Below are 57,783 nucleotides of genomic sequence, written 5' to 3'. Positions count from 1 at the left end.
TACAGAGGAAACTATTTTGGTTAAAATTTACAAAAATTTACAAAATTTAAGAAAATTGTTAAAAAATCACTTTCAAGGGCAATAATTCCTTACGGGGCCAACTGATCATTTTGGTCATGTTGACATATTTGTAGATTTTACTTTGCTGAACATTATTACTGTTTATAGTTTATCTCTATCTATAATAATATTCAAGATAAAAACCAAAAATGGCAAAATTTCCTTCAAATTGCCAATACAGGGGCAGCAACCCAACAACCAGTTGTCTGATTCTTCTGAAAATATCAGGGCAGATAGATCTTGACTTGATGAACAAATTAACCGCGTGTCAGATTTGCTCTAAATGCTTCGGTTTCAGAGTAATAAGCCAAACTCTACATTTTACCCCTATGTTCTATTTTAAGCTATGGTAGCCATCTTGTTTGGTTTACCGGGTCACAAGACATGTTTTTTAAACTAGATACCCGAATGATGATTGTGGCCAAGTTTGGTTAAATTTGTAGTTTTAAAGGAGCAGAGTTTTGTAAAAGTAAACGACGACGGACGACGGACGCCATGTGATGAGAAAATATAAAAAAGAAGATGTGGTATTGCCAATGAGACAGCTATCCACAAAAGACCAAAATGACACAGACAGGCACATATATAAATAATGTGGCGGGGTTAAAGCTCACTTGGCCTTTTAGGTATCACAATTTCTTCAGATTTGAAATGGAACGCCCACATTATACAACAAACAGCCGCTAAAGCAAACCAATTGTTATGTTTTATCAGAAGAAGTCTCGAAGTCCAGTCACAAAAAATAAAAGAAAGAGCATACCAAACTATCATAAGACCCAAATTAGAATACTGCTGTACTGTGTAGGACCCATATACAAGCGAAAAACATACGATCATTAGAAAAAGTACAGAGACGAGTGGCAAGGTATGCATGTGACAGACATCACAATACCATCAGTGTGTCTGAGATGCAAGACACCATATGTCAAACATTACAAGAATGCAGGCTAAGAACCAGGCTAATAATGTTTCACAAAATCACAAACGAAAATATTGCCATTCCTTCGGAAAATTTATTACAAAAGAGTAGGTCCATCACAAGATCTACCTAAACAGATGCTTACAGACAAATTCAATGGAACAAGGACTGCTACAAAGGAGTAGGTTCAGTAAGACCCCTTTTTGGCCCCAAAATATAGCAGTTTTACAAAATTGTGAAAATGTAATCTTTAAGCAAAATGCTTCTGCTTTATAAATATGAGCTGTTTTTGACAATACATATAAATTCAAATTGAATGTGACCATGCATTACATATGATCAGAAGCCCATTACTAGACTATTGATGGACTTCTGATATTATATAAACAACATATATCACCAAACTATACTTACATCGGGAAAGGAGATGAAGAAAAACGACAGATATTAGGATTGTGTTTGAGTCTTTCAAATATGATTTGTTCTTTTTAGAACCTAGGTGAGCACAGACGGTTTATAGTAGTACATGCACCTGTCCTTAGCCAGGAATCTGATGTTCATTAGTTGTCGTTTGTACATGCACCTGTTCTTAGCCAGGAATCTGATGTTCATTAGTTGTCGTTTGTACATGCACCTGTCCTTAGCCAGGAATCTGATGTTCATTAGTTGTCGTTTGTACATGCACCTGTCCTTAGCCAGGAATCTGGTGTTCATTAGTTGTCGTTTGTACATGCACCTGTCCTTAGCCAGGAATCTGATGTTCATTAGTTGTCGTTTGTACATGCACCTGTTCTTAGCCAGGAATCTGATGTTCATTAGTTGTCGTTTGTACATGCACCTGTCCTTAGCCAGGAATCTGATGTTCAGTAGTTGTCGTTTGTACATGCACCTGTCCTTAGCCAGGAATCTGATGTTCATTAGTTGTCGTTTGTACATGCACCTGTCCTTAGCCAGGAATCTGATGTTCATTAGTTGTCGTTTGTACATGCACCTGTCCTTAGCCAGGAATCTGATGTTCATTAGTTGTCGTTTGTACATGCACCTGTCCTTAGCCAGGAATCTGATGTTCATTAGTTGTCGTTTGTACATGCACCTGTCCTTAGCCAGGAATCTGATGTTCATTAGTTGTCGTTTGTACATGCACCTGTCCTTAGCCAGGAATCTGATGTTCATTAGTTGTCGTTTGTACATGCACCTGTCCTTAGCCAGGAATCTGATGTTCATTAGTTGTCGTTTGTACATGCACCTGTCCTTAGCCAGGAATCTGATGTTCAGTAGTTGTCGTTTGTACATGCACCTGTCCTTAGCCAGGAATCTGATGTTCAGTAGTTGTCGTTTGTACATGCACCTGTCCTTAGCCAGGAATCTGATGTTCATTAGTTGTCGTTTGTACATGCACCTGTCCTTAGCCAGGAATCTGATGTTCATTAGTTGTCGTTTGTACATGCACCTGTCCTTAGCCAGGAATCTGATGTTCTTTAGTTGTCGTACATGCACCTGTCCTTAGCCAGGAATCTGATGTTCATTAGTTGTCGTTTGATGATGTGGTTTATAACTTAAGTGTTTCTCGTTTCTTGGTGTTTTTTTTATAGGTTAGACCACTGGTTTTCCCGTTTAAATGTTTTTTCCACTAGTAATTTTTTTGGCCCTTTATAGCTTGCTTTTCGCTGTGAGCCAAGGCCGTGTTGAAGACCGTACCTTGACTTATAAAGGTTTACCTTTATAAATTGTGACTTGGATATCATGGAGAGTTGTCTCATTGCCACATCTTCTTATAGCTATGTAACATGAAAGAGACGTCTTAAAACATATTGAGATTGAATTAAAACGAATGTCAAAGTATCATTCCAAGGTTTAAATCTGCTGATAAAAAATACTGATGATAAAAAATTGTTTTTGTAAATTATGTTATTTTTCTAGTTTTTTTTTTATAATAAAAATTCCTTACCACAGGCTCTCTGTTGATGCCAGAATTTTTATCGATTTTATATTAAATGGTAAAGGAGTGGGTCCGGTAAGAGCCCTTTTTGGTCCCAAAATAAAGCAGTTTTACAAAATTGTTAAACAGTAAACTTTTAGTTTTTTTATTGGACAGTAGCATGCCTCTGCTACATAAATATGGGCTGGGTTTTTTTTACAATACAGTGCACATATATCGGGTTCTAGCACCATTAAGTCGTGCTAAATCACTGAACTCTTCACAATTCTAGCATTTTAATTAAATTTTACACGGTTTTCGTGTAAAACGAAAGTGGCCGCATTCGTTTTCATCCTTAATATTAAAATGTAAGTTGTATTTGATGATAATACATAACATATATAAAGGTTGAGGATGAACACGGATGCGGCCACTTTCATTTTTGACATTTTTTCGGCATATTTTGTAGATTTTTCATATTTGAGCTTGAATCGGACAAAATCAGTTGAAATCTTTAACATAAACTAAAAGAATAAAATAAAATAGACACTTAAGTGTTTAAACAGTGGTCAAAATCATTCGTCAGATGAACCTGAAATTTGAGGCCAAAATCGCTCCTTACCGGACCTACTCCTTTTACACTGTTTCCAATTTAGCACCTAAAACCTTTATTGGTGTAACAAAAATGATAAATCCGCAAACTGACATTTACAAGTCTCACCCAAACTGACAACTAAAAAGCTCACTCAAACTGACAACTTAAAATCTCATCCAAACTGACAACTAAAAATCTCACTCAAACTGACAACTACAAGTCTCACTCAAACTGACAACTAAAAATCTCACTCAAACTGTCACTAAAATTCTCTCAAACTGACAAATAAAAATCTCACTCAAACTGACAACTACAAGTCTCACTCAAACTGACAACTAAAAATCTCACTCAAACTGACAACTAAAAATCTCACTTAAACTGACAACTACAAGTCTCATCCAAACTGACAACTACAGGTCTTACTCAAACTGACAACTAAAAATCTCATCCAAACTGACAACTAAAAATCTCACTCAAACTGACAACTACAAGTCTCACTCAAACTGACAACTAAAAATCTCACTAAAACTGACTACTAAAATTCTCTCAAACTGATAAATTAAAATCTCACTCAAACTGACAACTAAAAGTCTCACTTAAACTGACAACTAAAAATCTCACTCAAACTGACTACTAAAAGTCTCACTCAAACTGACGACCTAAAGTCTCACTTAAACTGACAACTAAAAATCTCATTCAAACTGACAACTACAAGTCTCACACAAACTGACAACTACAAGTCTCACTCAAACTGACAACTAAAAATCTCATTCAAACTGACAACTACTAGTCTCACCCAAACTGACAATTACAAGTCTCACCAAACTGACAACTACAGGTCTTACTCAAACTGACAACTAAAAATCTCATCCAAACTGACAACTAAAAATCTCACTCAAACTGACAACTACAATTCTCACTCAAACTGACAACTAAAAATCTCACTCAAACTGACTACTAAAATTCTCTCAAACTGACAAATAAAAATCTCACTCAAACTGACAACTACAAGTCTCACTTAAACTGACAACTAAAAATCTCACTCAAACTGACTACTAAAAGTCTCACTCAAACTGACGACCTAAAGTCTCACTTAAACTGACAACTAAAAATCTCATTCAAACTGACAACTAAAAATCTCATTCAAACTGACAACTAAAAATCTCATTCAAACTGACAAACTACAAGTCTCACCCAAACTGACAACTAAAAATCTCACTCAAACTGACAACTAAAAATCTCACTCAAAACACTTAATTTTGTTCACATAAACTGAGATGTCATATGCACCCTTAGTATTCAAGCTAAAACCCAGACATCAGAACTTCACGAAATACTTCTAAACGTCATTAGTGAACATCACTAGAGGATAATGCCAAACAAATAAATAAAGGGAGACCGAACACTTGATCTCATATTCAAGACTATACTCATATACCAATCATAACCAATAGTGGAATGTGGGGACTACGTCTCCTATCGGGAATACTGACCACAAAACTCACTCGGACAAACATCGGACAATATGTGAACAAACCCACAAAAGATATAAAAAGTCACGTTTTGTGTACAAACCATATATGGAATAAGTTCTTAGACAAACTACTTAAAATAAGTCAATAAGGTAAACAATTACATAAAATGAAAATACTTCTCTGTGCTAATAACACATTGGAACTGATGCAGTGCTGAACTATAAAGAAGAAGAAATATATGTAATATGATCTAATATGGACATTTGCCATAACACATTTTTTTTAACATAAAAATAAAGTGAGGCAGTTTAGAAATTAATTTACCCATGGAATGACAACTCGTGCCACTGCAATTCATCCTGTTATTTTTTTTTATCAACTAGTGTTTGGTTTTTGTTTTTGTACTTGAAATAGTTTGTGCTTTTGATACTTTTTGGAGGGCTTTATGTTATCTGTACTAATGACACTGTTTTAGTAAGATAATTGAATATGGCGCTTTCGTTGTTACTAACATTAATTGTGTTATTGATCAACTGTTATATAGATAAGACCGTTGTTTTTGTTTGAATGGTTTTACATTAGTTGTTTGATACGGTGCTTTTTGTCCGCAATTCGCTTTTTGTCCGCTTTTGCTTTTTGTCCGATAATTTTGCTTTTTGTCCGAAACTTTTGCTTTTTGTCCGTTGCTTTTTGTCCGTTTTGCCTTTTGTCCGATTATTTTGCTTTTTGTCCGAAACTTTTGCTTTTTGTCCGTTGCTTTTTGTCCGTTTTGCCTTTTGTCCGATTATTTTGCTTTTTGTCCGAAACTTTTGCTTTTTGTCCGTTGCTTTTTGTCCTTTTTGCTTTTTGTCCGTTAATTTTGCTTTATGTCCGATATAAAATGTGTATATTTTTGGCAGGTTTCATTTTGAACTTCAAAATACCATGTCCTTTTAGGAGTTAAATACAGACCATACTCACATTATAAATGATTTGTACATAAAATTTCGTGTCTTTTACAATATATCGTATTACCTCTAAAATGGCTCGAAGCACTAATATCCTAGACCCGTAGGTGTTGGTCAACAGAGGGCAAGGGGAATACTCTTGTATATCCCTAAGTCTTAAAAACAACTATTGAAAGCTGGCTCAACTAAGACATACATGTACTCCAGGTAGGCCATTATACCAGAAGTAGAGGTAGTCAAACCCTTATAAATGGCTTATTATAGCACTTATGTCCTGGATCTACACGAGTTAATCAGCAACGAATTAAAAGGGGCATGAGTTTCGCCGGTATATCACGAAGTAAAAATACACCTCATTATTGCCAGCTCTTCAAACTAAGAGATTCTCCACGTTGGCCACTATACCAGAGGTATAGGTAGGCAGTGCCTCTTAAATGGTCCATGGGCCATGGCACTTATGTCCTCGACCCGTACGAGTTGGTCAGAAGAGGGTAAGGGGAATACTCTAGTATATCACACAGTCCACCAAAAATAGTGACGGCTGCCCAAACTGAGACATGTTTAGGTGCGCCCTTATACTAGATGTTGGAGTAGTCATTCTCTTAAAAATGGCTCATAGCACTTATGCTATAGACCCGAACGAGTTTGTCAACAATGAGTTAAAAGAGGGGTGAATTAGCCCGGTATATAACGAAGTTGAAATAAACTGTTGCCCGCTGGCTAAACTAAGAAATTATCCACGCGGGCCATAATATGAAAGGTAGAGGAAGGGATTGCCTCTAGAAAATGACCATGAGCACGTAGGACCTAGACCCGTACGAGTTAGTCAGCAAAGTGTAAGGTTGGTACCCTAGTATATAATAAAGTCGAACTAAACTATTGCTGGATGGCTAAGAGATTCTCCGCGTGGGCCATGATACCAGAGATAGAGGTTGTCATTGCCTCTAAAATGGCCTAGATCACTTATTCCCTAGAGAAGTACGCGGTATCATCAAAGGGTTTAAAAGGGAGTTGGAACCTCTGTTTACAAAGAAGTCGAAATAAATTATTGCCGGCTTGCTTAAGTACGAGATTCTCCAAGTTGGCCATTAATCCTAGGTTAAATGTGTGCATTGCCTTTTAAATGGCTGATAAAACTAGCGTCCTAGACCTGTACGAGTTTGTCAGCAAAAGGTTAAAGGGGGGATGCGATGCCTCTTTTTACAACGAAAATATAAATTAAGCCGACTGGCCTAACTAAGAGATTCTATACGCGGGGTATTATATCAGAGGATGAGGTAGGCATTACCTCTAACATAGCCATACCACGTATGTCCAAGACCCGTGTAAGTTAATCAGAAAAGGGTAAGGGGGTACCTAAGTATATCACAAAGTCGAAATAAGCTATTGCTGGCTGGCTAAACGAAGAGATTCTCCACATGGGTCATGATACCAGAGGTAGAAGTGGCCATAGCCTCAAAAATGGCCACTTATGCCGTAGACCCGTACCAGTGCTTCAGCAAAGTGTTAAAAGGGGGAGGTGGTATCTATGTTTACAACGAAGTCGAAATGAATTATTGCCGGCTGGCCAAACAAAGAAATTCTCCACATAGGCCATTATAACAAAGGTAATGGTGGACATTGCATCTAAAATGGCCCATACTTCTTATTCCATTGATCTGTACGAGTTTGTCAGCAAAGAGTAAGGAGGGTACCCTGGTATATAACAAAGTCGAAATAAACTATTGCCGGTGGCCAAAAATAAAAGATGATCCACGTTTATAATGATACCAGAGGTAGAGGTGGGCCTTGCCTTTAAAATGGTTTATAGCACTTATGCCAGCAAAAGGAAAGGAGGGTATTCTAGTATATCGCAAAGTCGTTATGAAATATTGCCGGCTCTTCAAACTACGAGATTCACCACATGGGCCATGCTACCAGAGGTATAGGTGTTCATTGCCTTTAAAATAGCCTATAGCACTTATATGGCATATACCCGTACGAGTTTGTCAGTAAAGAGCTAAAATGAGGAGGTGGTACCTCTGTTCACATTAAAGTCAAAATAACTGTAGCCGATAGGCCAAACTCCGGGATTCTATACGTGGATCATTATACCAGAGGTAGAGGTTTATTTCGACTTCGTTGTAAACAAAGGTAACACCTTTTATTTTTAACCCCTTGCAGGCAAAATCGTACAGGTCTTTGGAATTAGTGTTATATGCCATTTTAAAGGCAATTACCATATCTATCTCTGGTAAAATGGCCTACGTGGAGAACCTCTTAGTTTGGCCAGCCGGCAATACTTTATTTCGACTTTGTTGTAAACAGAGGTACCATCTCCCCCTTTTGATTCATTATTGTCAAACTCGTACGGGTCTAGGGCATAAGTGCTATAAGAAATTTGTACGGCAATGCCCTCCTCTATCTCTGGTAAAATGGCCTACGTGGAGAATCTTTTAGTTTGGCCAGCCGGCAATTATAAAAGTGTATTTCGACTTCGTTGCAAACAGAGGTACCACCTTACCCTTTTAATTCATTGTTGTCAAACTCGTACGGGTCTTGGGTCTTAGTGATCTGTGCCTTTTTTAAGCCAATGCCTACTTCTACCGCTGGCTTATCCCTTATTGTAAGTAAGTAAGTTCAATAAATATAAGACTATATGCCAGGTCTTTCTGACAACCAATTACAAACAAATTGGGGTTTATCTAATGAGGCTTTTCCCAGGATGCAATTGCTCGTAGACTGTATACAGTTGACCAAATAATCCACAAATTCCGCAAAAGGATCTTTTAATTAAAGACCATGTCCATTTAGACATTAAGCAACAAAAGCCCAGCATGACCGATGCATTTGTCTTTAACATCTCCGATATTGATTCCGCGTGGCCTTCCAATTGACATGAGTGTCCATTGGTGTTCATTGTTAAACCTTTGGAGCTATATCAGTTTGTGTGGAAATTAAGAGCACGATGACCTTCCCTTGGTGATAACAACATGACCAACAACCATATCGTGTGTTACCAAAAGCCGTCAGCGATAGTCACACCGACAATTTTCTACCTTCGTGGACAAAAGCGTGGCTTTTCGCTGGATCCTAATTAACATCTAGTGTTGTCACTACCATTTGCTGTAGAGATTTAGTTGCACAACATAACAGAAACATTCTTTGTAAATACTCTATGTTGATATTTTGACATTTGGATGGTTCATATACCAATTGTAGCCGAAAAATGATAATGAAACATTTCTGTTTAATATCGATCTATTGTTGGAATTGTAAATTTTCATATTCAATTTTTGTTTGTTTAAAGATTACCATTTTAAATAAAGATTTTATTTTTTTAAAAAGCAAGTGTTAGACTTGTGCTTTTATTGCCACTCAGTTCATATAACCTGTCATTTTAGTCGAGCCTGTAACTTTTGTTGCAGAAAGCTCGACATATGAATAGTGATCCGGCGGCGGCGGCGGCGGCGGCGGAGTAAGTTAACTTCTGAAAAGCTTAATATTTTAGAAGGTGGAAGAATTGGATGCTTCATTCTCTGTATATAGATGCCTAATGTTACGAAGTTTCTGTCAGTCACATGTCCAATGTCCTTGACCTCATTTTCATGGTTCAGTGATCACTTGAAAAAAAGTTCAGAATTTTTGTAATGTTGAATTCTCTCTTACTAGTATTATAAGTAATAGGATAACTATATTTGGTATGTGCGTACCTTGCAAGGTACTCATGCCCGTCAGACAGTTTTCACTTGACCTCGACTTCATTTCGTGGATCAGTGAACAAAGGTTAGAATAAGTTTTGGTGGTCAAGTCCACATCTCAGATACTATAAGCAACAGGGCTAGTATATTCGGTGTATGGAAGGACTGTAAGGTGTACATGTCCAACTGGCAGGTGTAATCTGACCTTGACCTCATTTTGACGGTTCAGTGGTTATAGTTAAATTTTTCTGTCTTGGTCTGTTTTTCTCATACTTTATACAATGAGTCTACAATATTTGTTGTATGGAATGATTGTAAGGTGTATATGTCTAGCGGGAAGATATCATCTGACCTTGACCTCATTTTCATGGTTCAGTGGTCAAAGTTCAGTTTTTGAGTTTTGGTCTTTTTATCTAATATTATATGCCAAAGGTCACTATATTTGGTGCATGAAAATATCTTATGATCTATATATAAGTCTCCCAGGTTTTATTTGACCATGACTTCAATTTCACGGTTCATTGCACAGTGTTAAGTTTTTGTGTTTTGGTCTGTTTTTCTTAAACTATAAGTAATAGGTCAAGTATATTTGTTGTATCGAAGAATTGTTAGCTGTTCATGTCTGCCTGGTATGGTTCGTCTGACCTTTACCTCATTTTCATAATTCATTTGGTCTTTGTTTAGCTATCTTGGTTAATGTTAAGTTTATGTGGCAGTTGTAATAAATCTTTATACTTAGGGCTATCAACATAATATTAATGATGAGTAAAGTATGCGAGACATTTCAGTGTGTGCACTCTTGTTTAAATGTGCTTATTTATCCGAGTCCTGGACTGCATTCCAGTGGCTTTCATTCGTTTACTTTTGTGTAAATTTTATACAGATCAGTATTTTTTCAAATGTTTTACCACTATTTTAGCTGCATGTAACATCTTGAACACTCTGAACAGCAAAACAAAATTTAGATTTCAGAAATAAATAGCCTTTAGTCATCGACGAATAGCCGATGATTTCAAGAGTTGTTTCCGTTAAAGGATGATTCCTTTTTTTTGTGCAATACTTGCTCTTTCGGAAGCTCGAGGGTAATATCAGCAAAAATTTTATCATTTTTGTTTTCATTACAAATTTTATTTATTACACTATTAGTTATAACTTTATGAATTGGCTCAAAAATCAACCCAAAAAATCGAATGATTTTGGCCTCAGATTTATTTTTCATATGTTTATATCACTGTAAAAGCTCCAAATTAGATTTTTCAAATATGCTGTACGTAAACTAAACAGTTGTAAAATTAAATCGATATCTGTAATTTTGTTCTTTTTTTATTTCGATATATATATCTCTCTATTTCTCCTATTAGTTAAACTTAAAAAAAGTACCTTAACAAAAATGGTTGCTTCTTTCGAGGGCAGATTGTGAGCTTAGGTGAACGATAACCCCATGTTTTTATTTGATTTTTCTATTTATTATATGATAAAAGTTCATCTATAGAAAAACAAGCAAAATCCTACATGTATATTTAAAGAATAATGGATTAATATCCTGCAGTCCAAAAATAAATAAATAGAACATTACGTTTAAGTATCACCTACAGTATTTTACAACCTCCATTGGTGATACAATATCTGTATTTCTGCTGTTGTTTTATATAAGTAATTGTCCTGAATAAACATCTTTATGCGTTTTTGCGTTTTTGCGTTTCGGAAGCGTATTAGGGACATAGAAAAAATAAAATTGGCAGTGAACTTTTTTTTCAAAGTTGAAATTTTGACTTTTCAAATCTCGAAATTTTGACTTTAACTTGAAATTATGGCTTTGCAAATCCCGAAATTTTGACTTAAACTTGAAATTTTGACTTTCTAAAATCTTGAAATTTCGACTTTTCAAAAAGTCAAAATTTTGACTTTTTTGAAACTCGAAATTTCAACTTATAAAAAAGTCAAAATTTCCACTTTAACCTCGAAATTTCTACTTTTTTAAAACTCGAAATTTCGTCCTATTTTTGAACTCGAAATTTCGACTTATTTTAAACTCGAAATTTCAACTTATTTTAAACTCAAAATTTCGACTTATTTTAAACTCGAAATTTCAACTTATTTTAAACTCAAAATTTCGACTTTTTTAAAACTCGAAATTTCGACTTATTCTAAACCCGAAATTTCGACGTATTTTAAACTCGACATTTCAACTTATTGTAAACTCAAAATTTCGACTTTTTTTTAAATCGAAATTTCGACTTTGATCTCAAAATTTCGACTGTTGAAATCTCGATTTTTTTACTTTTTCTAAGTACTTTTAAAATATTTTAGTATTCAAACAGTTGTTACAATTTTAGAAGGAGTAGACATGGACGCAAATTATTAAAGCGCCATCCACTTATTTTGGCAATTTGTATTCAGAAACTGGTTTTGTTCTTAAATTAAGATATGGATAAGCATTTAATATTAAAGAAACCATTCGTAAAGAACGTGCATGTTGAGAGAATCCCCCCCCACTTACCAATAGCAAGTCACTGTCTTTGCCTGGTTTAAACAATGGTAAATCAAGTACTAGTAGCCAAAAATGACTGGCATATTCAGAACGACAAATGAGCTGCCCCAGTTTTCTAGTTTTGGAAGTTTGCATTCTTATAACACAACTATTAACCCTTGGCTTTATATATTAGACTGTTGAATAAAAGTATGTCGCAATATTATAGGTGTGTCGGAATAGCGGGGTTACTTGATACACATATCTGAAGTCCAGACTTGAAATATGTATTTAAACGTGAAACATATTTTATTTATTCTTTGGCAAGAACAAGATTTTCTATCTAAAATAACCTCTTTAAAAATGGTTAAGTTTATTAAAATATGCTTCTCATTGGCACTCACACCACATCTTCCTATATCTATTATGAATCTTTTGTGGATAGTTGTCTCATTGGCAATCATACCACATTTTCTTTTTCATATTATGAAGTTTATGATGTAAATGGCTCTCCGCCTCGTTGATATAAATGACTGTGAATGTGGTAATCGCAAACGTATAAATACTGAGGAAAAGCCAAAATTTTAAGTTTAAAATAAAATCGAAATTTTGAGTTTAAAAGAAGTAGAAATTTTGAGTTTAAAAGAAGTCGAAATTTCGAGTTTAGAAAGAGTCGAAATTTCGAGTTTACAAAAAATCGAAATTTTGAGTTTAAAAGAAGTCGAAATTTCGAGTTTAGAAAAAGTCGAAATATCGAGTTTTAAAAAAGTTGAAATTTCAAGATTTTAGAAAGTCAAAATTTCAAGATAAGAAAAGTTAAAATTTCGAGTTAAAGTCGACATTTTTAGATTTGAAATGTCAAAATTTCGACTTTGAAAAAAAAGTTCACTGCCAATTTTATTTTTTCTATGTGTCCCTAATACGCTTCCGTAGTACGGTACGTTTCAGTTTTTATTGTGAAATTTCTTCAATCAGCCAAGACAAACTTTGAATTTCGCCTTAACGATGTTTTCGCGAGAAATCCATGTATTATTATCGAATTACTACAAATTTAATCATTGTCTAGTGCCCTAAAATGAGATTTTCCGAGACGCTGGGTTTGAAATGGGATACCCTATTTGATTTAAACAATATTTGCAATCTTTTCAAAAAGATGCAGATGGGAATTTTCGTTCCTTATGAAAGTGTTCGCAAGGAGTTAAATTATAAACTCCTTATAGGATTATCAAAAAGCAACTATTAAGGACACCCTTGGAATAAAGATCGTCCAAGACAACGTGTTCGAGAGTTTGAGTTTAATACATGACTTTTCAAAACTTAATGGACGGAGCAGGATTATCTTACTCTTCCAGTTAACCATACATCATCACAGTTGCATTGGTTCTTGTTGCTCAGATTTTAAATTTCAATGATTTCGTCCACAATTGTCGTCCCTTGATTTTCGTTATTAGTCCCTAGTGATAACAGTGGGTTACTTGCCAATAATTTTTATACCCCTTCCAAATTTATTTCTCCTTGTTTAATGCCTCAAATTGTAAGTAGGGGGGGGGGGGGTGAAATTACACTGTAAAAAAATTTGGGTCCAGAATTTTACAGGAAAGTAGTGATTTGGTCCAGCTGAAAAAGGGTTAAAAATTAGCACTTCGGAAGCTGTCAAAAGATTTCAAGACACACTAAACACAAAATTGTCCATATTTTGAGTTAGACGCGATGAAGTTTTCTATAATTTTGATATAATTTGTCCCAAAATTAGTACAACACACTGTAAAAGTTTCATTGAGAAAGCGCAGGTGGGATTTTTTAAATTTTCATTTATGTTCTAAAAGAAATGCATTACGAATTAATTGTGTTCTCGGACCATTTGTTTTGTGGACTGTTGTGTATCTTGTTGTTTTTCATTCAGCTACGGCTTTGTTGGTTTGTTTCAACCCTTTTTAGTGTGATTATCCTTTGGTACACTTTGCCTCTCTCTTATATATGGTATCGCAATAATTATATATATGTAAGCGTTCATATACATTTATATGGATACAATATTGAATTAAAATAGACATAATAATTAGATGAGTGAAAAAAAGAAAATGAAGTAATAATTGTACGTGTGAGGAGTTGGCATTCTTATAAAAAAAGAAGATGTGGTATTATTGCAAATGAGACAACTATCTACAAAAGACCAAAATGACACAGACATTAACAGCATTAGGTCACCGTACGGCCTTCAACAATGAGGAAAGCCCATACAGCATAGTCAGCTATAAAAGGCCCCGATAAGACAATGTAAAACAATTCAAACGAGAAAACTAACGGCCTTATTTGTGTCAAAAAAATAAATGAAAAAACAAATATGTAACACATAAACAAACGACAACCACTGAATATGCAGGCTCCTGACTTGGTACAGGCACATACATAAATAATGTGGCGAGGTTAAAGTCTTTTACACTAGAAATATTTTAGATCTTGTTATATAGACTAATTCTCATTCATTCTGGTCGTAAGTTAGTCTGTCATCCTCAAACGTGTGAGCAATGGTGTACGTACACCAATTTGTAGAATACATGGGATATTCAAAGACTTAAACGAACGTTAAGTCTCAGAGGCATGACTTTTAATTAGTTGTTAGTGGCTTTGAAATAGCTGTCAGATAACTGCGAGTACTCTCAGATCTGTTCATTGTGTCTTTTTGTGTCGGGATGTATAAGTACCCGGCCCCGTCCACTTGTAAATGTGTCTATCTGATGAGTTAAGCCTTTTTCAACTGATTTTTATAGTTCGTTCTTATGTTGTACTGTTATACCACTGTCCCAGGTTAGGGGGAGGGTTGGGATCCCGCTAATATGTTTAACTCCGGCACATAATTTAAATCTGTGCCTGTCCCAAGTCCGGAGCCTGTAGTTCAGTTGTTGTCGTTTGTTTATGTGTTACATATTTGTTTTTCGTTCATTTTTTACTTAAATAAGGCCGTTAGTTTTCTCGTTTGAATTGTTTTACATTGTCTTATCGGGGCCTTTTATAGCTGACTATGCGGTATGGGCTTTGCTCATTGTTGAAGGTCGTACGGTGACCTATAGTTGTTAATGTTTGTGTCATTTTGGTCTTTTGTGGATAGTTGTCTCATTGGCAATCATACCACATCTTCTTTTTTATATGCTCGAAACTTAAGAATAGTTTAGAAATTTATCAAATCAAATAATCCTTGAGTGATGGTTTCATTATTGAAATCCTAAATTGATGTTTAACCGCGCTAAATATTATATATGATAATCATACGAATAAGTCAGGAACGGAGTTTCAATCTTTAATTCAATAGTTGTTGTTTGTTTCTGTATTTGTTTGTCGTATAGTGTTTTGTAAATCAATGGTTTTCTCGTTTGAATAGTTTTATCATTATGTTAAATGGTGTCGGCGTTTGCTACATGTGGAAGTGCACACATTTACGACACGTTATTGCTTAAACGCACAGTTTCTTCTTCCCGCTAATAATATATAGTCACCATTTGCACTTATATGCGAATGGCCGATTGACAGTCGCTCCAAAATATTTTGCAACATTTCAGTTAAAAAAAAACTGTTTTAAGTCTGGTAATATTTTCGTCATATTTCCAACAACTTTGTTTTTCTTAAACTTTACAAATATTACAAATATAACAAACAAACAAACTTCATTTTTGGAACACTATCACAAAGTTTACGTAATACATGTGTAGCTATTTATTTAGATAAACTGTATTAATCCATACATTTCGGAATTATTTAGCAACTATATCCAAATGACGAGGAAGTTCGAGGTTATTCAAGTAATAAGATTAAGGAAACTTTGGTTAACACAACAGCATTTTCAACAAAGTAGTTTATTTTTGTTTGACAAACTCGAAAAGAGGGGGAAAAGTAATAAAATGGTTACTTTAGCATTTACTGAATTTCTATCACGAAATAAATGCGTTTAATATTTACGATGCAGATACAATATAGTGCATTCGTAAATGTAAAACAATTTTTAATAGAAAATTTAAAAGAGATACATCAACAGTGTTTATTTTAGAATTGCTCAAGTCTGTAGGGCTTATTCCCGATTGTCCAACTGTTTTTGAAATTAAGAGCTCATATTGTCCCACATGAAAAGTTCTGACTGGTCCACATTATTTTATGAGGCGAAATGTTCTTATCCCTTGTTAGATTGTCTCTATGGTTTTGTTTCAGATATATAGCCAAAATCTACATTTTATGCGATGTTCTATTTTTAGACATTGCGGCCATCTTAATTATTGGGCGGGGTCATCGGATACTTTTTTGAAACTAGATACCCTAAGGATGATTTTGGTCATGTTTGCTTTAATTTTGCCAGTAGTTTCAGAAGAGAAGATTTTTGTAAAAATTAATGACGACGACGAATAATGAGAAAATGAGAAAAGCTCACTTAGTCCTATGGTCCAGGTGAGCTAAAAAGCAAAACGGACAAAAGGCAACGGACAAAAAGCAAAAGTGTCGGACAAAAAGCAAAATTATCGGACAAAAAGCAAAACGGACAAAAAGCAACGGACAAAAAGCAAAAGTATCGGACAAAAAGCAAAATTATCGGACAAAAAGCAAAACGGACAAAAAGCAACGGACAAAAAGCAAAAGTATCGGACAAAAAGCAAAATAATCGGACAAAAAGCAAAAGCGGACAAAAAGCAAATTGCGGACAAAAAGCACCGTATCAGTCGTTTTTGGGGTCCTTTATAGTTTGCTAATCGGTGTGAACCAACGGGCTTCGTGTTGAAGGTCGTACTTTGACCTTTATTGGTTTACTTTTATAAATTGGGACTTGGATGGCGAATTGTTTCAATAGCACTCATACCACATCAGAGGCGGATTTAGGGGGGGCAGGGGGCCCGGCCCCCCTTTTTTGAAAAAAATTTGGTTGCTTATATAGGGAATCACCGAAGCGTGACTGGAGCGGGGCCCCTCTTAGGTCAGTCAGTGGACCCCCACTTATGAAAATTCCTGGATCCGCAACTGCACATCTTCTTATATCTAAGTAGTTGACATTTAAGATTGTTTGCCTAGTAAATTGCTAGTAACACTGGGTTTAGAATCATAGTTGTCGTATACGAAGCGACTGAGTCGTGTATCGTGGATTTCGCAGAGGTCGATCCTGCGAAACACAACTACTGGAATTTATAGACGATGTCTCAATAAACATGGAAAACGGTAAACAAACAGATATTTTGGTCATGGATTTTTCTAAAGCATTCGATAAGGTTTCACATTCTTTTTTAACTAATAAGCTTCATCATTACGGGATACAGGGGGAATTAAATTACTGGATACAAAACTTTCTTAGCAATCGCAAACAGGCAGTAGTTCTAGAGGGGAAAAAATCTGAGTATGTTGCAGTTGAGTCAGGGGTTCCACAGGGGTCAGTTCTTGGACCAAGTCTCTTCTTGTACTATATTAATGACATTCCAACTGGTCTAACATCTACAGTACGTTTATTTGCAGACGACACAATAGTTTATTTGGCAATAAAATCAAACTCCGATGCATTAACATTACAAAAAGATCTAGACAAACTTGCATCGTGGGAAACTACTTGGAAAATGGCATTCCACCCAGATAACTGTAATGTAATTTCAGTCACCAGAAATAAAAAAACCAATCACATTTAACTACACATTACACAATCATTCATTAGAACATCTAACAACAGCAAAATATCTGGGGGTCACCATCAGTTCCAACCTTAAATGGGATGTGCGTATCAACAACATATGCAAGAAAGCTAATAGCACACTAGGCTTTCTATGGAGGAACCTGAACATAAGTTCAACATCCATTAAAGAGCAAGCATATAAGTCCCTAGTAAGACCATCACTAGAGTATGCCTGCTCTGTTTAGGATCCATACTTACAACAAGACATAGATAGCATTGAAAAAGTTCAAAGGAGGGCTGCCCGTTTTGTTACCAACAAATACAGAAACACCTCAAGCGTTGGTAACATGTTACAACATCTTGAATGGCGCAGTCTCTCTGACAGAAGAAAAGACTCCAGATTGGTAATGCTTTACAAAATTGAACACGAAAAGGTTGCAATTCCTAAAAATAATAAATTTATTCCTCAAAAAAGACAAACAAGACATTCTAATTTGAACAGCTTCCAAACTCCATCCTGCAAAACACAGTACAGAAAAGAATCATATTTTCCAAGAACTATTACCGACTGGAACAAACTACCAGATAACATTGTAAATTGCACTTCAGTAGACTCTTTCAAATCTTCAATCTCAAAGCATCAATATTAATTACAACATCTTACTTTATTATACAAAACATTTTATATTTTTAATTTTTCATATTTTTAAAAAAACTTGTACATTTTTTCAATCTATGTCTTGTTGTAAGTTTCTCCTGTGACATAATCTTCAATTTGTTGAAGGCGGTCACTATATGGTAGAAGAAGTATCACTGTAGCTTATCAAGTTTTAGTTTTTGATCTTACACCCAGGTTCCAGACACTACAGCAATACGCTAAAATTAGTCGTACTTGGGCTTACATGGAATTATGTGAATTGTCAAATTCCCTTTTCTCACTTTAAATCCCAAATTTCTTTTTCTCATTTTTATCTTTCTTTCATTTTTTTTACCATGGGGCAACCGGCCACAACTTTACTACCGAAATGTACACAGATTTTGTAAAGAAAAACCTTGACAGCTTTAATCCTCTCATAACAGTGCCACTAAATATATCATGTATATAATACTAGTCAGTTGGGCCAAGGACGTATATGTTAGTTATGGTTTATTCCTTGAATGCCAACATCCTTTGATTTACCTACAATTTACCTGTAAAATTATGTTGGCATTCGAGGAATAGGTGCAAGAAGTTATCACAACAAAAGTGCATGCTTTTCAAAACAATCAGTCTAATTAAACAGAAAGGTATATTCCAGGTAACTAAATCACATTCCTGCTTGTGAAGTTGTTTGAAATTCATTTATTTGTGTAACTGCTTGAACCAATATTTTCTTCTCTAAAAATAAAACTTTGAAATTGTTTCATCACTAAGTCTTTGGACTTGGATGCTTTTTCAATATTTCTATAGTTTTGTGTGCTGTAATATCCTCCTATTTGGAATTTCTCCAAACTTGTATATCCTCATACTTTTAGCATAAAAAAAAGAAAATTTTGAATAATATATTATTTGTTTACAGACAGGGAACACAGAAAACAATACATGTAACATAAGTCAACATATAAGCAGATTGACAAAAAGCACTATAAATCTTCATAGAATCTATGTCTTGTAATATTGTTGAATATTTTGTACCAGCAATTTTTTATTTAACAGTCTATTACAAGTGTAAAATTCAATTAAAAAGTTAATATAGTATATTTAATGATAGAATATTCAATATGATATGGATTTAGATAAATCTCTAAAATCCTTTTTTTAGTTTGAAATAATTGTATTTAACTAGAATTTCTTTAAATTTTTAAATAACTATACAAATCCTTGGTTTCACAGTTTGAATATGTTTTGGCTTTTATTGTTCGTTTAGCAGGTCTTGCTGGTATGAAAAAATTGTCACAGGCGGCTGGTAGAGCCGGCACTAGACCCTCAATATAAAATCATGACTTCCATGCAATTTTATAATTGAATTATTCCGAATTCTCAAACAGCTCAATTCCATATTACCGAAAATGGTCACGCTTGGAAAATATTTTATCCGGAAATAGTATCTCGAGTACAACCGTCAATTGTTTTGATTCGTATGATTAATTTCTTACTTCCGTTCAGTCATGCGCATACAATATTATTTTTGAGCGCCAGTTTGAAATGAAAACAGACCAATGATTTAAAAACAACATTTACAACTTTTGACAATGCATATTAAATCTATGGTCGTAGACGGCTTTAAGTCGTATGCCCAAAGAACAGAAATCAACGGTTTTGATCCCCTTTTTAACGCTATAACAGGGTTAAATGGCAGTGGAAAATCAAATATTCTGGATTCTATTTGCTTCTTACTAGGAATCACAAACCTTTCTCATGTAAGTTTGTTTCTTTTCATTACTGAGCAAATATTTAAATTTACACAAGCTCAAACGATGTTACCAAGGGTTACTGTGGATATCTTCAATCCTCTATTTTTTGGCTGTATATCACACCTGTTGCCAGTGTTGGTGCATATAGATTTTAATAGAATTAATTTTTATCCTGATCCTTACGGTCAATATTATCTGACACAACTGATCTCCGACTCTGTCAGCTTTTTCATCTTGCCCTCTTTGTACTTTACTTCTCTTAGTATTGTATTACTGTATTTGTTATGTTAATTTGTTAGATGCAGGATCAGAGGTTAATTTGTGAATCTGGGTCCGTACGCCCTGATTCATGTTCGCTCTAGTACCTGTTCGCCCAGGGTCCATTCGCCCTGATTTTTATTTTTTTCTAATTGTTGTCTAGTAGCATAATTTTAAGGAATTGATCAAAATATGTTAAGTTTGATGAAAAATTCACGGAATATTTATATTGCCGCAATCAATTTCATCATTTTCCCTTTGATTGGAGTAGAATACTGGAATACAATGTATTTATCTTTATTGATATTTGTTACAGAGATGGGTCCGATTACTTTCAATGTAATTGATTAAATAACAATTACTTTGTCATTTGTACGATTAAATTAAATTAATGATTACATCATTTCTGAGAGTGTCTGATTAAATTAATGATTACATTGGCAAAGTAATCATGATTACATCTGATTACAGTGAATTAAAAAAAAACCATTTTGCATGATGTGAATTCAATGACTAAATGTTCAATATATAACTATAGCATTTTTTAGAAAGTATTGTGTTTGCTATATTATAAAATGATAACTTCAAACTTCATCAATTTAATAAACCTCAAAAGTTCACTTCATACATACATGAACATTGTGTCACTGGTTACGACCCATTGCACTCTATCACCATTAATCTCTGAATTATTTTGACTTCAATAGAATATAGCTTTATAAAAAGCATTTGCTGTTTGTCTTCTGACATATTCTAGACTTTAATTTATATTTGTTTCAAGGTGTAGTTTATGGGAGTTAAAATATGGATGAAATTGTACCAGTTTAATCAAATTGTAAACAAATTACAAGTGCTAAAAATCATTGCATTTTACATGTCCAGTCCAAATACATACAATTTTAAAACTAAGAATATATATTTTATTCTTTTTAACTTATTCCCATACTTTTTTTAACAATATTCATTTCGGATTTTATTTTTTTGCTCAAGTATATATGCTTTTAAATGCATAAACACGTTTTAACTTTTTTGATGATAATTTTATGAATTTTACCGTTAAACTATATTAATAATGTATATAACATGTGTTAAGTGTCTCATAAGTCAAATTTATGACTGGGTATTGATTGTTTTATTGTATACTGTGATTTGTAAATATTGTCAATCAATATGTGACACTATAATAAAATATATATATTTATAAAAAAAAAAAAAAAATCATACAATTTTGTACTAATTGAATAAATAATCACATGTCTGATTTATCTTTTACCATATATATTGTCCTACAGCTATACTCAGTTGGTAATTGCAATAAAAACAAACCTTAATTGGTTTCCTACCTGTCAATTCAAAGATGACAAAAATCACAACATTAACAAAAGATTATAATTAAAGGTTAAAGGAAAGTATTACTTGAATATAACAGTTATTATCAAATATATATATATGCACATCTTTAAATTGTGAATATATGTACAATATCTTTGACTAAGGCCAGAAACATATAATTGTATTATATGTCTCTTCTTTGGCTATTGATGACTTTTCAAGATTGTAACAGTTTATTTTTACTGAAGTATACAAACCAATTGTCATGTTTTACAAAAATAAAAGTAAACCAAACTATCTTATTAAACATGTTCAATATAAATTGAAAAAGAATAACAAAAAGTTTCCTTTATTGACCATAAACACAGTGTAAGATTTTTTTCATTGTAATCAGAATGTAATCATAACGTAATCAGTATTACAGGGTATTTTGAAAAGTAATTTATTAAATTAAATAACATGTAATCAGATTTTTGGCTGATTAATGATTACAATGATTACTTGAAAAAATGTAATCAATTACAGCTGATTAACAATTACAATTACCCCAACTCTGATTTGTTAACAAAATAATTGTATTCAGTCATTCACTTATGTATGCAGTATAACCTAGACTAGTCTCAGAGTATTATAATGAATGAACTTGTAAATCTTTTTTACAGTTCGTACATTTTTTTTAAATTAATTTCAAGCTGAATATATTATCAAAACAAATTTGTTTTTATAATATTATTAATCCATCAAAAGACAGGTATCACAATAAGCAGTGATCCAAATTATTTTGTCATAAAACAATAAATTAATGATCCTTAACAAGCCATAAACTTTTAGATATTTCCATGTTTCCATAAATTTCAAGAATATATACCATAGAAATATATTTGATTAAGTTTATTCAACTTCAATGCCCTGAATATTAATATTTTTTAGTAGGGCGAATGGACTCTTAGGGCGAATGAACTCAGGGCAAACGGACCCAGTGTGAAGATGTTACTAGGGCGAACGTTTTGTCAGGTTCAGGTTTCTTCTGCTGTGTTCTGGTCATAGTGAATCTTGAAATCGCTCTGAACTCCAGAAAAATATGCTCCAATTATATCTTCGTATGTTCCTTTCCTTGTTGGTGCTTTAGTCTGTATCAATATCTTTTCCATCAGCATCCAATAAATTATTGTTAAAGTTATAATAGATTTTTTGTCCTTTTTGTACAAATTATGATTTGTACAGGCACTACATGTATTTGTACATTTGTCAAAATATAATATACCAATTTTTCCAATATTTGTTATTTTAGGTTAGAGCAACAAATCTACAGGAACTTGTATACAAAAATGGTCAAGCTGGTGTCACTAAAGCCACTGTCAGTATTACATTTGACAACATGGATAAAAAGCAAAGTCCATTGGGATATGAACAGTATGACGAGATAACCATTACTAGACAGGTAAAACATGAATTATTGAACAGGAATCAAATCATCTCTTGTGTATTCCCTAGGGATGCACAGGCTATCATAGGAGAGATTATTGCACAATACAAAAAAAGTGACAAAATCACTATCAACACAAAAGAAAATTGAACATTTTGAGATCATTGGCTTGCATTTCTTTTGGTTTGGGGCAACACAGGTATACACATTAAGCAATTGTTTGTCGAGAATTTCTGTAGATTTTGAAATATACTTTAGGTAACATTGATATAAGATGCTACAAAAAATGTATGATAATAGATAAAATATATTTGATAGAGAATAGAGAGAATAAAAGAAATAATGGAAGCTTTTAAACTTGTCATATGTGATAAGACACATATTCTGTTAATCCTATAGTACAGTAGATACACTTACAATGTTGTATTATTTCAGGTGGTTATTGGAGGGAGGAATAAATACCTGATCAATGGTAGTAATGCTAACAACACCAGAGTACAGGATCTGTTCAGATCTGTCCAACTGAATGTAAACAATCCTCATTTCCTTATCATGCAGGGCAGAATCACTAAAGTACTCAACATGAAGCCTCCAGAGGTAATATAAAATTAAAAGATTGGTATATTACCAATGAGACAATTCTCTACCAGGGACCAAATAAAATCAAAGTTAACAACGATAGGTCACTGTAAGACCTTAAAGAACTTATAAGCAAAACCCATACTGCATAGTCAGTTACAGTATAAAAAGACCAGGAAATTAGTAATTTAACAGCCTGATTGATGTTAAAACAATGAACAAAATACAAATAAGATATATACACATGATATATGCTGCCCTATATAAGTATTGTCTTGATGATTGATAAAGCATGCTTGTTTGTTATTTGTTAACTATAAACTATGTTCACCTTGTAAGCATGCTAATGTCCACATTTCTCAACACTACCATGTTAAAGCTGTATGAGCAAAAAAAAAGTTCTTTGAAACTTTCAAACCGATTGTCCTTTGTATAACTTTTGACTATATCCCTGTTTACCTTTGTAGATATTGTCCATGATAGAAGAGGCTGCAGGTACCAGATTATATGAAAGTAAAAAAGAAGCTGCACAAAAAACAATAGAAAAGAAAGATGCTAAACTTCGTGAGATTGATACAGTAAGTTATTAAATAGCACATGATACATAAGTATCAAATCAGATTACTTTGGGTGTATGAAACACTCATAAAAACTATATAGTTTAGTTTTGCCAACTTGTCCTTGATCCAATCTACATCCTATTTTGATGAAACAATTAACTGACAAGAAGGTGAATAGGCTTTGAAGAAATCCTTATAAAATGCTATGAACTATTTTTAAAAATTTGGTGAATTCTCTTAAATGCACATCTTGAAAAGATTATATTTACATACTATTTTTGTTTAACATAATATCTCCTTCCAGGAGAGATGATTAACGATTACTATTACACATCTTGTGTGTAAACTAATATTACAGATAAGAAAAACTATTTTCCATTGTATTACATGAAATGCATTGAACAGTGTGTATTTGCATACATTTTAGAAGGTGTTTGACTTGAGTATAATGTTCCTTCATTGGATGAAATTTCTTTATGAAGTGCATTGCCCATTTTTTAAAGGCAGTGCTTTAAGGCCTGACTTTTAAGTCATGAGGTTCATCTTTTCATACGCAATCTTTGCAGGGGGTCTTTTGGCCAGAAATAGATCCGGAAATGTTCGAATTTCTCCTCTTCTTTTTATGGTATGATATGGTTTTTATTTCTTTCATTTACATTGGGGACTAAAGAAACGATCAGTGTGTTTTGTTTGTTTTATAGAACTTGTTATGAGTGTGTATTTTGCATTATAAGCAGTCAACCTGACTACAAACTATCATTATGTGTATTCCGTGCGGAAAGAGGTCGGGTCAATTTCGAGTGTTATCTGACATCTAAAGATTCTTTAATTAGTTTTGAAAAGTCGACTGAACATGATTAATATTGCATATTCTATAATTCAAAGCGGAATTCGGTTTATGAACGAGAAACTGTAAAGCGTTTTCAATTTCGGTATTAGTTATGTATGCTGTCTACGTATTATCCTGGTTCCCGGTACTACGTTCCGGGTATTAGCTTTTTGTGTATGTGATGTGTAACATTACGATCGGGTACCAGCCAATCTACGTGTGTATGTGTACATGATTTCCCGCCAAAATGACCGTTTTACAGCTATGGAAAAAATAGTCTATAAACGTTCCGTATAATGATATGCAAATTCATAATTAATCGTAACTTTTTTTATCTTTGTATAATAAATATAACAAAATGGATTCCACAAAATTGAAAATAGCATTATTTTACGAGGATTTCTCATATTTTTCTCACTTCCGGCGCAGTAATACGTATGTTTTGATGAAGCTCGAAGAATTTGACAAAGTGAATTGAGAAGGAAACGGATAGATATACGTCCTTGCTATCAGGTAAAACAATTTAAATGTACAGAACAAACACATTTACTTCACACAAATAGTACAGGCTTAAGCTTTTTATTGTCTTATACACGACTGTAGTCTAGTCGACGGCGGTGACCCACAAGGTACGGGTCATACTGGGTCAAGTCTAAATATGTAAACATATCCACGTGCTATTAGGTAGAAAGCATCGTAATGCAATATCTACAATTTTTCCTCCTTTATACATCGTTTAACCAGATATATTTCTCCTTTATAAATCGTTTAACCCGATATATTTCTCTCAAATACACTTAAACACGGGTTGTATGTACGTATCTTTTCTAGTGTTTTCTTGTCCTTATTAAAGTTCATTTGTTGATGTTTAAATATTTTTGAACGACTGAACACAGGAGTGAATGAATGCAACAATTATATATACTGAAGACTTGGTCTGTACAATGATAGTGTACGTATATCATACTGATAATTATTCTAGCAGTAATTATGTTAATTTAGGATGTAATGACAGGAATTCATGAGCTATGCCTCAGGCTTTCTGAAAAAAATATCAATGACAATGTAAACAGGAACAAAACATTGACACGAATGCTGCTCTCTTCTATATTATAGTTATTTAGGTATGTGTGTTGCACAAGTTTAAAAAAAAAAAAGTTATAAAACTTTTTTTCAGGGCACAAACCCACTTTAAAGAGACTTGTCTACTGCCATACCCATCCTAATTTCGTGCACCATTTGCAAGCAAGAGACTGAATGGTTTGCAAAATTAAAAATCAGGACGGTGTCCAATTAAAACAAAAGAACTAAACTGGATGAATATTGTAGGAGAAATCTAGAGGAAAGTTTTGATTTGTGAAATTGGTTTTCCTGAAAAGTCATTCATCCTAGCCCGCAGAAAGGAACTATAACTGTCCACCACCAACTGACGAGCTTATGTTGAGCTTCACATATGGAATTACTCAAATACCATCAATGTCTGTGTTTTCAGCACAGATTTCACAAGTTATGACACAGCTGTGTTTTTTTTTATACCTGTTTATAGAGTTGTATACCAAATTTTTTTTTTTTTATCAATAAATATATATTTCTTTTCATTCATACCAGTAGATTTTGCCTGGAGTTAGAAACATATCTGCCAACTTTTCAAAATGCACATGGGGGTTTTACATGAAAGATGGTTAATATAGTCATACAAAACCTTCAAGGGGGGCTTCAAATGGAAGCAGGACAAGTCGCCCCACTGGCTAATCGCCCCACTTTTTAAAAAACCGCCACAAACTGATTTATCAAATCGCCCCACATGTGAAATTGGTTAAATCATGTTTAATATTACTCCTGCCAACTCGCCCTACTTATAAAAAAACGGTAATATTTAGATTAATAATATATATATAATTAAAAATAAAAACTCGCACCACTTAAATGAAAACTAATGTACACAGAATACAAACAAACCGAAAATTAATTTACTTACTATTATTGATATACTGAAATTATAATTCTAAAAAAACCCTGATTGTTGAAGAATAACTAAGTTTTGAAGCTTAGTTATTTGCATAACAATTGAAAAGAAACCTGTTAAATGTATCATAATGCAATATATGGAATTGAACTTATATTCGATGGGATAACATCTTTTTCCATAAGTGGGGTGAGTTGGCATTACTAAATTCATCCTGGTTAATAATATATTTATCTAGATTTCACCGATTTCCATTAGGTGGGACCAGTTGGCAGGAGTAATATTAACGGGATTTAACACGGTTCACAAGTTGGGGCGATTTGGTAATCCAGGTTGGGGCAGTTTTTTTGTCGAGTCTGCAACTTTTGTCGCAGAAAGCTCGACATAGGGATAGTGATCCGGGGGCGGCGGCGATGTTAGCTCAGTTCTTAAAAGCTTTATATTTTAGAAGGTGGGAGACCTGGATGCTTCATACTTTGTATATGGTTGCCTCATGTTACGAAGTTTCCGTCAGTCACATGTCCAATGTCCTTGACCTCATTTTCATGGTTCAGTGACTACTTGAAAAAAAAGTTAAAATTTTTGTAATGTTAAATTCTCTCTCATTATAAGTAATAGGATAACTATATTTGGTATGTGCGTACCTTGCAAGGTCCTCTTGCCCGTCAGACAGTTTTCACTTGACCTCGACCTCATTTCATGGATCAGCGAACAAGGTTAAGTTTTGGTGGTCAAGTCCATATCTGAGATACTATAAGCAATAGGTCTAGTAAATTCGGTGAATGGAAGCATTGTAAGGTGTACATGTCCAACTGGCAGGTGTCATCTGACCTTGACCTCATTTTCATGGTTTAGTGGTTATAGTTAAGTTTTGTGTTTTGGTCTGTTTTTCTTATACTGTTTGCCATAGGTCTTCTATATTTTGTGTATAGAATGGTTGTAAGGTGTACAGGTCTACCTGGCAGGTGTCATATGACCTTGACCTCATTTTCATGGTTCAGTGGTCAAAGTTAAGTTTTTGAGTTTTGGCCTTTTTTTCTAATACTATATGCAATAGGTCAACTATATTTGGTGTATGGAAATATTTCATGATCTACATGTCAGTCGCGCAGGTTTTATTTGACCTTGATCTCATTTTTTACAATTCATTGCTCAGTGTTAAGCTTTTGTGTTTTTGGTCTGTTTTTCTTAAACTATAAGCAATAAGTCAATTTTATTTGTTGTATGGAAGAATTGTTAGCTGTACATGCCTACCTGGCATGGTTTATCTGACCTTGACCTCATTTTCATGGTTCAATTGTCAATGTTTAGTTTTCTTGGTTTATGTTAAGATTATGTGACAGTTGTAATAGAGATTTCCAATAAAATGACATACGTACCTAACTCGACGTATGCACGTAACGGGACCGGTTATTGCTAACCAATTAATTTTGTTAAATGCGTTAATCAAGTTTTAACTAAGTAATCCTAAACTATGAAACCCATTCATAATAAATGTTATCAATATCAAATATTTCTAAGATGCTGAAAAACCGAAAGAAATCATGATTTCTATATATCACGTGATTATTGATATTCCCGCTTAAAATTCACTGTCATAAGACCACGTATATATACGTATCTTTACCTATCATACGATTCATTGGAGTTGTCCTTCATGGTTTTGACAATGACTTTGATTTTCAGAAAAATTTGCAAAATTTAATGAACCTATTATTTGATATTTTAATTGTATTGATTTTGTTTGTCGTTATTAGATAGATTCTTCTTTTTGATTTTTTATGTTTTATAATATTTAATTTCCGTGGGTATTAATTTATATAGATTTTGTCGTAATTTCAGAAAAAAAATGAGCTCAAATTGTTAATTAGAACGTGTCTCAGTTAAATTTTAAAACTGGGATTGCATCATACTTTATTAGTATCATTTCAAACGTTCTCTCCCTCTGCACTTAATCTCCTCAATTTACAATCTTCTAAAAACAAATTCAGCAGGGAAAACGTACGTCAACGGTAAGAATATTTAAAAAAAAACAATACAGGGCATGTACTTCTTTAAATTTTAGTAGTTGACATATTCTTTTCTTTCAAATGAAAGTCAACTAACATTATAAAAGGAAAAATGTAGTTGATAGTAATGTGTGTAAATAAATGTGTACACCAATTCGTTAGATTGTAATTTAGAAGGTGTACTTGATTATCAATTGATGACTAATAACCTGCATTAACCACTGTGGATAGTAAACTATCAACTTAGTATAGCCTGTAATTTGCTAAAAATATCCTGTCCCCAAGTATTTCTAATTAAAAGTGGATGACAATGTCAATTTACATAGCTGTTACATTTTTGAGACAACTATAATGTCACTTCAGTCTTTACGGGAATTTTCTTTTACTCGTATTATTTCAATTAGAAGTAGATTCTAAAGCTATCGCGTATATTGATTAAGTTAGCGAAAATTTTAAGTTTCAACTTTTGTCTCGCATTGGAGGTATATATATATTTATAAAACTATGCAGGATCACCAGTGAAGGTGTTACACGACTGAAGAAAAAAACCATTTTATATTCATAATTATTATATCTGTATATGGGATTGACTGGTAGCAAGCAATACAAATTCAATTATTCTGTTGGACCCCCTGATCGAATGACTTTAAGACTGCATTTTTTGGCTTCTCCACCAAGCATGATGCGTTCACGAGCAAGAGCAGGTATTGGTTTACTCGTAGAAAGACAAGTGTTTCTTTATAGTGGTTACGCTCATTTGTTAGCTAGCATATGAAAATGCTACTCTTAATTGTCGGGCATGCCTAAAAAGGTATATGTATTTATCATTATAATTAATTTTCATCATCCTCAATATATATGTAATATTTGTCGCTGGATATTAGACACATCAGTATCATCATCATCATAAGTGCTATAGCTTGAGGCATAATCTTCGTCGTAAGTACATGTATTGTATATAGCTTGAGGCTTCTTCGTCGTAAGTATAACGTGAGGTTTAATTCTTGTTTTATATTTCAGCCGGTTTATGTCGAGAAATTATTTTACGCATGCATATCTATGATACATAGTTTTTATAAATATCCAAGTTATAGCCAATCATAGAAGTATGTTTATCAAATGATCATGATCACAATTAAAACAGATAGATAGGGATTGACTCGTGAGACTGAAACGAAGCATAATAACAGCTAGCCATTTCTAGTACTTCCAAATACTAGTAAGCTCCATGTACCGAAATGATAGTATCCACAGCTGCTGAACACTATCTTTAAAATAACTACAACTAATAAATAAAGAATAATTATCCCGTTTATAATATTGATTTAGTACTGTTACACCATTGTCCTAGTACGCATGTGACTGTTCTAAGTCAGAAAATTTTAATTCAGTGCTTATCGTTTGTTGTTGTGTTTTCGTTGATTTTTTTTAAAGATTAATTTGCCTGTTAGTTTTTGTTGTTTTACATTTGTCATTTTGAAGCCTCTTATAGCTGACTATGCTGTATGGGCTTTGCTCATTGTTGAAACCCCTTCGTTGGACTATAGTTTTTAAAATTTCTGTGTCATTTGTTCTCTTGTGAAAAGTTGTCTCATTGAAAATCATACTACACCTTGATTTTTGTATATATCACAAATTAAGAATAAAAAATTCATAGACAATCTAGAAAAGCGAGACCTTTTGTCATGTCAAAATTACAGAGTATCTGTAGGACCATTAGTGGTCATAATTGTATAGCAGATTTTAAGTAGTGCCCATGTGTCCATTAGATTAGACGTCAGTATCACATTTTTGTATTCAGTGATCGGTATGGGGTTTGCTTATTGTTGAAGGCCGTACGGTGACCTATAGTTGTTAATGTTTGTGTCGTTTTGGTCTTTTGTGGGTAGTTGTCTCATTGGCAGTCATACCACATCTTCTTTTTTATATATACTAAATCACGGAAAAAAGACTAATTCAGTTCGTAGTCTTAAATTTTTAAATCACATACGAGATGCCTTATGTTCAGACATTGTTTTTTTTTTAAAGTATTTATCAAAGTCAAACGACAATCATTTACGGTTTTTTTCGTGCAATACAGTTCGTGATTATGGCCGGATCCAAGATATTTGAAAGAGGGTGACTGACGAGCGAAGCGATGCATAAAACAATTTGGACAAGTATACGCTAAAACGATATTGTTAAAAACATGAGATTTTAAAACTTATTTAGCGATCGAAAAGGGGGAGTACGTCCACTACCCCTGTATCCTCGGATGCAAGTTTAGGTATACTTAAACAAAAGCCACGCCCCATAATTTGGTATAGGTAAAGACGAGAAATTACTTTTGAAAAATATATCATTGATATGAATTTCTGCCCACATCAAATTATCTCCAATTAAATTATAGAAAAATATTATTTTGTTTTAAAAGTCGAGTACACCTTTTACATTCGGGTGTGTTGGAATTTACTTTAAACGTTAAGTCTTTATAAAACAATAAAGAGGCAACCATCTCGCTTCGGAATTCTTTATTTTAATATTAGTATGCTAAATGTCGTCTTGGTAGTTTTTAAAATTCATAATGTGAGAAGAACTAAAATATGGGTCAAGTGAAATGACAAGAAATGATGGGTGTGTTTGATTACAAGTTGCTAATTTACTTGTTCCATTATAGTATTTATGTCAATAAAATCATTCAAAGTTTAATGACAAAATATTTAAAGAGTAAACAAAAATAGTTGGGGTTGAATTTTACTGAAGGCATATTCCAGCAACAATGCGTGTTCAAAGTGCAAAACATGCATGCAGTGTATGCTCCCCTCCGTCATGCTTCAATGCAGTAGGACGACATACGTTGAGTTAGGTCGGTTATGTCGAGTAATGTCATTTTATTGGAAATCTCTAATAAAGCTTTATAATTAGGATTATCAACATAATATCAATGATTAGTAAAGAAGGCGAGACATTTCAGTGTGTGCACTCTTGTTTTTAAAGTGGGGCGATTTGTCATGGATTCCCTTCAAATATATTCTAATGTGGTTTTTGGCTTCTTTGTGCATTAACAAGCTCATAGCCATTGTTGAATTAATTGTTTTCTTTAAAATAGTCGACAAAATTGCTCTTACAAAATTTCCATTTGGGAGCCTTGAGCTCGATGGGGGAAATACTCTGCAAATACTGACAGTTGCCAGGTATGGTCATCAAAAAAGTTGACATGTTACTATGTACATTTACCATTATGTTACTTGGTGTTCTTGCTATAAACACAGTACAGAGACTAGTCAATCTTTGTGAACTATTTTTTATGGGAGTCATAGAATATGCGTATACAATCAATAATTAAAAATAGTCTATTTATATTGAAAAGGAAAAGTTCTTATATGTCTAAAGAAGAGGGACAATGACACCAAAGGGACAGTCAAACTCATAAATTTAAAGCAAACTGACAAGGCCATGGCTAAAAATGCATTTCATGGGAGGCACAGAAAATATACTGTAAACATAGACTATAGATATAGGTGAACTAGGTACAAAAGAACTCTGAATCTTAAATTCTACAAACCACCTCTGTTCTATGGAAGATAATGGTATAACTGGACTAGAAATACACACAACCTGTAATTAACTGCCTTTACAGCGCTTTCGCGCTTTGATTTCTATAATGTAAGAATTTTGAGCCTATCCAATGTTGATACAACTGTAATTATATCATAGGTTGTTAAAGAAGACATAACACCAACAATGACCAAACTAAAAGAGGAGAGATCATCATATCTAGAATATCAGAAAATTATCAGAGAACTGGAACACCTTAACAAGTTATATATAGCTTTCCAATATGTGTGTGCTGAGGTATTTATACTTTAACATCTATTCAAGTTTTATATAGTTTTCACTGTAGAAAAGGTAATTGTCTCTCACACAAAGTTGAGTTCCATGTAACTCCCTTATTATTTTTGTGATTTTACTTATTAGTATCATATTCAAATTTTTAATTAATGTACCTTCCATTTAATTAGCTTAACTTCAGTTATTGTGGCTATTAGGTCTGTCAGTATCAATTAAATTTTAAATAACTTTACTTTTTATCCAGGAAAGAAAAAAGAAATCAGCTGACGATTTGTTAGAGATGCAGGAAACAATAGAGAATACTAAAGTTAAAATGGTCGAGGTGAGATATAGATTGGGACAAGTTGAAATGGTCAATTTCTATCACAGCTAGATCATTTTAAAATAAATAAGATCATTTTTTTAAAAATGGTTGAGGTTTGTACATAAAGATAGATCATTAAAGTAAAAACAGTCAATGTTAGGTAAAGCTAGATCATTGAAATAGTAGAGGTCAAATGGTTCATTTAAGTTTTAAATCACAATAAGGTAAAGTGAGATTAATAGTAGCTTTCTAGTACAATGATCATGAACTAATTCAATAAGGGTGTAATCGATATAAAAGTCACATTCTTAACTACAGTCTTTGTTTAAAAAAAAAGAAGGTTTTTGGCAGTGCCATATGAAATTTAACCACTCTGCTTAGTTTTGGCAGTGCCATATGAAATTTAACCACTCCGCTTAGTTTTGGCAGTGCCATATGAAATTTAACCACTCTGCCATGTTGTTGGCAGTGCCATATGAAATTTAACCACTCTGTCCTGTTTTTGGCAGTGCCATATGAAATTTAACCACTCTGCCAGGTTTTTGGCAGTGTCATATGAAATTTAACCACTCTGCCAGGTTTTTGGCAGTGCCATATGAAATTTAACCACTCTGCCAGGTTTTTTGGCAGTGCCATATGAAATTTAACCACTCTGCCAGGTTTTTGGCAGTGCCATGTAAAATTTAACCACTCTGCCAAACAACAGCATTGGTTGAAAATGTGTTATCATTAATGTGCATTAACAAATTTTTAACTCTATACTAGATGAATGACCAAATAAAAGAAATAAGCCAGATACTAACACGACTGGAGAAGAAACGAGACGAAGAATCAGGAAGTGTATTACAGAAGTTAGAACATAATCTAAGTGAGAAACAGAAAGTAGAGGCCCTCGCCCAAAGTGCTGTCGACAATAAGAAGGAAGGTCTTAAAGCAGAACAGAAAAAAAGGAAAGATCTTGTTAAACAGTCAGATAATGTAAGTTTTAATCTGTAAAACAGTCAGATAATGTAAGGAAAGATCTTGTTAAACAGTCAACATACAGTTCTTAAATGACCTTGACACCTCCAGCATGAGTGGAAGAGACCAATTTCCATTATTTTATAGAAGAGAATGCTAGGCCCACTTTATCCTGTAATGTACTGTTCAATCACACCTATATTGATAATACACCAAATTAAGAAATGAATTAAAGGCTTCATAATCTTATACTGACAATTTAATTCAAGTGGTATAACAAATCGTGAAAGTTAAAACCTATGCCAATGTATGTGTCAAGAGTATAAGCTTTATTAAATTGATGATTAAAAAAAGGTTTACTTTTTCTTTTAGGATAAGAAAACTTTAGAGTCTAAACAAAAAGAAATAGACAAAGTGGCCAAAGATTTGGAAAAACTACAAGCCCAGAGTAATGAAGACCAGGAGGCTTACACTGCAGCTCAAAATAGATTCCAGGCTGTCAGTGCAGGTCTGTCTAGTAATACAGATGGGGAAGATGCAACACTCAATGATCAGTTATTAAGTAAGTAGCCCTACCACTCAGATCCCATCATTTTTTTGGGAACTCTTTTTTGCATGTTTTCTGTTTGGCTAAGATTTTAGATTTTTACCCTACAAAAGACCAGTTTCAATTGATCTGTAATTCACAAAGTCTGAATTCTTCTTATCAACATTAAACAATATAAACTATGACAATAAACATTACACAATTTCAAACCATGACAATCAACATTACACAATTACAAACCATGACAATTAACATTACACAATTATTAACTATGACAATTAACATTACCCAATTACTAACCATGACAATTAACATTACACAATTACTAACCATGACAATTAACATTACACAACTACAAACCAGGGCAATTAACATTACACAATTATTAACCATGACAATTAATATTACACAATTACTAACCATGACAATTAACATTACACAATTACAAACCATGACAATTAACATTACACAATTACAAACCATGACAATTAACATTACACAATTACAAACCATGACAATTAACAGCAAGACTAGATGATTGAATAAAGGAAAATATTTTGACATATGAATGCTGTGGTTATTTTATTTACCTTCAATGTAATTGGAAAGAAATGTTAACTTGTGTGTCTACTTATTGTGTTTTAGCTGCCAAGAATGACATCAGTAAAGCTCAGACAGAAACAAAACAGGCTCAGATGAGGTAAAAGAGAGAGAAGCTCCATTAACGTCATAAGATTATAGTGGTCAAAATTGATGTTGTTGAAATGTAAAGTAATTTGTCAAAAAATTTAAGTAGGCAAATGTGGTATGATTGCCAATGAGACAGCTACCCACCAGATACCAAATAACATGGCTGTAGGTGAATATAGGGCATTGAAGGCCTACAACTACTAAAAAGTTCATACCTGACCATTTAGTAAGCTTTAATAAAAGGACCAACATGACAAAATGTATAACAATTTTTAACAACTGTATGATCAATAATTGAATAACAAACAAAATACAAATAAGGCTGACACAAACCGAAAATAACCACTGAATTAATGGTTCCTTTATTTAAAGTGTCATATGACAAATATGATTAGATTTAAACATTTTTTTAAGCGGTTAAAACAGTCCCCCTCACCTGGGATAGTGGTATACAACAACACACAGTATGAACAAACTGTTCAACAACTTATAAGAATCCATTGGAAATAGTTTTATTCTTCAGATATTTACTTTAATGAATTATTACCTAGATTAAAGCATGCTAGAGATGAAGTGAAGAAGAAACAAGCAGAAGTGAAGAAAACAGAACAAGATTACAAGAAAGATACATCTGCTTATGATGCTATCAAGAAAAACATGCAAAACTTAGAGGTAAAAATATTGTCAATTACCATTAGCTCTGCTTATGATTCTATCAAGAAAAACATGCAAAACTTAGAGGTAAAAATATTGTTGTTTGGACATAATCAAAAGCAAATATGCCAAACGTACAGATAAATACAGTTTCATGAGAAATGTATGCAAAATTTAGAAATAACAGAATAATACAAATGATAATTTTATCAATGCATTGGTTGGCACAATTTGTCCAAAAAGTAAAATTTGCAATAGAATCATAACATTGTATTGAACACCATAGAGAAAACCTTTGTTTTATAGATAAAGAAGCCATCAAGACATCATATCTAAGTCTGTCAAATACAACTGGTAATACAGCATTTAATGTAGCTGTTTATTGTACATGTTAATAACCAAAAAATATTAAACAAGGATTGATTTTTTTGTGATGCACTAATTTCTGGATTTTAAAGTATACCTAAGATGAACTATTAATGTGTTTTTGATAAAATTCAAGTTCCAAGTTGTCAAGAGGTCAAAACTATGACATACAGTATCCATAAAATACAATGTTTCATTGATACAACCAATTGGTACCAACAGAAAAATGGATACCACAGTTTGTATTTTAAAACTTCAGAGATTAGATGATTTATTATCTTTTTTTTTATATGTTGTGTACAAGTTATCATTTTGTACAAATTGTAATTTGTACAAAAAGTGCCTGTACAGATTACAATTTGTACAAAATTCGACTAAAATTCACTTACAACTTGTACAACAATTTATAGTATGGATTGTGTTATAATAAATAATTGATACACACTATAGAACCTTCTTAACCTTATTTACAAAATGCAAAAACACTCAGAGACAGCAAATGTAATTGGTACATGCATGCCAGTTAATTATTATAGCCAAATAGAAATTGGCCCCTGTGACAATTCTGATCGATAGAATAATAAAAAATGTCATCAGTGACAATTCTGATAGACTTATAGAAATTGGCCTCTGACAGAGCAAATTCTGATAGTATTATAGAAACTGACCCTAGTAAAAATTCTAAAAGTATAATAAAACTTGGCCTCTGTGACAGTTCTGACAAAATAATAAAAATTGGCCTCAGTGACAATTCTGATATCTGCCCCAGTGACAATTTTGATAGTATCATAGAAACTGGCCTCGCTAAGAACTCTGATGGTATAATAGAAATTAGCCCCACTCAAAATTCTGATAGTATTATTGAAATTGGCCTCTGACAGAGGAGATTCTGATAGTATTATAGAAATTGGCCCCAATAAAAATTATAATAGTATAATAAAACTTGGCCTTAGTTACAATTCTGATATCTGCCCCAGTGACAATTTTGATAGTATCATAGAAATTGAAGCAATTAGGATAACACTAACGTTGAAAAATAAATCATATGTGCCAGGAACCGTGCGCTGTCTGACTAACAGTTCAAAGACAAATCACCATGAAAAAAACAGAAATTATAAGAACTTGCTATTGGGTATAATGTCAGTACGATCGTACCACAACTAGTCCTCTATACATTTGTCTAATAATTGCATCTGGAGAATTTTGGTACAGTATTTGAACTGCTGTAGGAATTTTTTTTCACAGCAATATTTGTACACTTCCTTATTCGCCATAAAAGCAGGAAAGTTTTTTTTATATTTTTGGGGCATATAAGAGTGTGAAAAGCAAAATTTAATGATTCTGTGTTATTCCCATTGCCATAATTCACTCACATACTCAAACATATGATACAGAAATATTTCTGTATTTTGTTAATAAGGTTGATTGTGTGGTCATGGAATACAACTTCTTTGGTGTGTATCAATGCTTTTATATAACAAGATCCATACAATAAATTATTGTACAAGTTATAAGTAAATTTAAGTCAAATTTTGTACAAATTACAATTTGTACAAAGTCAAAATACAAATTATAATTTGTACAATATTTTTGTACAAATTATAATTTGTACAAAATGATAACTTGTACACAACATATATATAAATAGAATGAAATGAAGAAATTGGGTTATGAAGAAGGAATAGATGAAAGGTTAGCTGGAGAAAGAAGAACATTGTCACAAGAAGTTCATAGACTGAAAGAACAACTAGATACTTTAGAGGCCAGGTCAGACTTATTGAAATCCTCAACAGTAGATATATATTTACTCATCTGTCTTTAAATAAATTTGGCAGGTAACTGGCCCAAAATTTTTTTTTACCAAATTTTCATCAACTATATCTATGAGGCTGGATTTTTCTCCTCAAGAAACTTGTCGCCATAGTAGAACAGCAGTCCTGCAAGTTTTTATGAAACTAACACAATGCTTAGACCAAAACTTGCAGACAGATTTATGATTTGGGAAGCGAGTTGCATACCCTTTTATAGTTATGCACTTTTATTACTTGGAAAATTGCTAATTTTGTTTGTTTCTGCACTGTTTCTTCAATTCACCTCACCCAAATTTTATTAAACTCATTCATAATGCTTAAAAGTACAAAACTTGGACAGAGATCATTTACATGGTGAGTTATTTACTGTTCTACAGTAATGCCCCTTTTTAACTTTAAAAAATTGGGAAGCCTAAGCTGGGGCATATATGTCCTCAGAACACATTCCTTAAAAAATAATTTACTCTAATTCACTAAACATGGTGACCTGCTTTACAAACTGAAAGATTTTAGCTAAATGTGCATAGATTTTGAGATATAAATTTAGAAATCAATGAGTATATTTAGGGATATTGAGATATGTATGATAAGGATAAAATGGAGGCGAAAGATACCATAAAAAACTGGTTTAAACAATGGGATCTACACAGTAACATAGTAATGTGGATTGCTTTAACTTCTAAATTTACAGTTAATCAAATATATGAGGATGGTTAATGACAAACAGTTGTAACGTTTAATTGATTAATATTTAAATGCCCCCACAGCGTCAAAGAGGCCATTATGGGTTACTATTGTCCATCCATACATTCAAAAATTAATTTCTGTTCTCTTTCTTTAGTTTGCCACTCAAATGTTACAAAACTTAAACACAATGCTTTTTTCCAGAAAACATATTTATTTCAAATTTTAGTGGTTTCATTTATACATTTCACCAGTGATGTCCCTTTATAATGTTATATGCATGCAAGGGCATTATCTGTGTTCAATGGACTCATTCTCCATTTATTTTGTAATGCATTTAGGGTATAAAAAAATATAATTTTAATTTTGCAGATTTCCCCACTTACAATTTGACTACAAAGATCCAGAGAAGAATTTTGATAGAAGGAAAGTTCATGGTCTGGTTTGTAAACTGATAAAAGTTAAAGATGTGAAAACTGCAACAGCATTGGAAGTAGCTGCTGGTGGAAAGGTAGATATCGCTACAAACTCATAAACAAAAATGTCAACCTAAAGTTGCAAGGTTGTCTCTCAATTCATTGCAAATAAAATAATTTGACGAATATTACTAATCTATTGACCTAAAATTAAGTTCAAGTCAAATTTCAGTGTGACATTTGGTGCATTTTTTTAAGCATTCAATTTTAGCTTAATATAGGTGACAAAACATTGTTTATTTCACAGGTATTTTCAGTGTACTTTACCTGACTTATAGATTGTAAAACTTGTCAAAATGGTAATACAATCGTTAAGAAGAAATTCAAATTAATTTGTGTACCATGCCTTCTACATTAATGACACAAATGTTCAATTTAAGTCCCTTCCCCCTTGAGAAAACCAATTTTTTACTGAGTCTACTTTTTTTTATGTATCCTTAATTCACCCTTATCCTATAACATTTGATATAAATTTTAGAGTTTTATTTTTCAGTTATACAATGTAGTTGTGGATACAGAAGTTACTGGTAAAAAACTGCTTCAGAAAGGTGAACTGAGGAGAAGATATACAATCATACCTCTCAATAAAATATCGGCCAGGTGTATAGATCAGGGAGTTGTCAGGAAGGCAGAGGATCTTGTAAGTTAATTAACTGATAGAGGGGGTGATGTCTATTAAGAAGTAACATCAAACTTGTGGTGCACACTGAGTAACTTGCGTAGTGGGTTATACAGGCGTTTAGTGTGCATCACATTATTTCCAATAGACAGTAAAAATATTACAGTCATTCCTTATAATCTAATTCTAAATTCTATTTTAAGCATTGATGATTTCAAAGTCACATGACAAAATTACGTCTATGATCTGTTAGACAAAACACTGTCAGCCAATCTGAAGACGTGTTACATCCAAAATTAAATTGTGATTGACGACAATCTTTTATTCTATTTAGAGTTGATAAAGGTAGTTTCCACACAGTATTGTCCTTGGCTGTGAAACATGTTCTATTTTTAGATTGGTAAAAGTCGTTTCCACACAGTATTGTCCTTGGCTGTGAAACATGTTCTATTTTAAGATTGGTAAAAGTCGTTTCCACACAGTATTGTCCTTGGCTGTGAAACATGTTCTATTTTTAGATTGGTAAAAGTTGTTTCCACACAGTATTGTCCTTGGCTGTGAAACATGTTCTATTTTTAGATTGGTAAAAGTCGTTTCCACCCAGTATTGTCCTTGGCTGTGAAACGTTCTATTTTTAGATTGGTAAAAGTCGTTTCCACACAGTATTGTCCTTGGCTGTGAAACATGTTCTATTTTTAGATTGGTAAAAGTCGTTTCCACACAGTATTGTCCTTGGTTGTGAAACATGTTCTATTTTTAGATTGGTAAAAGTCGTTTCCACACAGTATTGTCCTTGGCTGTGAAACATGTTCTATTTTTAGATTGGTAAAAGTCGTTTCCACCCAGTATTGTCCTTGGCTGTGAAACGTTCTATTTTTAGATTGGTAAAAGTCGTTTCCACACAGTATTGTCCTTGGCTGTGAAACATGTTCTATTTTTAGATTGGTAAAAGTCGTTTCCACACAGTATTGTCCTTCGTTGTGAAACATGTTCTATTTTTAGATTGGTAAAAGTCGTTTCCACACAGTATTGTCCTTCGTTGTGAAACATGTTCTATTTTTAGATTGGTAAAAGTCGTTTCCACACAGTATTGTCCTTGATTGTAGAACCTGTTTCTATTTTTAGGTTGGTAAAGGTAATGTTAACACTGCGTTATCATTGATTGGTTTTGAGAAAGATCTGCAGGCAGCAATGGAGTTCGTGTTTGGTTCTGCATTCATCTGTAATGACATGAACACTGCCAAGAAAGTGACATTTGATGAGAGAATCATGAAGAAATCTGTCACATTGGAAGGAGATTCCTTTGATCCTGCTGGAACATTAACAGGAGGTAGGTCAATATATGGGACATAACGAAACATACACAGGAGGTAGGTCAATATATAGCACATAACGAAACAAACACAGGAGGAAGGTCAATATATGGTAGCAATACACAGTTAGAAGTTAAGTTTCACATTATGGCCATGGTGAATTTTTTAAATATGAAAGTTTTTGTACAATAGAATAGATTTTTAGATAATAGAAGAATAATATAACCTTCTTAGTTGGTTTATATGAACATTTAGATTGTTTTCAGCTTGTTTTATAGGCCATTTATATGATTGACAGTCCATATTTTCCTATTCGTACCGCCCATTGGTCCATAAATTATTGTAGTGTTTATCAACAAAGATTTTGTCCTCAATCTTTTCAATTCAATTTTATGGAAAAATGAGCAGAAATGCTAATCATTTTTTTTGGACCACTTGATAGATATAAACCTATGGTTTCAGGAAAGGTATCGCTGTAATTGATTGAAATTTTCCTTTGGACAAAATTTTGGAGACTTTTGTGACATGTTCATCCCCCTTTTTTGCTATATTTTGTATCAAAGAAATGCAGATTGTTGACATGGTTACACCCAAAAGAGATTATATTTTACCATAATGACCATTAGAAATCAATTCTATGGAATATTCTCTTTCTATGAATATATACATGCATAACACAAACATTTAAAAGCCTTATTCATGTTATTTGTTAGAAAGGAGGGGAAATAGGGTGTTTAAAAATTATGAGTGTCAATTTTAAGTTTTTTTCTTAACTGTGTATTGCTTCCTATAACACATAATGAAATATTAACAGGAGGTAGGTCAATATATAGCACATAATGAAACATGAACAGGTGGTAGGTTTTAAATATATATATAGCACATGATGAAACATAAACAGGTGGAAGGTCAATATATAGCATATACTGAAACATTAACAGGTGGTAGGTCAATATATAGCACATAATGAAACATAAACAAGGTGGTAGGTCAATATATAGCACCTAATGAAACATAAACAGGTGATAGGTCAATATATAGCACATAATGAAAGATAAACCGGAGGTAGGTCAATATATAGCACATAATGAAACATAAACAAGGTGGTAGGTCAATATATAGCACCTAATGAAACATAAACAGGTGATAGGTCAATATATAGCGCATAATGAAAGATAAACAGGAGGTAGGTCAATATATAGCACATAATGAAAGATAAACAGGAGGAAGGTCACTATATAGTGCAAAGTGAAACATTAACAGGAGGTAGATTCATATATAGCATATAATAAAAAGTTCACTATACACTGATTACTCTTTGTTTTAATATATTATGTGTTGGTCAATATATCTTTGTCCTTTATTTAGGTGCCAGGGCTGAGATCAGTTCTATTCTGTGGGTTTATATCTCCTCTTTACTATTACAGGTGCCAGGGCTCAGACCGGTTCCATTCTGCAGAAACTTCAACAGTTTCAAGAAACAGAAACACTATTGAGAGAGAAATCAGAAAAATTGCAACATATTGAAAACCAACTGGCTTCGATAAAGAAAACTGCTGATAGGTATTTATTTATATACTTATTCTATATAAGTGTACATACTGGATACATATTATACTAATATAACCTTTGTATGAGGTCGATACAAGGATATATTGACCTGAAAGAAGTATATTGACTGAGGACGAAGTCCAAGATGAATAAACTTCTTTGGGTCAATATATCCTGTATTGACCTCGAACAAAGGCTATATTTTTTATTTTATTAATTTCCGACCATGTTTGTATCAAAATCTTCATTTGATTTTGTGAGAAGTTTATAGATATCATATTGTTTTATTGACAATAACAAAATATTAATTGTTGTTTTGATTGCTTTTTTTTATGCCCCACCTACAATAGTAGAGGGGCATTATGTTTTCTGGTCTGTGCCTCCGTTCGTTTGTCCGTCTGTGCGTCCGTTGCTTCAGGTTAAAGTTTTTGGTCAAGGTAGTTTTTGATGAAGTTGAAGTCCAATCAACTTGAAACTTAGTACACATGTTCCCCATGATATGATCTTTCCAATTTTAATGCCAAATTATAGTTTTGACCCCAATTTCATGGTTCACTGAACATAGAAAATGATAGTGTGAAATTCAGGTTAAAGTTTTTGGTCAAGGTAGTTTTTGATGAAGTTGAAGTCCAATCAACTTGAAACTTAGTACACATGTTCCCCATGATATGATATTTTTTCTAATTTTAATTCCAAATTAAAGTTTTGACCCCAATTTCACGGTCCACTGAACATAGAAAATGATAGTGCGAGTGGGGCATCCGTGTACTATGGACACATTCGTTTTTAGTCATCTTATGTATTTGAAGATTTTTTTCGTCAAATAATCAATCACAGATATCAATTGTTTCAAAATGTTTAACGATAGTTTAACAATATCTTGAAATTCATTACATGACGTCACAAAGTTTTTCGGTAATTAGATATTCTAAAAATAACTGCTGTGCAATATGCTTTTGCTCTCCACCGTTTTCTCTCTACCTTTGAAAATATAGTAGAACATGTGACTATCCCTGAAAGAATCAAATTTGTCAAAATATATGAATTGGTAATATTTATATGTGTAAAAATACTAACCTTTTAGTAGATGAAACAATATTTGACACAAAAAATCCACTAATTAGAAGCTGACATAACAAAGGCAAACCTTTCAGCAGCTAATATTCTGTGGGTCAATTAATTTGACATCACTGATATGTGATTTTAATTAATAAATTTCTTTGTTACACAGATATACTACTATAAAACAACAATATGATCTGAAAGTGAATGAATCAGAATTACTAAAGGCCAGACTGGAACAGAGTTCTCATCACCAACAGTTAGAGGAAATCAACTCACTACAGGCCTCCATAGGTCAGTCTATCTTATATTCATTAGGTTAAGTTTAGAGTTCTCATCATCAACAGTTAGAGGAAATCAACTCACTCCAGGCCTCCATAGGTCAGTCTATCTTATATTCATCATTTTCCATTCATGAGTTATGCTACTTTATAGAAATAAGAATTGCTGAATTTTTTGGTTTCCATTATCTGACTTTAGTCTGCCTGAACCAAATGTTATGACACTTATACACAATGCTTATTACCACAACACATAGATCAAGTTCTAAATTGGGTGGTGTCACTTTTAATGTTCTTGAGTTAGGCACCTTTATAAAAATAAAATTACTGGATTTTTAGGTTCAATTTTTTCTTACTTATAAGTTTGCCTCAATCAAGTGTTATGAAACTTATACACAATGCTTATTATCACAAAACAGTCTTAACTACGTGCATCCTGCATTTGTATGTGGAAACCCTAAACCCATTCTCCATATCATGTAATATTTATTATAGGTGAACAAGAAGGAATAACAAAGAATGCAGAAGAAGTACAAAAGAAAGCTTCACAGAAAGTTAAAGATCTGGAAGATAAAATAAAGAATGCTAAAGCCATCAGAGAGAAAGAATTGAAGGAGGCAGAGACTAATGTAGGGAAATCTAAGAAAAAGAGGGAGGAATCAAGCAAAAAAATGAAAGAAAAATACCAGGTATATATAAAACAATCAAGGAAAATACCAGGTATATATATAAAACAATCAAGGAAAGAAAAATACCAGGTATATATATATAAAACAATCAAGGAAAGAAAAATACCAGGTATATATATAAAACAAAGAAGAAAGAAAAATACCAGGTATATATATAAAACAATCAAGGAAAAAATATAAAAAATGTCAGATATTTATTTTAACACAAGGAAGATTAAAAAAATACAAAGTAATTATAAAGCAATAAAATAAACAAAATATCAGTGTATTGTCACTATCCTACAGAAAATAACACATAGAAATATAACCACTAAAATCCAACCTTCTAGTAAATGTGTTATTGCAAATATAGCAGAAATACAATGTCCATGTACCAAAGAATTCTGTTTTTCTTGATTGGTAAAAAGATTTGACAATTGTTTACCTAAAAATTAAATGGCATTGAAAGCCTACAAACTTGGATTAATAACTTATTGAAAATATTAATCCCTCCATTTTGTTGAAATTTTGGTTAGAAGATTAGAAATTTAATGAAATTTAATTATTAGATTGGTTGCAATGAATCACTTGTGAAATAAAAGTGGTTATTTCACTCCTCTGAGGTCACACAACAATATAGCATTGTCCATAATGTCGGATCAAAACAAATTGTATATTTGTAGAAAATTATATCTTATATCTTACATTTTCTACTTTATAAAAAAGGCCATTTCCCAATGTAATAAAAAGAATAATAAATGAATTCAAATATAAAAAAATATTCAACTTGTGACAAAACAACACTGCCCTACATGCATTTGTGAATTTATTTGTTGTTTGGTCACTGGTTGAATATTTTTCTTAATTTGAATTCTTCCATTATTAAATCTATAATTATTGCTATGTAGGAAACAGACAGCATTAAACTTGAGGTAGAAGAACTAGAAAAAGACATAAAGAATTACGAAGAACAATTAACAACCGTCGATGATACCATGAAACAGTTTGATGAGCAGATTGAGGATCTTGTCTCCAAAATGAAAGAAACTAAGGTATTGTACATTGTATGAATTTAGTTCATTTATATATTTGGAGTTAAGTATGATGTCCATAATCACGTAACTAGTACACATTTTTGGTTTACGGGCCAGTTGAAGTGTTCCCTGGGTGCAGGATTTTCTTGCTGTGTTGAAGACCTATTGGTTTTCCGTTGCTTTCTGCTCTTTGGTCAGGTTGTTGTCTCTTTGGCACAATTCCCTTTCCCATACTCAATTTTAAAATGTTCTAAGGAAATCATTGATTCAAATCATTAACCAATTAGATTTTATCTGTTGAAGTAACATGTTTAAATAGTTTGTGATATTAATGTGCACAAAAAAGAAATCAAACAATATACTAGATAATATAGTTATCATTGAGAATGTACTAGATTAAGTGCTTTAGGAAGTTTAAATTGTTGATTCTACGTAAACTAGATAATATAGCTATCATTGAGAATGAACTAGCTTAATATATAAAAAAAAGATGTGGTATGATTGCCAATGAGACAACTATCCACAAAAGACCAAAATGACACAAACATTAACAATTATAGGTCACCATACGGCCTTCAACAATGAGCAAAGCCCATACCGCATATAGTCAGCTATAAAAGGCCCCGATAAGACAATGTAAAACATTTCAAGCGAGAAAACTAACGGCCTTATTTATGTGAAGAAATGAACGAAAAACACATAAACAAACGACAACCACTGAATTACAGGCTTTAGGAAAATTAAATTGTTGATTCTAGGATGATGTGAAAGAGGCCCAATCTGAAGTAACCAAACAGAAGGAACTTCTAAAGGCTTGTAATAAAGATATCAACAAAAAGGTGGACGAACAAAAACATCTTACAAAGGATCTCCATGCTTCTGAACTAAAAATACAGGAAATGGAACATAAAATAGCTAAATACCAAACAGATTCTAAAAACGCTGCAAAACAGGTAACTTTACAGTAAAAGGACATTCAAACTTTAAACATAATTAATTGATATTTTTAAAAACAGTAAATTTACTCATATGGTAGTGATATGAATTCAGCAAACACTTTGCAGATAAAAGATTGATTTTAAGAAGTAAAACAAAAAAATCATTTGGTTAAGGAGATAGAACATTAACCTAACAAGTCAGTTAGTTTTCATGTAACAAATATCAGTTTTAAAGAATTTACTTTAAATCCTTGTGTTAACTTTTATGGGAAAGTAGTTATAAAGAAATAAATAACTGTCATTTGATAGAAATCTAAGATAATGCAATTGTTTTCTGACAGGTGGATAGTTTATTACAAAATAACTGTTTTCTGACAGGTGGATAGTTTATTACAAAATAACTTTGTTTTCTGACAGGTGGATAGTTTATTGCAAAACTATGATTGGATAGTTGATGAGAAGAAATACTTTGGACAACAAAACACAGCTTATGATTTTAAAGCAAATGATCCCAAGGAGGCGGAGAGGAGAATCCAGAAACTTACAGATACAAAGGAGAAACTGTCTAAAAGTGTTAACATGAGAGCCATGAACATGTTAGGCAAGGCTGAGGAGCAGGTATATAGTATTACATACTGTTAAGCAGAAATTTACGTGGAGGATTCAATTTTGTTTATTTCGTTGAAAGAATATATCCACAAAATTAAAACCATCACGAAAATTCAACTTTCATATATTACTTCCTATTAATAAAAAGCAGGAAATTAAATCCCCATGAAATCTTTATATATAGAGACAAAATCATAAAATTTTAACCCCACAAAAATCACTGTTTCTAAGGGCTATTCCAGAAAAAAATGTATGGGGGGGGGTTGGAAGGCAGTTTTTGTCAGCACCCACCACCCAGACAATTGTAATTGAGAATTATCATGATTATAGTGTGAAAATTTGCTCTGATACCCATTACCTATGTATTATTAATACAATGTGCCTTCCAACCCTCCCATACATTTTTTTCTGGAATAGCCCTAACGTATATACAGGGTTTCCGCTGGCGGTCGCCATTTTCGCATTTTGCGGAAAAAAATTAATTGTGGCGATAAAAATTCATCATTTGCAAAAGAATTTGGCGAAAGGAATATATATAACGATTTATTTTCCTCCATCTTGTTTACTTTTTTCGAGTTTCTCGGACTTTTCCCGATCAGACTATACTCAGAATTCACCTTGACCTCATTAAGACTTGAACAGAAAATCAATAATCAGCTGAATGCATTTTATAGCTATCAACAACAAAGGAATAATTAATAAAGGTGTTGATTGACAAAATGATATGGTTAAATGGCTTCCGCTAAATGTCAAATACATTATTTATTTACCACTTGGGGACGCACGTGTTTGAAGCAAACTTTTGACGTCTCCTCTCTTTTTAAAGATAGTTTAGAAAAGAAAGCTGTTGTTGTGACGAAAAATGTTTAAAAGCAAGAAAAATCTCTGATTGAAAACTTTAATTATCCTTTGACTTTTATATAGGTAATTGATAAGGGAGACTACTTTAAAGTCGTTTGAGTGACACACATGTTTCATTCATAGTTTCACGTCTCAACTTTTTCATTTAAGATGGCCAAGAACTGAAAACTGTCGTTATGAAGAAATCTATCCAAAAGGTTGGGAACAACCCCTCGAATTAGAGTAACCCTTCAATGTAATGACTACACATGAAATGAGGGATCAATTTCATGTGATAAAAGCTTTTGTTTTGTTGTAAAAACCTCTTCTTAGTACAAAAAAAGCACATCAGTATTTTTCTTTTAAAGAAACCTTCCCTACGAACTATACTGGTATTATATGATCAAAACATGTCTATTAATTTTGTTATGGTCCAGGACTTATATCTTCTTTATTATTAAAAGTATAATGGTCCCCTCATTTAGAAAAAGTTGTTTAAAAAACAATGTTTTTCCCTTTTAAGTTAAAAACAAATCTGTTTTAAAGTAAATGATTAGTGTTTATTCATTAAAATGTAGACTCTAAAATAAGTTTGAGAGAATAATCAAAGACACCATGGGGCAAAATCATCTTAAGGGAGGAGGGTAGAACAAAAGGTAAATTTTAAATGAAAAATATATATGTATGTTACTTGGCGAAAAAAAATAATAAAGTGGCGAAAAATATATTGTTTTGGCGAAAGAGGTTGCGAAAAAAATAATTGACCCAGGGGAAACCCTGCGTATATAGATGTGGGAGAAGAGGGATAGATTGGTGAAAGATGGAGGATCTCTGTAAACATTACAGAAATATTATGAATTTTTAGAATAACAATCAAGGGTATAAAGGGATAGGAAAATTTAGATAAATCTATGTCGTCAAAATGTGGAAAAAAATTTATAAATGATCTAATAACCAAGATGGCTGCTGTTTCTATTAGTTGATTTAGGCAACAGTGTTTAACAACTTATTTTAATGTTAAAAGTGACTTCATTTACAGTTTTTATGTCCCATTTATGGGCATTTTGTTTTCTGGTCTGTGCGTTCGTCCATCCGTCTATCCCAGATTAAAGTTTTTGATGGAGGTAGTTTTGATGAAGTTGAAGTCCAATCAACCTGAAGCTTAGTAAACATGTTCCAATGATATGATCTTTCTAATTTTAATTTTTTAAATTTAATATTAGAGATTGTATCACATTTTCACTGTCCACTGTATTTTGGGCACATTTTTGTTGATTCCAATATTAATCTCACACATGAGTGGATTTCTTTGGAATTTGAATTTATTACCTGAATTGAATGTTCTTTTCCAGTATGCAGATTTAATGAAGAAAAGAAAGATTGTACTGAATGATAAAGCTAAAATAGCTGCTGTTATTGCAGAACTTGATCAGAAAAAGAATGAGGCTTTGAAGAAGGCTTGGGAGCAAGTGAATAAGGTCAGAAAAATTATGGGGTTTTGAAAAAAGGTCGGGGAAACAAGTTAATAATGCTAGAAATCAGAAAAATAATGATGCTTTGAAAAAAGGTTGGGAAAAAAGTTAATAATGCTAGAAATAAGAAAAATAATGATGCTTTGAAAAAGTTTAGGAAACAAGTTGATCAGGTCATATATTGATAAAATTGAGGCTTTGATAAAGGTTAAGAATAAAGTTATTATGGTCTGACATGAGGCCTATTCCAGAAAAAAATGTATGGGGGGGTTGGAAGGTAGTTTTTGTCAGCACCCGCCACCCAGACAATTGTAATCGAGAATTATAGTGCATTAAGGTGTGAAAAGTTGCTCTGATACCCATCACCCATGTATTATTAATACAATGTGCCTTCCAACCCCCCCATACATTTTTTTCTGGAATAGCCCTGATTAAAAAATCAAGCTTTTGAAGAAGCCTCGGAAACAAGTTTATACCTTCAAAAATCAGATAGAATGTCATCCAGAAAGTTTGGAACTAGTTTATAAAGTTCTTAGATATCTGAAAAATAATAAGGCTTTTAAGAAGGCTTTGGAACAAGTTAATACGGCCATTTATCAGAAAATAATGTATGTATACACTTATATTTTACAGGACTTTAGTTCAATTTTCTCTACATTGTTGCCTGGTGCTAGAGCCAAGTTATCTCCCCCTGAAGGTCAATCAGTATTAGATGGGTTGGAGGTCAAAGTTGGATTTGGTGATGTGTGGAAGGAATCTCTCAGTGAATTGAGTGGTGGACAGAGGTAAGTTATCTCCCCTTGAAGGTCAATCAGTATTTAATAGATGGGTTGGAGGTCAAAGATAGATCAATAATGCATGGAGGGAATCTCTCAGTGAATTGAGTGGTGGACAGAGGTAAGTTATCTCCCCTTGAAGGTCAATCAGTATTTAATAGATGGGTTGGAGGTCAAAGATAGATCAATAATGCATGGAGGGAATCTCTCAGTGAATTGAGTGGTGGACAGAGGTAAGTTATCTCCCCTTGAAGGTCAATCTTTATCATGGGTTGGAGGTCAAAGTTTGATTTAATGATACATGGAAGAATCTCAGTGAATTGAGTGGTGGACAGAGGTAAGTTATCTCCCCTTGAAAGTCAATCAGTATTTAATAGATGGGTTGGAGGTCAAAGATAGATCAATACTGCATGGAGGGAATCTCTCAGTGAATTGAGGGGTAAGTTGTTTCCCCTCGAAGTTTCCTTTAAAGGTGAAAATGGATTTAGTGAATTGTGCCTTTTTAATTACGCTAATTATTAATGATGTAGGAAAAGATAATTATCTTGCCTTCAATAAACTATTGCATATCATTTGTTAAAGCGTTAAAAGCAACCTCATGTTATTTTTAAAAAATACAAGAACAGTAGGTTATTTTAAATACATGATTTTAGACATGTTGTTATCAAGCCAGCACCATTATATATCTTGTCCATTCTCTTTCTAGATCACTGATAGCCTTGTCCCTGATTTTAGTCATGTTGTTATTCAAGCCAGCACCGTTATATATCTTGTCCATTCTCTTTCTAGATCACTGATAGCCTTGTCCCTGATTTAAGTCATGTTGTTATCAAGCCAGCAACATTATATATCTTGTCCATTCTCTTTCTAGATCACTGATAGCCTTATCCCTGATTTTAGCCATGTTGTTATTCAAGCCAGCACCATTATATATCTTGTCCATTCTCTTTCTAGATCACTGATAGCCTTGTCCCTGATTTTAGCCATGTTGTTATTTAAGCCAGCACCATTATATATCTTGTCCATTCTCTTTCTAGATCACTGATAGCCTTGTCCCTGATTTTAGCCATGTTGTTATTCAAGCCAGCACCATTATATATCTTGTCCATTCTCTTTCTAGATCACTGATAGCCTTGTCCCTAATTTTAGCCATGTTGTTATTCAAGCCAGCACCATTATATATCTTGTCCATTCTCTTTCTAGATCACTGATAGCCTTGTCCCTAATTTTAGCCATGTTGTTATTCAAGCCAGCACCATTATATATCTTGTCCATTCTCTTTCTAGATCACTGATAGCCTTGTCCCTGATTTTAGCCATGTTGTTATTCAAGCCAGCACCATTATATATCTTGTCCATTCTCTTTCTAGATCACTGATAGCCTTGTCCCTGATTTTAGCCATGTTGTTATTCAAGCCAGCACCATTATATATCTTGTCCATTCTCTTTCTAGATCACTGATAGCCTTGTCCCTGATTTTAGCCATGTTGTTATTCAAGCCAGCACCATTATATATCTTGTCCATTCTCTTTTTAGGTCACTGATAGCCTTGTCCCTGATTTTAGCCATGTTGTTATTCAAGCCAGCACCATTATATATCTTGTCCATTCTCTTTTTAGATCACTGATAGCCTTATCCCTGATTTTAGCCATGTTGTTATTCAAGCCAGCACCATTATATATCTTGTCCATTCTCTTTTTAGGTCACTGATAGCCTTGTCCCTGATTTTAGCCATGTTGTTATTCAAGCCAGCACCATTATATATCCTAGATGAGGTTGATGCTGCTTTGGACATATCACACACACAGAACATTGGACAGATGATTAAATCTCACTTTAAACATTCACAGGTAATTATTGACTAGTTTTGTGTTGTTTTTTTTTTTTCAATTTTATTAACAATGCTAATGGTTGTTTAGAAAATGGCTTCTAATAATGAAGATATATGTGCAGTGCTTATTTATTGTGTAAAAAGAATTGACAACAGAGACTAAGAGGTTGGTAAAAAAATAAAGACATACTGTCTGAAAATATACAGAAAAATATACTATTATAACATATGAATTGTTTTGGCACGTCTAAAGATCATTTCCCCAAAAAATTCTATTTTAAGATTATTTATCCTTATTAAAACAAAATATTACGGAATATGCTATGGTAACACCTGTTTCATACCTTATGTGTTCAGCCAGTTTTTATATCAAATATAGCCTTATTACCCCTTGTCAAACACCTTATAATAGCACTGCACTGTATGATAACACTTTACACAGTTCAATTCGTATCAGTTTTCATGATTTTACATCAACTTTTTATACCCCCGCTTTGAAAAAAAGGGGGTCTACTGTTTTACCTCTATCAGTCCTTCCATCCGTCAGTCCGTCTGTCCCATGAATATTTTTCGTCAAATTTTTATCACACTACAAGGATTTCTGAAATTTGGTTTCAGGCTTGATATAAGTCAGCTATACAGTGTGATGTGTTTTCAGATTCATCACTCGACAACTTCCTGTTTACCGAACACTTGTATCATTTTACACCTGATAGCCAAGTTGAAAATTTTTCATCACATTTTTCTCAGGAACTACACTACCAGGATTTTTGAAATGTGGTTTCAGGCTTGATATAAGTCAGCTATACCGTGTGATGAGTTTTCAGATTCATCACTCGACAACTTCCTGTTTACCGAACACTTGCATATTTTTACACTATTGATATTATCCACTTGCGGCGGGGGTATCACCAGTGAGCAGTAGCTGGCAGTTTCACTTGTTTTATACATAAGATCTATAATCCAATAAGGATTCTACCACTTCAATCATTAGAACACATATGTCTTCAGTCAAAGGTAGATATGTGAACCGATGCCATGAATGATAAAAATATAGGTCAAATTTTACTGGTTTTGACATTTACTGTTTAAGAGTTACCATCCTTATGATACTGAAGATTGGGATTTTTTTTTGCTTTCTTGATGATCATTGCAGTACCCCTTGACAAAATATTTATAGATTTAATACAATGTCATAGACACTTATAAACAGATCAAGTCATTAAAGTACCCCTTGACAAAATATTTATAGATTTAATACAATATCATGGACACTAATAAACAGATCAAGTCATTAAAGTACCCCTTGACAAAATATTTATAGATTTAATACAATGTCATAGACACTAATTAACAGATCAAGTCATTAAAGTACCCCTTGACAAAATATTTATAGATTTAATACAATATCATGGACACTAATAAACAAATCAAGTTTGATTTTTTACTGTGGACATTGACAGTTCACAAGTAATGTTGCTGGCAGAAATATCTATGGTCAATCTAGCTTAGTTTTAAAACAACAAAATTTAGATTGTTGAAAAAGTAGAATTGTTTAATTGAATGATTATCTGTTGTCTTGCAAAACAAAATTTAGTTGTGTTCATACTATTGCAATTGCAAAGACATCAATGAATTTCTACCAAATTAATGGCTAGATTAAATCAATATTATTTTCCATAAAGAATAATCCTCCTTTTGATAGTAGATTAGAACTCACTGCCAAAAAAAATGACTGTTTGTTTAAATCATGAAAACTGGTACCTCACATAATTTATTATTTCATTTATTGTATAGCAAATTTTTGAAGGGGGATTGGAAAAATTGGATAAAACCAAAAAAACTAATTTGTTTTATGTTAGACTTTTTATACTGTCATAGAGATATTTCATAATTTGAGTCAATATAAAACATTATCAATATGTAGATATGGTTTGAACTTTTGAGATTTAACTTAAAATTTTTGCTATACAATGAAATGTTTATTGCATGATGTTGTTTGCTATTGTCATGTTAAGTTTAAATCAAATATTTGAAACTACTGGCAAGAACAAAAAGTAGCTTAGAAGTAAAATTTAGAGCATGGTAGACATTTTCTATTTGAAAAGATTTGTAAACAAATTGTAATTTTATTTTCAGTTTATTGTGGTGTCTTTGAAAGACGGGATGTTTCAAAATGCCAACGTCTTATACAAGACACGGTTTATTGATGGTGTATCTACGGTGGAACGATTCACATCGACCACAGCGCCATCTACGTCACGAGATATAACGTAATGACCTTCCTTTGATATTTTATTTTCAGTTCATTGTCGTCTCATTGAAGGATGGAATGTTTAATAACGCCAACGTTTTATACAAGACCAGGTTTGTAGATGGTGTCTCCACGGTAACCAGGTACGTTCAGCACCATAAATCAACGTCATCATCAGCCAATAAAGAAAATGATTCAACAACAGCCAAGAAGAAGCAGTCTGCAAAACGAGCCAGAGTTGAAGAGATAGCAACGTAGAGAAATATTGTGTTGTAACATGATGTGTATACCACAAAATGTGTTCCTTGTCATTACTCATCACGATGTATATATAAATCTAAAGTAGTGACACATCTTGGTTCTACTTCATTCTTTCCTTTTACAAAACTTCTTATCTGTAAATCTGTTCGTTTGTACTTTTAACTCATTGTATTCCTCCTTAGACATAAAGCTCTGTATATTACAAACTAAAATATACTTCAAAGTTCTTACAGGTTTTGAGTCAAGTTATTATGTTAGAGTTTTACTAAAACCATGCTACATACCCAATATAGCAAGACTCACTTAAGATCAAAATAGGAGGTGTAGAAATAGTAATCATAGGATTTCTGTCTTGTTTTATATTCATGTAAAAAGCTTGTCTTGTTTTAAGTATATTTATCTATGTTAATGTATTTAATTATTGTATAAAATGGTTTTAATTTCTGATTAATCAGCCCAGTTTTAGCAGCTAACGAATGGTACTGTTTTTTAGGTCTTGAATTACTTATTTAAATGGTGCTCTTTATGTATTTTATGTAAATAATAATCAGATAACAAATCATTTATGTAATTTCTGTCTTATGAATCTGTGTTTTACAAAGCTTATACAAATGCTGCTGGGTTTAATTTGGCAGCTGAAATTGCCGTCTGTTAGCCAGAAAAATTAATTGCCCAGGTCAGAGGCTGAACCAAAAAATGAGGGTTCCCAACCTAGGATATAAGGGGGGTTGGGGGATCCTACCATATCGCCCTATTTAAATGTATTGAATGTCAAACCCTCCAAACTACCCCTGGATATGCAACTGTAGGCAAATGTTCTGTAGACTGAGTCATTTTACCAAAGCTATAGGGTATAACTGCTCTGAGAAAGATGTTAGTTTTGTTTTAGGTAACAACAATATAACTTTCTTGTAACAAATATCGTTTATTTTCTTACAACAACCACACTGTGTCCACCAACAGTCTGGCCTTATCTCGTTGGGGCTGTCTGACTTCATAACAATGGGGCCATATTTCATGTCATTTATGTAAAATTGGAGCTTTTATCTTATGTTGTAAAACTGATATTACTATAACTATTAAACAAATGAGAGATAAACCATAAATATAGGATAAAACTTTGTAAACATAATGTCATCATTACTTGAGTGTAATTGTTTATAATACAAAACCAATAAACATATGCAACAAGTATGAGTGGAGTTAATATGTGTTCAGTATTCCAGGCATGCAAAGACAATTTTTTCAAGTTTTTATCCCCCTACCTCCAGGCTAAGGGTTATCACGTGTCTGTTGCATTCATCCCAAAGCAGGTTCTGTTCCTTTACTTTATATTCCTTCAACCAAGTGTTATAAAACTTGTACACAATGCTTATTAATTTACCACAAAACACAGGTCAAGTTTGAAATTGGGTGGTGTCACTTTATACACATACACATAATGGAAAAATTGTTTCTGTTCTCTCAATTTAGGTTTGCCTCATCTAAATATTATGAAACTTACACACAATGCTTATAACCACAAAACATAGATCAAGTTGGTGGCATCACTTTTAACGTATATATCTCACTTTATTGTTATGCCCCCCACTGTAACAGAGTTGGCATTAAGTTTTACCCATGTCAGTATGTACATCAAGTTATATGCACAATGCTCATTACCACAAAACACAGATCAAGTTGGTGGCATCACTTTTAACGTATATACCTCACTTTATTTTGATGCCCCCCACCGTAACAGAGTTGTCATTAAGTTTTACCCATGTCAGTAAGTACATCAAGTTATATGCACAATGCTCATTACCACAAAACACAGATCAAGTTGGTGGCATCACTTTTACCATATATATCTCCATATATTTTGATGCCCCCCACTGTAACAGAGTTGGCATTAAGTTTTACCCATGTCAGTATGTACATCAAGTTATATGCACAATGCTCATTACCACAAAACACAGATCAAGTTGGTGGCATCACTTTTACCATATATATCTCCATATATTTTGATGCCCCCCACCGTAACAGAGTTGGCATTAAGTTTTACCCATGTCAGTAAGTACATCAAGTAATATGCACAATGCTCATTACCACAACACACAGATCAAGTTGGTGGCATCACTTTTAACGTATATACCTCACTTATTTTGATGCCCCCCACCGTAACAGAGTTGTCATTAAGTTTTACCCATGTCAGTAAGTACATCAAGTTATATGCACAATGCTCATTACCACAAAACACAGATCAAGTTGGTGGCATCACTTTTACCATATATATCTCCATATATTTTGATGCCCCCCACTGTAACAGAGTTGGCATTAAGTTTTACCCATGTCAGTATGTACATCAAGTTATATGCACAATGCTCATTACCACAAAACACAGATCAAGTTGGTGGCATCACTTTTACCATATATATCTCCATATATTTTGATGCCCCCCACCGTAACAGAGTTGGCATTAAGTTTTACCCATATCAGTAAGTACATCAAGTTATATGCACTATGCTCATTACCACAACACACAGATCAAGTTGGTGGCATCACTTTTACCATATATATCTCCATATATTTTGATGCCCCCCACCGTAACAGAGTTGTCATTAAGTTTTACCCATGTCAGTAAGTACATCAAGTAATATGCACAATGCTCATTACCACAACACACAGATCAAGTTGGTGGCATCACTTTTAACGTATATACCTCACTTATTTTGATGCCCCTACCGTAGCAGACTTGTCATTAAGTTTAATCCATGTCAGTATGTACATCAAGTTATATGCACAATGCTCATTACCATAAGACACAGATCAATTTAGAATTTTGGTGGAGTCATTTGAATAGTTCTTAAGCTATGCCCTTAACAAACAGAAAAATTGCTAATTGTTTTGTTTTAATTTTT

The 57,783-nt window shown here is 33.1% G+C and overlaps 1 protein-coding gene across 4 annotated transcripts; it reads left to right on the top strand.

The window, feature by feature from the left end:
- The first annotated feature begins 19,845 nt into the window (after nt 1-19,845).
- Nucleotides 19,846-56,075, top strand: LOC134698126 (structural maintenance of chromosomes protein 2-like). Of its 4 annotated transcripts, XM_063560419.1 has the most exons (24): nt 19,846-20,099; nt 22,975-23,124; nt 23,545-23,706; nt 24,156-24,266; nt 32,749-32,886; nt 33,128-33,205; nt 33,953-34,165; nt 34,520-34,709; nt 35,340-35,394; nt 35,936-36,056; nt 38,053-38,171; nt 39,272-39,410; nt 39,869-40,015; nt 41,120-41,324; nt 42,735-42,870; nt 44,090-44,214; nt 44,697-44,890; nt 45,778-45,921; nt 46,662-46,856; nt 47,259-47,459; nt 49,643-49,768; nt 50,396-50,547; nt 52,240-52,387; nt 54,674-56,075. In XM_063560419.1, exons 1-24 carry the CDS (start codon nt 19,932-19,934, stop codon nt 54,878-54,880), a joined length of 3,624 nt encoding a protein of 1,207 aa, XP_063416489.1. In that variant the 5' UTR covers nt 19,846-19,931; the 3' UTR covers nt 54,881-56,075. The 4 variants fall into 4 exon arrangements, with proteins under 4 accessions (XP_063416489.1, XP_063416497.1, XP_063416507.1 ...); XM_063560427.1 differs by lacking the exons at nt 52,240-52,387; nt 54,674-56,075 and adding an exon at nt 52,074-52,179; XM_063560437.1 differs by lacking the exons at nt 52,240-52,387; nt 54,674-56,075 and adding an exon at nt 51,576-51,681.
- Nucleotides 56,076-57,783: the final 1,708 nt, after the last annotated feature.

The sequence above is a fragment of the Mytilus trossulus genome, chromosome 1, assembly GCF_036588685.1.
Source record: "Mytilus trossulus isolate FHL-02 chromosome 1, PNRI_Mtr1.1.1.hap1, whole genome shotgun sequence".
In the NCBI taxonomy this organism is placed as follows: domain Eukaryota; kingdom Metazoa; phylum Mollusca; class Bivalvia; order Mytilida; family Mytilidae; genus Mytilus; species Mytilus trossulus.
This window is presented reverse-complemented; position numbering and strand designations above follow the sequence as displayed.

What these genes read in the sequence shown, in the direction of transcription:
- LOC134698126 (XM_063560419.1), top strand. Translation starts at nt 19,932, where the DNA reads ATGCATATTAAATCTATGGTCGTAGACGGCTTTAAGTCGTATGCCCAA. An exon ending in TCCAATATGTGTGTGCTGAG is followed by an intron (nt 32,887 to 33,127) that starts GTATTTATACTT and finishes CTTTTTATCCAG; the next exon opens with GAAAGAAAAAAGAAATCAGC. An exon ending in GAATTGAGTGGTGGACAGAG is followed by an intron (nt 50,548 to 52,239) that starts GTAAGTTATCTC and finishes TTCTCTTTTTAG; the next exon opens with GTCACTGATAGCCTTGTCCC.